The sequence below is a fragment of the Dromiciops gliroides genome, chromosome 1, assembly GCF_019393635.1.
Source record: "Dromiciops gliroides isolate mDroGli1 chromosome 1, mDroGli1.pri, whole genome shotgun sequence".
NCBI classification, from domain to species: domain Eukaryota; kingdom Metazoa; phylum Chordata; class Mammalia; order Microbiotheria; family Microbiotheriidae; genus Dromiciops; species Dromiciops gliroides.
Window position 1 is genome coordinate 71897590 of NC_057861.1, and position 69302 is coordinate 71966891.

Below are 69302 nucleotides of genomic sequence, written 5' to 3' on the forward strand. Positions count from 1 at the left end.
AGATATGGAGAACCCTGAGACATTGAGAGAGATAGAAATTCAGAGCTGTTGTTGAAACAGGTGTAAGATAGGGACAGAGACGCGGTTCAGGATAGGGAGAGGCTTCACTCTAGCTCACCGCTGAATAGGGAGCCCCAGCCTGGGACCTGAGGGATTCTAAAAGTCCAATGACTGGAGGATTTCTGAATTACAGGGATCAAGGTCTGGGGTGGAGGGGTTGGTTTCTGCGTTCTGGGGTCAACGGGTCGGTTCCTGAGGGGGGAAAAGGCCCGAGCCTTAGGAAATTCAGGATTCTGAGGGTCAAGGGCCAACGTTCTGGGAGACTGGCATTGGGGTGAGTGTAGGGTCGGGGGCGGACTCACCCTTTGTCTGTGGATCCCGGGATAATCCTGCGCTGCCCGTGCCTCGCCCCCGCCCGGCCCAGCTCCCCGCCCCCCCTCCGGAAATCTCTGAGTTTCTGGAAAAGCCACCGCCCCCCCCCAACCCCGCCCCCTGCGGTGGGGGAGCAACACTGGAGTTAGGCCCAGGGCAGAGGTGAAGGCCGGACAGAGGTCCCCTCCTCTTTACAGCCCCTTCCAACCTCCGGAAAGCCTCCATCCCCGACGGGTTTCTCCCTTCCTGATCCCCACCTCCCCTCACGTCTGCCGGGCCTTGATCGTGCTATCCCTGTTCAGGGAAGGGGGCGCGGCCCAGAGCAGCAGCAGGAGGCGCTGGACACCGCCCGGCTTGGGGAGGCTGCCCTGGCCCTAGCCCCGCTCACTCCCTTCCACCTCCTACCCCGCCCGTGGCCACGCCCCCGCGCCCCCACTCTCGGCCGGGGGAGAAGGCGAGGCACGTGGGTTTCAGCTGCATGTTAGGGTGGCAGGTCAGAGCAAATGGGCCCCAGTTCCTTACTGCTCCCACTCCCAATCAGGAAGCCCTCGGAATGTTGAGCAGGTCACAGGCCAAGCACCTTCTCCTCCCCTTATCCCCCCCTCCCAAAAGAAACATGACTCTATCTGTGACTGTGATCTTATCGTTGAGGATGCCTATGTCTGCATGTGACTAAGACGTACTTGTGTGAGAGAGACAGAAAAAGAGCAAAACTGAGGAAATGAGATGGGTTGGGACTCCCAAGCCAGAAACCATTTAGCCACCACCTAACAATCATAGAACTTCGGACTTGGAAGGATCTTGGAGATCATGCCATTCAAATCCCTTCATCGTTTAGAAGCCTAGAGTGGGGAAGAGATGTGTCCCACATCATAATCTGTAAGCAAATGAGCCAGGGGGATGACATTTGTTCGAATTAGTGCACCTCAAAGCCCCTGAAGACCCTTACAGCAACCTGGTGAATTCTCCAGGGACTTCATAGCAAGTTTTGGTTTGGGGGCAGAGGGTAAGGGTGGGGGCCAGAGGAGACCGACTCCAGGCCCAGGATACTAAGAGGTTTCTACATGGCTGAAGGACTGGCCGCTGATGGGGAGTGGTGACAACTTGGAGGAACAGTCACCACCGGATAGAGGGAGCCCCTGGACAACAAGAGGCGTTGAAGCTAATGAAGGGGGGTGGGGAGTATTTTAGACAGAAGGCTGTACACACCATCCAAAGTACTTATCCCAAAACAAAGCTCCACAGCCCAGGCCTGGTTACAGCTCTTTTGTTCACATGCTCCAACCATATTCACGCACCCCATAGGCACATGGTTAGTCACATACAAGGAGGATAGTCACATGTATACTCTTGTAAACATAGAGGAAACAGATGCTGGGGTATTTCTGATACAAACAGATCTTTATTAAAGGCTGTGAAACTTGGAGTGGAAGAGAGGTCTCTCTCTGTTGCTCTCTTTCGCTAGGGCTAGGGGGTGTTAGGGGCAGTGTGCCCTGGGACTGGCACAGCCAGTTTAGGAAGCAAAAAGGTGGTTTTGTTTTTGTTTTGTTGGGTGGGATGAGGAAGCAGGACACAAAAGCTGATCTCCCAAGTGTGTAGGTCACAGGGAAACCCCTACCTCCTCTCCCTTCTCCACCACAAGACTCTGGTCTTAAGTCCAAAAGGTGAACCCCCCCCCCAAATCTAGGACCAAGGAAGTGAGGGATAGGGCACTTGGGGGACACAACACTGGGACCTCAAAGACTCTGCTTAACTACTCTCTTTCCCCCACCTTAGTCTCAGAGCACAGACTTAAAAGAAAAACCCTCCTTTCCAGCCCTGATGGCTGGAGAGGAACTCAGAGTTTAGAGTCATTAAAATAATTATTAGAATTGGGGGATGAAGGAGGAGATAAGGAGAAGAACCCAGCTTGGCTGGGAGGATAGGGGAGCCTATCAGGGTTGGGTGGGAGCTGCCCCATTAAAGGACCTTGCAATGGGAAAATGAGAGATGTAGCTTCAGTAGAAGGACCCTGACAATCCAACGACACCCAACCAGGTCAGATTTGCTGCCTCTTTTCACCATCCTACTATCTGAAGAGGGGTAATCTCAGAATAATCAGAAGGAGCTCCCATTGGCTGAGACTGGCTTCCCTTCCTCCCCCAACCCCAAGAATCTTCAAATACCTAGGCTCCATCATTAGGAATCATTACCATTATTGGCATTCTGAGACATCTAGGACCCAACCCCGGCAAGAACCAAGATTCCCTGTAATTCTTAGACACTGAGCACTCTCATTGGCTGGTGTCAGACGTCCCTCCACATTTCCCCTCCTCCACTCCCAAGTCTCAGAACCATGGGCTTTTTTATTGGCTGGAATCACACCAACCCCAAGCATCCTTAGAATTTTGAGACAGAAAGGTCCTCGATGTGCAGTAAGAGGCCAGAGGTTAATTCTATTAGCTTCTGCCTAAAAAGGAGAAGCTTCTGTCCCTCCTCCAAACCTTGGGGCAATGGAGGGTCTCCACCCTCAGCCTTCCCAATCCTAAATTCCCTTAGATCTGGCAATGAAGACCCTCCTGGGGCCCAGCCAGCTAGAGAGGGGAGTGAGACACGAAGCCCCACCCAAGCCTGGACTTTCTTTAAATTCTCCACCCCTCCCCATATCCATGTGGGACTGGCTGTTGGGGACACGCACAGGCAGGTGTGTGTGCACATGCACACACACACACACACACACACACACAGGCACACAGGCACACAGGAGACACACACACATGGCCTGAGAACATCTGACTCCAGGGGGCGTCTGGGGCCAGAGGCTCTCAGGATCTAGGAACCTGAGTTCACAGCAGGTGGTCCCGGCTGGCAAACAGGTAAGGGCTGAAGCTGTCCCGATGGAAAGGGGAGGGGTAGAGTCCGCTGAGGGTGTACAGGTCCCGCAGCAGAGGAGTGGGCAGCAGCAACTTCCGGCCCCTGCCACCCCCACCTCCACCCCCACCAGCCACAGATGGTCCAGGGGATGGTGGGGGGCCCTGGCTGGGGCCAGGGGTCATGGCAGGCAATGTTGGCTCAGACCTCACTCGAGCGCGGGGAACACGAGGGGAAGAACACATCGGGGGGGCCCGGGAAGACACACAGCTGGGAATCAGGTGGCCCCGACGGGTACAGCTCTGCAGCTCTGGGGAGACAGGTAAAGGGCAAGGCTGGGGTGGGAATCTCCAAAGCACAGAAGGCTTGGGGAATAGGGAATAGGGTGCCAGCGTCCACAGACAGCTCTAGAGATGAGAGGGAGGGGCAGGCAGCATTTTTTCAGGCTGTTTTCCACCAATAATCCTGAACCTATTAGGCTTTTGAGCTGGAAAGCACCTTGGGTACCATCCAGAGCTTGGGTTTGAACCCAGATCCTGTAATTCCCAATTCAGTGCCCTTTCCACTAGATCATTTGACCCAGTGGAGGCTGGAGAAGGCAGGCACAGGGAAGGAAGGGAGGCTTCTTGGAGAGGACTGGTCCCAAGGAGGAGTTCAGGGACCAGAGTGAAGGGTGGGTGTGGAGGGTGGGTTCTGGGGGGAGGGGAAAGGGAGTTCACTCACTGGGTGGGGTGAGGCGGGCAGGCTGCAGCGGGGGTGCAGTGGTCTTGGGCTCCTGAGACAGACAGGCAGAGGGAGCGGGCTAGTGGCCCGGCTGGCCCCAGCCCTGGCCCCTGGCCCTGTCCCGGCGGCTCCTGTTTCTGTTCCTGAGCTGACTGAGGGCCCCCCCCCAGTTAGGGTGGACACCAGGAGGGCAATAATGGAGGGGGTAGAATGGGAAAGGGGGGGCACATGGAAGAGAAAGAGTTTCCAGCATTAACCATACTTCCCCCCCCTTTACCATCCTTCTCTAGGATGGGATCCCCAATCAGGGGTCACAGGTCATGACCTCCAAATGGGAGCAGAAGTGGGGGTGGGGCCAGTAAAAGGACTTAGAAATCATTCAGTCTAACCCCTTCATTTTACTGATAGGGAAACTGAGGCTTGATGAGATGAAGTGATTTGCCCAAGGTCAAACAGTTAATAAATAGCAAAGTCAGGATTTGAATCTGGGACCCCTGGCTCTCTTTCCACTATAATGAAATAGTGCTGGCCCTCCAACTATTTGGAGAACCCTCTTCCTGGCACAGAGCGGTACCATTCACAGGAGGCTGTTTGGTTAGTCTTATATAAATATCGAGAACAACCCTCTACTAGACATACCATATCCTGAGTTCCGCACCACCACCACCACCACCACCACCACCACCATGTTTGGGAATGACTGGGTGGGGTGGGCCCATATCTAGCCCCCCCCCCAAGCTTCCCCAATGCTATCTGGGGACCCTTATTCTAAAGACCCAGGATCCTCAGTGTCTATCTCTAGCTTGCCCCTCATCAGGCACTGAGTCCTTAGGGAAGAAGTCCAAGGTTCTAGCTCACCAGCTGGGTAGAGGAACTGAGAACTGGGGAGTTGGGGGGGGAGGTCAGCTGCCCCTTACCTGGGCTGAATTTAACTTTTCAAGGGGGTTCTCAATAGCAGGTACTGGGCTCAGACCTTCCCATCTGAATGTTCTCTGACTCAGAGGCATTCGACTCTGGAACTTGTTCACAACACAGGTGACCTGAAGCAGGAACAGAGGGAGGCACTAATCTTTCACCCACCAAAAACCAAAAGCTGGCACAAACCTAGACCTCAAACCAGGAAGTAGGGGGAAATGCTATCCCCCAGTCTAGGGCACACCCCCTACCTGGGCTTGATCTCTCTTTCTTTCTATATAATCTACCCCTCCTCCCACTTGCATTCTCTGGGTGATATCAAGGCCCAGCCCCACAAAGAGACTAACCAGGAAGGTGGCGATAGCTGCCCCAGTTAGGAATCCAGCCAGCACATCTGACCAGTGGTTGCGATACTCAGCCACACGGACCACACCCACCAGGAAGGCTGGGCAGAGCAGGGCAAGGCAGAGTGAAGGCTTCACCAGCCTGGAGCCCTTAACCCTGAACACCAGTGTGACATACATCTGGAGGGAGGAAAGGGAAAGGGTCACAGGGATACCCCACAGAACCCCCTGGTTTTACAGATTGGAAAACTGAGGCCTTGAAAGGGGAAATAGGGAGGGGAGTCATTCAGAGGCAGAGGGGAGGAACAGCCTCCTGACTTCAAGTTTGACCTGGAGTCTGGTACTTTGTCTCAGCCCTCTCCGGGTGTTGCTCAGACTCACCGCCGTATAGGTGACCGCAAATGCACACAGGGCTGCATCCTTGCAGGGAAAGGCACGTCGGGCAGCTGCAACCAAGGCAGGGTTGCCAGCTGCACAGGCCCCTTGGTCTGTGACATACCGGTCCAGTCCAGGCTTGTCTGTGGCTGGTGGGGGGCAGCCCAGAGCTGTATAATTGGGGTGGCAGACGGACAGGAAATGTGGGGTAGGATTCCCTGTCACTACCTGCCCAGCATTGGCAAAGATGGATGTGGTGAAGAGGCCAAAGGAATACACACCTAGAAGGGAAAGTTAGAAAAACGGACAGAACTCATCCAGAGGTTGAGTTTGGGCTCTCCCTCATCCTAGAACCCTTTCCTCATCCTTTTCCTCAGACCCCCTTCAAGACTAACACCCCCCCACACACACACACACGTCCCACCACCTGGCTAAGTCCCAGTTCACACCCGCACCCAGGAAGCGGACCAGCCGTCTTAGGGCTGGGCTGAAGCGGCAGCAGTCCCCACACACAATGGTCTTCTCCCTCAAGGCTGGCACAGTTGAGGTGGGAGCTGGGAAGAAGGCCCGGGCAAGCTCTCCAAGGAGGATCTGGGAGGAGAGACCAAGGTTGGAGGAGGAGCCCTACCCTAACCCTTCTCCTCCCTTCTTCACAATCCCCACCTTCCAAGACCCTAGGGTTTACCGTGATGGCAGGCCCCGCAGTGACCAGGGGGTAGATGAGAGCTGGTGGCACACGGCTGGCAGCCTCAGGCCCTGGGTAGGGCTTGGCGTAAGTACTGTCATAGCAGAAGAAGCCCTGCCTGTGTACTGGGAATGTGTCTGTGTATTCCAAGCGGTAGGCGAGAAGCACTACAGCACCCAGGAGTACTGACTGCCAGCCCAGGCCCGGGCAGGCAGGAGCAAAGGACAGAGGAGGACGATGGCATACAGAAAAGCCACCAGGGAAGACACAGAGATGGAACTCCAGGTAAAGGTAATTGGGGAGGGGACACAGAGGTAGAAAGGATAGGGAAAGAAATGGAAGAAAGAAAAGGGAAAGGAGGAAGGGGTTACAAGGAGAACAAAGATCAGGAGAGAGACAAGTCACAAACCAAGAAGAGAGAACATAGTAAGTAAAGCGGAGGGCATCTCTTCCCCTTGCAGAAGCCCCTCCCCCAGCCCCCTAGACTGATCTGCATGGTCCTCACCTCCACAAAGATGAAGCAGGGTATTATGGAGAAACTCCTCTTCAGGTCTGGCCGCCCACTCGCCATGGTGGGATCGGGATGAGGGGTACAACTGGCGGGGGCCTGGGAGAGAGGCCCAGTCACACAGGCCCTCAGATGTACCCTCCAGTCAACTGCTCAGACTGCAATCCCCTAGCACAGCAGACTCAGTCTTCTCCCTCACCCCAAAAGTTTTTAAGGTTTTACTGGGTCTGTTGCGTCTGATCAAGGCAGCCATTGGCCTCTCTGCCTCAGTCTCTCATCTCTCCCTCCCTTACTCACTAGAAAGGCATCCCTTGGAAGAACACCCCTCACCCTTTAAAGACCATCCCAAAGTTCTTCCAGTATTCTAGCCTTCATCCTGTAACTGCCTCAGAGAACGATCACCCAAAGACTTAAAGGCTAGGTGCTAGAGGAGGTACAAAGATTAGCTAAGCCCATTTCCCCTCAAATAACCCCAAAAGACTGGGAAACTCTAGGCCATTTAGTTTCTGTTTTCTCTTTCCAGCCCCCTCCATCCAAGGATTCACTTAGACTAGAGCATGCCAGGGTCTCATCATATGTAGGCACCCCAACGACATCCCCCTGCTCCCAACACCCAGTGGGACTGGACCCCCAGGCTGCTCCAGCCCTGCTGTATTGGCGTTTCCTGCTGGAGTGTGTGTGTGTGTGTGTGTGTGTGTGTGTGTGTGTGTGTGTGTGTGTGTGTGTGTGTGTGTGTGTGTGTGTGTGTGTTGGGAGGGGAAGCCTATTCGAGTGGGCGAACACAGACTCGTAGACTCGCACAGGCGTGCAAACACACACAGTGCCTCCCCCTCCCCCATCACCTCTCCCCATCGCCACCCTGCGGTCCCAAGTACCCTTCCCCCATAACCCCCAGACAACGGTTCTCGAACCCCCTCCCCTTCCCTTAAGTGGGGACCCCCTATCACGGTCCAATCCCCATCACCGCCACCTGGGTCACGGCCGCTCCATGGCCCGGATCCACGTCCCACGACGGGGGAGGCCAGTCCAGGCCCAGCCGGTGGCCTTTGTTCCAGACGTCCAGGTGTCGCGGGCCGACGAGAGGCCAGGCGGAGGCAGCCAGAATCAGAGGACAGCCTAGCTCCGGCTCTCTGGGCGCCGCTGCCTATGGCAGCCGAAGCCGCTGGAGCGGAGCTGGAAAGAGCAGCAGTGAGCAAGGGAAAGGATGGATGGAGAGATGGAGGGAGGGGTGGGAGCGAGCCAGCCGTGCGCCGGCTCATTAGCACCGGGCCAGCCCCGGGGCGGAGCATCTGTGAAAACGCTCCCCAGCTCACCCCCTCCCAACCGCTCCCCCCCACGCCCGGGGGTTCACACCTGGCCCTCAGTACTCCTCTAGAGGAGGGGAGATGGCCCCAGAATGTAACCTACTTGTGGGCAGGGATTATTTCCTTGTGGTCTCTGTATCCTCAGCACCTAGCACCGTCCTGAGCTCACATTAGAAAGCTTAATAAATGCTGAATGGATGGATGGATGGATAGAACCTTTGGTTAAGGCCAGCTGTGTTGGGGAAGGGGAAAGGGGGCGAGGTGGTGTTTACTTAGACATCTGTGCTTGGATGGAGGGGGGGGAAGGGCAGGGCTCAGTAAATTGGCATCTGTTAGGAGCATGGCAGTCTGAGTACTTTGAGCTTGGGACTAAGACTCCCCTTGGCTCTGTCCTAATTCAACCAAGGTCACAGACTCAAGCTCCCTTTAGCCTCGCCTTGGCTATGCACTCACTCCAACCTAAGACTGGCCTCTGGGTCCAGTCCCACCGAGTTATCCTTTCTACAACAAGGAAGAAGGGACAGGGGCAGCATGAACAGAGACAGTGTTGGGGAAGGGGTCACTCCTATTTTATTTTCTCTCTTAGGGGATTTTGGGGGGCTGAGGCTCCCCTCAGGGAGGCCTCCCTCCCCTTGATCAAGCAGGTCCCAGCAGCTCAGCCTGTGGAGAGATTGGTGAGGTAAAAGGTCAGAGCCTCATCAGGGCTACCCAGAGATGTAGGGGGCAAAGGTGGTGGTGGGGGAGAGGCTGGGTCGGGAAAGGTCAAGGGCCGAGGTCAGAGGTCCTGAAGAAGCCACATCTAGGGCTGGGGGCCAGGGGGATGTGCCAGGGGGTGGAGGTTGTCAAGGTCCATACTGAAGGAGTCTTGCACAGGTCGGAGCTATTGGCTAAGGGCTGTGAGGTGGGTTGACATCTGAATCAGAATCTGTTGCCCAGGCTGGCGGTGGTGGCGGACTCGCACATCGTTGTGCCCTCCGGTCTGTGCCAGGGAATGCCAGAAGGGGTATTTGGAATGTAGTCTTGTTGGGAGGCATTTTTCTCCTCCCCAGAGCCTTCCCTCCCCTTGGGCACTCACTCTTGAGGATTCCACGGTGCTTCACTCCAGTCAGGGATAAACTTTCAATGGCATTCTGAAGAGTGTTCACGGCTGACCTAGTGAGGGGAAGGGCTGGAATATACACCCAGAATCTGGAGGAGGGGGGATGGTAAGGAGTGAGGCCCAGGTCATGATGGAGTTGGGACAATGGGTTCTCCATCATGTGCTCTCCCAACATATCTTAAGACTCACAGGATTGTTTTAGGGTTGGAAAAGGTTTGGGGTATCATCTAGCCCAATTAATCCCCCCATTTTACAAATGAGGAAACAGGCTCAGAGAGGGGGAGTAATTTGCCTCGTTTGGGGGCTGGCATCAGGTAGAGGTTTGAAGGGGAACTGGGAACCAAGGAGGGGGCTCATGAAGGGCTGGGCTCAAGGACTAGGTCTGGGTAATCTGGATTTCTTCCTCACCATATGTCATTCAGTTCCTCCTCCAGCTCCTCCTGCCCCCACCAGTCCTTGAACTTCGTAATCTCCTCAGGTATCATTCCCCCTTGCTGTTTCATCTTTGTTAGGACCTGGGGGTAGGGGAAGAGGTAAGGTCCCCTCCTTACCTCTTCTCTCTTTCATCAACCTCAGGCAGCCCAGCTCAGCCCTCAGCCTTGGCCCAAGCTGATCCAGAGATGGGGGTGAAGGGAAATGTGGATTCAGGTTTTAGCTGATCTGCTTCCCTGGTAATGTGCCCTCAGCTACCTTCCTCATCCTCTCCCACAGTCAACTTGCCCTCACCTTTCGACATTTCACCTGATTCTTCTGCATTTTCTTGATATTCACCAGGTTTTTGGTAATTTCTTCTTCCTGTGCCTCTGAATGATGGGATGGGGACAAGAGGATGAAGTGGCCTCCAGGAAAGGTTAGTGGGATCCCCTTCCCTCCACTGAGGTCTTGGAGAAGAGAAAATCTGACCCAATATTGACCAACATTCATTCCCCAGGGATGGAGGAGGCTGGGGACCCCTGCCCTCAGCCCAAAGCTGGAGCCCTTGGAGGAAGGGAAGATGGGGATAAAGAGACAGAGGAATTGGACAAGGGGGTGATAAGTGGGGGTGGGGGGACATACTGAGTTTCTGGTGGATGTAGGTCACCTCTTCTTGCAGCATTTCCAGCTCCTCCCATAGGAACTTCTTGCTGTGGGGGGTAGGGGGTGGAGGGGCGTGGGAGGGAATGATAACACAGCCACAGAGTCCCTAACTTAACCTATCACAGCTCCCCCACCTCCTTCCTCCTTCCTTAGTTCTCCTGTTCACCCTAAGGTTTCTCCATTGCTCTCAGAAATTTTGCACCCCCAAACCAGGATCCCCACCTTTCCCGAATCTCCTGGCCCAGCTGTAGTAGGGAGCGGGTGGTACGGCCCCGCTGGGCCTCCTCACTCCCCCGAAGATTTTCCTTCACCTCCTGCAGGCCCCGAGCCAGTGCCCGCCACAGCTCCTGCCGCCCTAGTTCTGCCCCTCGTCTAATGAGGTCATCCTGGGCTGGGCAGCAAGACAGGCTCATCACTTCTGCCAGGAGATGGATGGAGAATGTGACCTCTGATCTCAGCCTGACCCTCACCTCATCACCAAAGCCTCCTCTCCATCTCTCCTCCTGCCAACCCCTCTGGGAAGGAAGAGGTGGTGGGGGAGGGGGCTCACCCTGGGAAATCTCTTTAAATCCCAAACTGAGGTTCAGGGGGGTGGGTATGAGGCCCTGGAAATCCCTCCCTATCCCTAACCTTGAGCTCACCTCCTACACATCCTAGTGATTTGCCTCCCTAAACTCAACCTCACCCTCTAGCTCCTGGATTTTAACCCTCTGATGGCTGCTTTCCTTCTCCAGAAGGGTCACAGAGTGGTTCAGGAACTCAAAGGCCTGGTAACAGGAAGGGTCTTGGATCAGAGGTTGTGGGTAAGGTCACCATCAGAAAGGACAAAAGGGAAGGACATGGGCCTGCTCACCTTGGTCTGGGCTTGAAGCTGACTTTTCAGGGAATCCAAATCTATCCTTAAGAGCTTTTGTGAATCCGGAATCATGATGGGGGAGACCTTGCCTAGGGGGTCAGACATCACAGTCTCTGCTTTCCACATCACCCCACCAGGCAAGGAAGGCCCTGGAAGGGGTGAGAACAGTCTGAGTTTCCCCATTCCACAGAAAATAGAGGCCCTTGCTCCCCCCACCTCTTTGAGCTGTTGATCTCTTCCTCCCCACTCCAGGGGTCACAGGGCACCTTACCTTGGGCCTTAGAATTGTCTGTCTCCAAGCTCTTCTGAGGGCCAACATGGTAGATCATGGTGGGGAAAGAGTAAGGGGCATATTAGACCCTGTTCCAACTCTCCCTCCAACCACCTCCAGGATCCAACTCTACCCCAATTTGGGTTTCTCCCCTCCCCCAAGTCCTTCAGGGTCTCCTCATTGATTCAAGTCACAGGAGGGAAACTGAGGCATAGGGATGGAGAAGCAGTTAGGCCGGACTTGAAGAAGCCCCTGAGCCATTTGTTGGTATACACAGGTGGGCACCCCATTGGGCTTTTCCACATACAAGAACACATGTGTACCTGGTCACTGACCTCCATCAAGGGTCTTGGGCTGGGGCTCAGGCTCCGGCTCCGACTCCTGTTCCTGTTTCCGTTCCGGCTCCTGGTCATGTTCCCCTTTGAACTCCCATTCAGCTTCTGGCTTGAGGAAAGGGTCTCCTCGGAGATCAGCCACTTCTGCAGGGTGGTGGGGTGAGGATGGAAGCGATACAATCATACCATCACAGGACCCACAATCCTCAAACCCAATGAAAGGGCCATGACTTTGCTGGTGTGGGGATGTGTCCCTTCCAATACAGGTCAAAGGGCTTTCCCTTCCATAACAGTAGATAAGTCCCAGGAAACCGTCTGAGGTTCATAGAGGTTAAATGACTTGTTCAGGTTCAAGTAGCTAATAAGAGTCAGAGGCAGATTTGAACCCAAGTCTTGGTGACTTCACACCCAGATTCTCAGCTACTGAACCACACTGCCTCTACAATAATAAAAATTATAGCTTCTACTTCTGTATAAAGTTAAGGTTTACAAAATGCTTTCTCACAACCCGCTACAAGGTTGGTCCAGGTTCCCCAAAGCCCAGAAGTCAGATAAGAAACTGAGGTCCAGACAAGTGAGCTGAGTCACTAAGGATCTATCACCCAGATAGAGTGTTAGAGCAGGGATGTGAACCTAGGTGTCTCCTGATTTGATGTCTGGTGCTTTCCCCTACTACACGATTGATATAGGGAGGTGGGGACCCTTAAAGAACAAAGGAAGAGGTGACCTTAAAACTGAGATGTCCATCCTTCAGGGAGTCCTTTTCATCATTTTTCAGCTTCTGAGAATCTGAGTTGATGTTATGACCCACACCTGCCATTCAGAGCTAGGAGTCACATCACCAACACTCCATTGATCAGACCCTTCCTCACCCTTAAGCCAAATGGAACTCCACAAAAGCACCCTACATCATTCTTCAGGAACATTTGGAAGAACAGGGGCTCCTTCTTTCAAGATTACTCCAAGATGCCAATATCTCACTTATGCCGGATCCCCTAGGTATCCCAACCTTGAACCCCCAGCTCCCCATTCCCCAGTGGCACAATCCCAAAGTCTTGCCCAGTACCTTAGCATGATGGTCCCTAAGTCTTCTGCTTTAGTCCCTCAAACCCAACTCTTCCCCACTTGCCTTCAGTCTGTCCCCAAGCCCTCCAAACTGCTGTATCACTCCATACATACCCAGAGCCCAAGGCTTCTGTGAGGCAAAGCTGACACTCAGCTTATCTGACTTGGAATGAATCTGCAGTGCACATTCCCTTGGGGAGGATGAGCATGGAGAGTGACTAGACACTCCAGAGCTGTCAGGGTCCCGAGGAATTCCAGCCAGGACACAGTCACTTGGATGGGTGGGGAGAATAATCATTGGTGGGTGAGGAAGGTGTATAGGTTAAGCCAGCCACCCATACCTGCCCTGCCCACTCTTCCCATCCCCCCTCCCCTAGCTTTACAGAGCTGTTCACATCTGGAAGCACCCTTGGAATCCACATAGCCAGAATAGGAATTCTGTCCCATCCCGCTCCCCCCAGACCCAGCCATTCAAATTGGAACGTGATCCTAGGGATGCCAAAGCCAGATGTTTGCACCTGGGAGAGAACATCTGGAAAGGAGTCAGGTCCATAGAGTCCTCATTGCTTGGCCCCTGCTGGGGGGAGTTGGGGGTAAGGCAAAACTGCCCTGGGTCCCTCCTGCTGCGGCCTAGAACACAGCAGGCACTTGATAAATGTTCACTGAATTGAAATACCTACCAACTGCTCATACTCTAAGCCCATCAGGGACCACGAAAAAAGTCCCCAGCTGGAGCGATGAATTTTGATCCAATGGAGACACCATACAAAGTTAAGGTAGGAGCAGTTTCAGGATAGAGTCAAGAGTCACAGAGGAGGGGCGGAGCCTTTGTGTGTAGCTCTACCCCCACGGCGGCGATTATTGGTTGTATTCCTCGTCTATACTCCCTGAGAAGAAAGGTGATTGGATCAGCCCTGAGTCGTAGTCGGGGTAATAGGAGAGGCAGTGGGGCAGGAGACAAGGTGGGCGGGTCTTGTATAGGGATTATCCTTATTGATTAGTTAAAAAACAAAGGGGTTGGAGTAAAGGCTGCAGAGCTCGCGATGGGATTGGTTTGAAGCACAGTGAAGAGGCGGGGCAAGAATGCTTGGGCTGAAGCACTAAAGTGGTAGGGAGGGGAGGGCTGCTGCTAAGGTTCGGGGTCCGCTGGACAGGAGTGGAGCATAGGTACAGCCTCTCCCGGGACCGAGAGCCCCTCTTGGGGAAGGTGGGGAGGATGGAATTCTGGATCTGGCCTCGGGCAGCCCGAGATTCCCAGGTCCCTGCACGCACAGGATTGGGGAAGGGGCTCCCAGAATCCCAGCAGCGGCCCCGACCCCGGAGGTCTCCCCCTGCGTCCGGCGCTCGGATCGGCCCCGCTCCCACGCTCCCCCTTCTCTAGGTGCTGGAAACCGGACCCTCCTGGGTCCTTCCGCCCTGGGAAGCCTGAGCCCTGCGGACACCCCAGCTCCTTCTTTGGAGGTGGGGGGCGGGCAGGGCTCTGAGCCTGCTTCTTTTCTCCCTCTCTCCCCCAGGTGCAGAGCCGGGGCAGCAGGCATGGCTTCAGAAGTGGAGCCGGGTGCCCTGGCCAAAGTGGTCCAGGTGTTGATCCTGTCCGGTGCCTGGGGCATGCAGGTGTGGGTTACCTTCATCTCAGGTACGTTCCCCTCCCCCAGGGACCCTGGACTCTGCTCCTGGCCGAGAGGCGGGGAGGGAGTGGGGGGCGGGGAAATGGAGAGGAAAGGGGCGGAAACTCCGGAGTTCGTGGCATCCGAAGGTTTACTGTTTGGAAGGGACTTTGGGGATTTGTTAACAGATTTGGAGTTAGGGAGAGTTCAAGGTTTCCACGGAAAAAAAAGAACTTTCCAACCATTGTAAGGGAGCCTCAAACTTGATCTCAACCTAATATTCCTTGCATTGTAAGTAAAGAAATCAGGTTAAAAAATTCAATTTTTAAAAAAGCTTTTTTTTTTAAAGGCTGTTTCATGGAGGTATTTAAGTAGGACTAGCATGTATGATCATCTGTCAGGGATGCTCAAAAGGGAATTTACCCCTAGGTTAATCTACTGCACTCCCCTACTCCTTCCTAGGGCCCCTTCTAACTTGAATATTCCATTAGTCAATCAACTAGAATTTATTAAATGTTTACTGTGTGCCAGGTACTATGCTAAGCAAATAGACCGCCTTCTTTTAATTTTAATTAGTTCCTTTGATTTATTCATCTGTCATTCCGGAATATCACCCAGCCCTAATGAGTATTCCCTTGTAACAAAGAAAAAGGAGTTAAGCAAAACCAACAGACATCATTTTCATCTGACATTGTATACAACATTCTATATCCATAGTCCCCCACCAAAATGAGGCCCAGAGAAGTTAAGAAGTAGCCTGTGGGATTTGTACTGGTTACCCTCCCAACTCTTCTCTATTCTACCCAAAGGATTTTAGCATCTCTCCATCCCTGCCTTTCCAGCCTGAGAAGTTATGTCATGTGTAGAGGCCTGAATTCCAGGAATTGAGGCTGATCTGTTCCATAGTCTAATCCTTTCAATTGATGGAGAAACACATGGTCTGAGAAAGGAGAAATTACTTGTCCCAGGTCACACAAGAACCAAGTTGCAGTCAGAATGTGTTCTTTATACTCTCTAAGCAGCCCCCTCTATACTCTTCTCTCACCTATAACCCTAGGATTTGTGTTGTTCCGGGGGCTGCCTCGACACACCTTCGGACTGGTCCAGAGCAAACTCTTCCCCTTCTACTTCCACGTCTCCCTGGCCTGTGCCGCCATCAGCTTGGGCATCTTCGTGTTCCATCACCCATTGGCGAAGCTCAGCTTTACCCTGGCAGAAGCTGGTCAGGTACCAGGAGGCCGTGGGTGGGGACCAGAGACTAGGAAACATGGGCTTGGAGAGAACCCAAGACACCCTGCAGTCCTGTCAAAACAACAACTGGCCCCTACACCAGTTCCCACTTGATGTGGCTATTATTTCCAGGGCCCATAGACTTTGTCCCAGTGACTGAGCCTCATTTTTGGCTTCTGCTTTTCACCCAGAAACCTGCCTGGTTGGGAACTTAAAGTCTTTGCAGGAGGGCTTAGGCCTCTCCCCGGGGGAGTGGGGCCAACCCACGGGCTCTTCATTCCCAAGCCTGATTGGAGTGAGGGGGATAAATATGTCTTTGCTTCCTCTTAACCCTTCTCAAATGCCCAGGAAATGGGGCATGCTAGAGTGGGCAGCCTACTAATGATAGTGCTGCAAACGCCTTTTTGTTGAAATGACTGTATTCACCTTGCTGAGCATGGGACACATATTCTCTAACTTTGTCCCTGGGTAATATAATACCCAGGAGTCTTCTGGACTGCATAATTAAAATTATGTAAATAATGGTGGTTGGCAGGAACGAAGAATTTCACCCTCTCTGTCCTGTCCTGCCTCCTCCCAGCTGATGGATTGTGTTGAAATCCTTGGGAGGCAATTGCTGGTCCCCAAGGCTACCCTCAGCTCTGACCTTGGGCCTTGGGCAGTGTCCCAGGACCAGCCCCCAGCTAACCACAGCTTCCCTTCCAGCTGAGCCTCCTGGCTTTAAGCCTGGCTCTGTCGGCCCTAAATGCTCGGTGGCTAGAGCCCAGGACTACAGCTGCTATGTGGGCCCTGCAAGCAATGGAGAAGGAGCGGGGTCTAGGCGGGGAGCCCCCAGGACCTCCCCAGGGCCAGGGCCAAGACCCCTACCGTCGGCTTCGGGAGCAGGATCCCAAGTACCGGGCCCTTCGGCAGACTTTCTTCCACTATCACGGAATCTCCTCCCTCTGCAACTTGGGGAATCTGCTTAGCAATGGCATCTGTCTTGCCTTTCTGGCACTGCACCTCCAAAGCCTGTAGGAAGCACTGCCCCTCTTCTCACAGCTCAGAGGAGGGCTTCTATCTCCTTCCCCTGGGCCCAGATCTTACCCATGCAAGCCTGGTTCACTTGGACTCTGTTCATCCGACCCTGTGGGTCAAGCAGCCAAGAGATGGAGGGGAGCCTGCCTCCTTTCCTATCCTCTGCCCCTCCAGGGCTGTGGGGTCTAATTGCTGTCTTGCTGCTATTTGCCCTTTCTGATTCAGGGCACTTTTTATAGCTCCTCACCCTTCCCAAGGCCATTTCAGGTATTGGATGTGGCTTTACCTGGGCCAGAGCTGGGAGACTTTCTGCCACTGTGATTCTCTATCATGTATTTCCTATTAAAAAAGGGTTTCTCACAACTGTCTCTGGTGTGACTTAGATTAGAATTAGGGAAGATGGGGGGGGGCTGCTAGATGGTGCAGTGGATAAAGGAGGATTCAAGAGGAACTGGGTTTAAATCCAGCCTCAGACACTTGACACTAGCTTTGTGACCCTGGGCAAGTCACTTAACCCTCATTGCCCCACAAAAAAAAAAAAAAAGAAAAGAAAGAATTAGCGAAGATGATTCTACATATATCCCTACCTCCCCTCCCCCCATCTCAAGTATAACAGCTTCTCACCATTATCTAAGCTATTGAAGGGTCTGTTGTAGTGGTTGAGATAGAGTATGACCAAGCACTAGCCTCACAGAAAGATAGTCCCAGTCAGTGGTGACCTGGTCCCTTGACCATAAGATTTTAGAGTTTAAAGGGATCTTGAAATAGAGAGTTATAGCTGGAAGGGACATCAGAGGTCACATAAGTCCAACCCCCTTATTTTATAGTTGAAGAAACTGAAGCACAAAGAATTTAAGTGACCTGTTCAAAGTCACATGTAGTAAGCCTTGGAGGTTAAATTTGAACCCAGGACTTCTGACTCCAGTGTGTCAAATCCTGCTTGTCCTTCAAGTACCCAAGTATTCAAATATATTTAATCCAAATACATGCATTTAACAGCTGGAGAGACTGAGACCTAATTCAATTTGACAAGCATTGATTAAGTGTCTACTGTGTACCAAGCACTAAAGCACTGACTGGGGCTACAACAAAAAGAACTGTTCTCTGTCTTCAGGGAGTTTACATCCTAATGGGGGATGTGGTAGAGCAGCAACATGTGCACAGAGAAGTAAATAAGAAAAGAGATGACAATATAGTTTTGGAAAGGATGGTAAAGCTCTTAATTGGGTGAATTAGAAGAACCTCATGGAGGACTTGACCCCTCAATTGAGCACTGAAGGGAACTTGGGATTCCAAGAGGAGGAAGAGAATTCCAAGGCTAAGAAGACCGCCTGTGCAAAAGCTTGAAGGTGGAAAACTAGAGGATCATGGGGTTAGCATCTATCACCCTCATTTTTAGATAAGGAAACTGAAGCCCAGAGAGGCTGTGATTTGCACATTTGTAACCTTTTACACAGCTCCGGGTGACACAAGCAATATTTGAACCCAGGTCAACAAGAATTGATTAAGCCCCTATTCTGTGCCAGACATAGGGAAAGAAGCTGGGGATACAAGACAAAGGCAAAGTAGTGCCTGGCCTCATGGAGCTTATACTCTAAGAAGGAAAAGTATGTCTATGTGTATACAACACATACCAGGTAACCTTGGAGTGGGAGGTGAGATATTAGCAGCTGGAGGACAGAAGGTGGCTCTCGAATTGAGTCTGTGAAGGAAGCCAAGGACTCCAGGAGGTTAGGAGGAAGAGTTCATTTCAGACATGGAATAATGGGAGGGTAATTGGTAATGGGAGATGAAGCATTTGGTCAGCAATAAGGCCAGTTTGTGTAGCAGAATAAGGCTGGAAAGGTAGGGTGGGTACAGGTTGTTAAGAGCTGTACAAGACAGAAGAATTTCTGTTTGATCCTAAAAGTGATATGGAGCCACTAAAGTCTATTGAGTAGAGGGAGTGGTGATGAAGTCAGACCTGCATCTCAGGAAAATTGATGGCAAGCTGTGTAGAGGATGGATTTGAGTAGTAATAGACAAGACAGGGAGGCTGACCAGAAGGCTATTTGTAGTAGTCCAGGTGAGAGGTGGTGAAGGTCTGATTGGTGGAGGTATGAGTGGAGAGAAGGGGAGATAATCAAGGGATGGTGGGAGTAGAAACAGGATTTGGCAACTGATTGGATATATCTGGTGAGAAGCTAAGGAGAACACAGGCCAACCTGTGTTTCTCTCAACAGGGATAAGTAAGTCTGGGGGAGAAGGGAAAGCAGGAAAGGCTGGGAACATAACAATGAGATCCATTTTGGGTTGAGTCTGAGATGCCAAGAGGATATCCCAGTTTGAAATAGATTGTTGGTGGGGCAGCTAGATGGCGAAGTGGTTAAAGCACCGGCCCTGGATTCAGGAGTACCTGAGTTCAAATCTGGCCTCAGACACTTGACACTTACTAGCTGTGTGACTCTGGGCAAGTCACTTAACCCCCATTGCCTAAAAAAAAAAAAAAAAAAAAGATTGTTGGTGATGACCAAAGCTCTGGAAAGAGACTAAATACCTAAAGGGTATATTAAACACTTACTGTATGCCAGGCATATACAATAATACATACTTCGAATACAGTTACAAGCAAGTGAGACAGTTTCTGCTCTCAAGGAATTTACATTCTAACAGGGAAGCCAAACCAAAAGGATAGCTAGAAGGGGAGGGGGTGGAGTCATGTGCATAGGGTATGGTGAGGAGCTGGCTAGAAAGTGATGTGGAGGCCTGGTCCTGGGCAAAGTAAGGCAAAAGCCCACCTACAGGGTCTGGAATCCCATGGTCATTCTAGGGAGGGAAGATTTAAATGGTGCCCTGGATATAGGCAAGATAACCCAATCCAGATAGAACTTGGACTCATCAGCACAGATATGATCATTAAAGGCAGAGGGGCTGAAAGGACCCCAAGTAAGAAAGTTTAGAGAGGGTGGAGCCTTGGGGCACACCCAGAATGACAGGGATGAGGTCAGATATATAGGAACAGAACCAAGAGAGGGAAATGTCATGAAGAGAGAGGAGGCAGTATCCAGGTAGAGAAGGTGTCCAGTGAGATAGTACATCTCCTATACCTGGGGGTTAGGGTGGGGCATAGGGTGAAGATTAAAGATGCCACAGATGTAATGTAACAGAGATGGAACTGTTTTCCAGGTTCATGGTAAGGGGTAAAGGTGAGGCTGAACAAAAATAAGATTTGAGGCCATAAATGAAATTGGACAGGGTGATGTCAAAGGAAGCTTTTCAGTTAGAAGGCCTGAGTTCTAGTTCTGGTTTCTGATGGTGACTATGATCCTCGGCAAGGCACAACTTTTCAGGGCCTCATTTTGCTCACCTGTAAAAAGAACAACAATACTACTTATATTTCCTATTTCTCAGTTGCTCTGAAGACAATTCCTTGGAAATCTCATAGCGTTTTATAGCTGCGCCCTAATTATAATCAATGTAATCCTGATTCAAGGCCCGAGAGGCAGGGGAGGCACATCCAGTCACCCCCATCTTGGAAGACCTTGTTGGGGACGGAAAACCAAGATTGCTTGGCCACCAGGGGGCCTGTCCGGGAGGTCTCAGTTGCTGTGGCCCAGGGCCCTCCCTCGTCCCTCCCGCCCGCTCTTTCCCGTCTGGGTTGGGTTGGGTCGGGGCTAGGTGGGGCGGGGCGGGGCTGGGAGTAGAGCCGGTATCCGGGAGGAGGCGGTGGTTGCGGAGCTGGGGCTGGCTAGATAGTTGCCGGGAGTAGGCGGAGGGACTGCACGGTGTGACAGCGGCGCACCTAGCCCCGACCGGGTCCCAGATAGGTGAGGACCCCGTACCTCTTTGCCCCAGCGGTGCCGAGAAACTTTCCGGGCTAGACTGGAAGGCCAGTTGAGGCTGGGACCATCCCGGAGAACCAGACTGATTCTATTGCTAGAACCTGAGGGCGGAGAGGGGGGAAGGAGTCCAGAGTTACGCCCTTTAAAAGGTTAATGGGGCAGGGTCTTTCTTTGACTTCCGACGTGCAAAGGGCGGAGAATTGAAACCACCCGAGGCAGATCGGTCAAGACCTCAGCTTTGGGGAGGGTCTCTGGACCGAGGCTCCCTCTTTTCCAGCTCTGTCTGTGTGGGGGTACCACACTGGGATGGTGAGTGGGGTAAATTGGGGAGGGAACCTTTGCACCGCCCCCCCCCCAGACTTTTGTTAGGGGAACCTCCCCAGGACTGCAATACAGACAGATGGGGGGGGCGTTGGGTGACAAGAACAAAACTTGGAGGGGACAGACTTGTTTTGGGGTGTACCTGAGACTGTCATAGGGCTGGGGGCGGGGGGAGGCTCTGCTCCGGGAGGGAGAAGGTGAAGGGGGATGAGGCCACCCTGAGCCCAAGCTTGGGGCTTGGACCTACTGACCCCAGCCAAACTCTTAGAGGTTTCCTACTTCCTTCCATCCCTTCCTTTCTCTCCACAAACTGGTTCTTCCGGATGAGAGCAGGTCCTGGCCCTGGGAGGGTTTGGGCCTTGAGTATTAGTGGTGGGGCCAGTGAGTGGGATGAAGAGAATGTTAGACAGACTCCACTATTACAGGGTTCCGTGGGAGGGAGAGTGTTCCCGTTGGACACCCTCTCCCCCTCCCCCACTAATCACTCAAGCATTTATTAAGCACCTACTGTGTTCCAAGACCTGAGCCAGACACTGGAGATGCAAAGACAAAGAGGAAACCACCCCTGCCTTCTAGGAGTTCAACCTGGGGAGGCAATAAACACACAGCTGCAGACATACAAGAACTGTATAGCACCCTGTCATGGCTCAAGAAAAGATCCCCTTTTCCCTCTTTTAAGAGCAGAATTTTCAGGAGCCTTGCCTCCCAACCTGGGGAGAAATGTAATATCACTTTTCTGGGAAACTCAGCAGTCTCCTTCTTGCCTCCCCGCCAATCCCCAACCCAAGTCTAGTGCAGGTAGGCAGAGGGGTAAGGGAAGGGTCTTATACTGGAGTACAATGATAATCTTACTAGCAGCTGACATTTATAACATGCCTCCTTTGGCTGATGGGTAGTGGGCGGCTAGACTTAGCAGTGCCTCTTTGGGGAGAGAGCCTCACTGGCTCAGAGAATTCTCAGAGGAAATGATGGGGTTCTAAGGGAAGTCTTTATATGTTCCAAAAAGTCAGAGATGGAGAGGAACAAGGAGCCAGCCTGTTTGACAACCCCCAAAATTGGAGTTTGGAAACATGGCTGAATGTGATGCCAGGGAGGAAATAGATAAGGGGGTTCTTTAACAGAAAAAACCAGAATTCCCTCAAGTAGGGCAAGATAGGCTGGAGAGTGGCTGGCCATGGTTTGTGGTAGGGAAGGGGTTAAAGCCCTGGAGAATTCTACCTGGCTGCTGATGGGGCAGCGGAAGGACTGTTTGAATCAGCGTGGCAGTAGGAGGTGCCAAAGTCAATAGGAAGTTGGGCTTCTGACTGGGGGAGCCAGGCTGGGGGGTGGGGAGATGGTGAAGGCCAGGTGGCTGGTTTCCCTTCTTTTTTCTATATCCCTCCCAGGTAGCAACATCCAGGTCTCTGGGGGCAAAGTCCATGCTGGCCACGCCCCCTTCGAGGCCCTGTAAGTTCTCTGACCCTCACTGTCCAGATGGGTCACACCAGAGGGTGTGACTCCCCGATATTCTGACCACTGGGAATAACCACCCCATGTGAAAGTTCCCCCAGGGGTTGGAGTAAAGACCTGTGCTGGGAACAGGGGAATGTTAGGGTGTTCCTCACCTAAAAAGAAGCCCTCCCCTCATCCCAGATGGCCTCAGCCGGAGACCCCCACATTGCTCAGAAAGATGCTGCTGACCAGAATTTCGACTACATGTTCAAGCTGCTCATCATTGGGAACAGCAGCGTGGGGAAGACCTCTTTCTTGTTCCGATATGCCGATGATTCTTTCACCTCAGCTTTTGTCAGCACTGTGGGCATTGACTTCAAAGTTAAGACTGTCTACCGAAATGAGAAACGGGTCAAGCTGCAGATTTGGGTGAGTGCCAGGGTGGTGAATGGAAGGCAGGGAAATGGGGTCTACCCTATGTGGGGGCAGGAGGGTGGGGAGAGGAAGGGGGAGTGACCTGTATCCTAGAAGAGGAGAGAGTAGCAAAGATAGGAGGGCCCTGGGCATTGGGCCTGGCCTGGTGACCTCTAAGAGGGCATATCACCTTTCACCACCTCTCATCACCTCTCATCACCTCTCACCACCTCTCATCACCTCTCACCACCGCTCCACCCCATCCCAGGAAGTTGCTAATGGAAATGGAAGGCTGAAGTAGAATTAGCCAGGTGACTGATGGGCTGAGTCAGAGTATGCCTTTGGGGTGTGGTGGGTAGGCCTTGTGGTCTCATCCACAATTCTAGACCCTGCCCTCATGGAGCCCCTAATCTGAGTGGGGAGCCCCACATTTGACAGACAGCCATGGAGGCCCTATCTCTCGAGACAGCTAATCTGGTTTGCCAGCAATGCCCAGAAGCAGAGCTAAATCCTTTTCAGGGCCTGGAAATGAGTCAACAAAGAGCAATCCCACGTCCTCACTGGCTCTCCTACTTCCTGGGCAGTCCTGGGCTCCTGGGTCTCCGTCACCCAGGCCTGGTTGCCATGGTGACAGCAGCAGCTGTGCCAGATGGCCATTGTCAGAGATGTGTGAATCCTAGGGATGTGGGTAATGTCCAGGTGACTCACAAATTAACAAAGATTTAGGAACCACTGTTAGATGTCAGCAGCACAGGGATTGAGCTTAGATGAGCATTCTCTCTTTGCTTGGAATGAGACCCTGCTTAACTCAGCCCCCAGGACCCCTTGCTCCTCTTTTCTGTCCCTTCTCTTCTCCACCTCCTTTTTTGAGGGGAGGCCTCTGGTCAGTCCTACCCTTTCTTCCTAAGCAGCCATGGCCTGAAAAGGCTGAAAAGACTCTGGGACACAGTCCTAAGTCAGGGTTGAGGGATGGGAGGGATGGTTCCTTCGTTCCCATGCCAGGCTGAAACAGACACTGTGTGGCCATGCTCACACATGGCCTTCCCCTCCTCTCCCTCAAGAAGACCCGAGGAGCCGTCAGCCCATCCTCTAGCTCTTATAGTCTCATCTCCCATCTGTAGGGTACCCTGCAGCCTAGCACTGGGGCTGGCAGAGGTTGCCACAGTAACACAGAGCTTCCTGAGCTTACTCTGCTCAAATAGCAGTGCTGTGGGTGTTTTGTGGGTGCTGGGAGGAGGCCTGGCTCCCTAGGCCCAGAGAGAGAGAGAGAGAGAGAGAGAGAGAGAGAGAGAGAGAATGAATGTGTGTGTGTGTGTGTGTGTGTGTGTGTGTGTGTGTGTGTGTTGGGGGAGGGGGACTAAGTACCCAGGAATCATCATTGCTTCCCTACAATAAATATGAACTCCAAGCAGTGGAAAGATCCATCCTTCCTGCCCCTCATTCCCAGAATGTTCCTGGGCACCCTCTGCATCTGGCCTTGCTGATGTCCTCAAACTGTGTGTCTTGAGTTTCACCTGGATCTAAGGGGGCACTTCTCTGCCCTCAGGTTAGGATCCAACCTGCTGCGAGAGGCTATGTCTCTACCCTCACACAGAGAGAGAGCTCTAGGAACCCTATTTCCCCTCTAAGTTCAGGGATCTGGGAAAAAGAAGACCAGGAGGAGCAGGATGGAGGTCTTCAGGCATGCAAAGGGCTATGGCATGTTTCACCCCAGAGGTCAGTTGAACCAGGAGCTTTGCAGGTAGAAGCTGCAAAGAGACAAATTTAAGCTCCATTCCACAAGAAGGGTCCTAACGATTAGAGCTGGACCAAAGGGGAGTGGGCCGCCCCGGGAGAGTCACAGCACTGTAGAGCTCTAGCTAGGATGGGAGGTTCTCCTACCCTGGAGGCAAGGTCTTCAAGGCTAAGCATGGCTGACCACTTGTCAGACATGTGGTCATGGGGATTCCTTTCCAGCTGTGCATTGGGCTAGCTAGAAATCCCCTCATTCTGCGATTCCTTGGGCTTGCTGAGGGATGTAAGGACGTCTTCCCCCCTCAACCTGAGACTCCCTCAGATCACATCATGCCCTGCCCCCCCTTTACTGGGAACATAGGCTTCATCTGCCTCCAGACCAGGGGCTCCAGGATCCAGATCACTCCTCCCCCTAAGATCAGGGGCTCATGAAGTCATGGATGGATCACAGGATTTGGGATTTTTTTTTTTTTTTTTGCTGGGCAGTGGGGGTTAAGTGACTTGCCCAGAATCACACAACTAGTAAGTGTCAAGTGTCTGAGGCTGGATTTGAACTCAGGTACTCCTGAATCCAGGGCCGGTGCTTTATCCACTGTGCCACCTAGCTGCCCCCAGATTTGAGATTTAGAAGGGATCTCAGCATCCGTCACATACCCCAAAGAAATCCCATAACATACCTGTCAAACCATCCCTTCAGGCTCTTCTTGGAGATCTCCAAAGGATGGGAACCCACCACTTCCCAGGGTTGGAGGTGGGTGTCATTCCAGTTTGGACAGTTAGGAAATTCTTTCTGACATCAAGCCTCAATGAACAAGCTGAATTGTTCATCCATATGAGAGCCCTTCAGTTATTTGAACACAGCCATCAAAATCCCCCTCTGCAGGCTAAGTGTCAGCAGTTCATTTAACCAGTCCTCACTTGGCATGGATTTAAGGCTTTGTGAGGGCAAGGGGTAAGGCTCTTATATTAGATGAGGTTCTCAATTGCAGAGGAGTTGTCTCCTGTTTGGTCATCTCCAAAACCCCTAACATGAAGGAAATTCAGGATGCCAGCAGTACGGCTGGATGTAGTAGGCTTAGGGGTTTCGGTTGTGGTGGCTATGAGTACCCAGGAGCAAGAGTTACCTCATTTTGCAGGACACTGCAGGGCAGGAACGCTACCGGACCATCACCACTGCCTATTACCGGGGTGCCATGGGCTTCCTGCTAATGTATGATGTCTCAAACCAGGAATCCTTCAATGCTGTCCAGGACTGGTGAGTCACCCCTGCCCTTTCAGTCCTTTTTCTCAATGTCACATGCCAGACCACAGACCCACAAGCCCTATCCCTTGCTGGGGTGTCTGCTAATAGATGGGAATGTGTCTACTTCTGGGGGGAACTCAAGATAACTTCACATAGAATGGCTTCTTTATGTTTGGGGTATTTTTTTTGTTTTGAAATATTTTACTGATAATTTAAAAACACACACACACAACAACAATACAACATTGTTGCCACTTCCTAATGACTACCCAACTCCAAAGAATCTTCCCTTATAGAAAAGTTAAAACAAATCAATGCATTGTCCAAGCCTGTGCATTCCTCATTCCACACTAATAACCCACCATCTCTCTGCCAAGAGAGAAAGGAGCTGCATCTTTGAAAATTAAAAAAAGGGTTTAGATGTAATTTTTTTTCAATTAACAATCTATTTTTTCTTCCTCCTACCCATTCCTCACACACACACACACACACACACACACACACACACACCGGAAAAAAGAAAAACAAAGTATGCATAAGCAAGCAATATGAATTCCCTCATTAGCCTTATCCAAAAATATATGTGTGTATGTATGTGTGTGTGTATACACACATACATATTTATGTACACTGTGTGTATACACACATATATATACACATATTTGTATGTATATCAGTCTGTACCCCGAGTATATCAGTTACCTCTGTGTGGAGGTAGGTGGCATGCTTCATCACCTCCTCAGAATCAAGCTTTGATCAAAGTTATTAAGTCTTTCAGAGTTCTTTGTTTTTACGCTGTTCTTATTGTTTTAGCTTTTACAAAGAGATGTATACTTCAGAGGTATAATGAGAACATACAAATATTTTCCCCAAAACATAGAAGGCTTAACCCCTCCTCACCCCACCCACAAGTCTCTGGGGAGGGGAGAAAGATTAGGTCCACAGCTTTAGCTCAGATCCTACCCTGGACATTAGTTTCACCCAGTTGCACATCCAAAGCCCTGCCTGTGCTTGCCTGCTATGATCCTGTCATTTTCCCTGTGGGACTGGTAGCAACATCTGGCCCAGAATCTCAGGCTCCAAGGTCTCCATGGCTCGAGCTTTCATGTCTAAGACTCTACTCCTTGCACCCAGAACTGAAGAGGACGAGTGAAATAAGACCAAAACCCCCAGGCAGTTTCTCAGGACCTCTGGGAAGAGGAATGTGATCTTTCCTTATCCAGCTTAAGGCATGGTGCCCCTGCTGTGAATGAATGCACAGCACCCTGGGATGCCTCTAGAAAGTGAACTACAGTGTTAAATTTTTTCAATCCTTTCTTCAAGCCACTTGAAAGCCCACAATCACAGATGTCTCCCTAACCCACTGTTTTTTGTTTGTTTGTTTGTTTTAGTGAGGCAATTGGGGTTAAGTGACTTGCCCAGGGTCACACAGCTAGTAAGTGTTAAGTGTCTGAGGCCGGATTTGAACTCAGGTCCTCCTGACTCCAGGGCCGGTGCTCTATCCACTGTGCCACCTAGCTGCCCCCCTAACCCACTGTTGACTAGGCTGAGCCACGCTGACTGAGGATGGTCATTCAGGTCCCTGCATCTGACCAAGCTGGCTTGTTCTGGGGGCAGGCATGGTCACTGAGTAGAAATATCTTTTGCTTTCCTCTCCTCTCCAGGGCCACACAGATTAAGACGTACTCCTGGGATAATGCCCAGGTCATCCTTATTGGGAACAAGTGTGACTTGGAGGATGAACGGGTAGTGTCCACAGAAGATGGCAAGCACCTTGCTGATGACCTAGGTTAGTGATGGTTGGAGGGGAAAAATGACTCAACCCTGTACCCCAACTTTGGAAATTGACTTGGCACTGAACTGATCTCTGGGCCAAGGCTGGGCTAGAGAAACAAGCAGGTACAACTGGATCTTTTTGGTTTCTCCTACAACATAAATCTGTATAGTAATTTCTCTGGAAAAGGACTATATCTACCCCCTCCTAAAACTTGTAGGGCTTCTGGAAGTTGAGGCTAAAATGGAGGCAAGATATCTCTATGCTTTACTCAGCCCATGAACTTTTTTTTTTTTTAAACTGGCATTCCAAATTTCATTCTGTTCCAGTAAATATAACCATTGAGATACAGATTGGCACGGTAGGTAGAGGGCTTGCTCTGGGTTCCTGCCTCTGACACATACATGGGTGAGGCCCTTCACCTCTCAACATATGCCTTGGGCAACTCCCTAACCATAAGGTTTGATTATAAATCTTATTTTCATCACTTTCTTTTGTCTTTGCATCTGTTGCATTTCTGAAACCTTCTTTTCCTCCTCCCATCCCTTACCCAATGAGTCATCCATTTGTGACATAGTTTTAAAACATATATATATATATACACACACATATGTGTGCATATATTTATATACATACATATGTGTATATATTTATACACACGTAATATGTGTGTATATGTGTATATATGTTTATGTATGTGTATATAGATAGGGATAGGGATAGGGATAGAGATTGAGATAGATGGATATGGTTATAGATATAGATGATATAAAAATAAAGATATAGATATAAGGATATAGATATTGATATAGATGAAATAGATAAAGATATAGAATCAGTTCAGTAAAACCCATATCTAGGTCTACAAATTGCACAAGAATTTGTGACAGGCATCAGCAGAGGGGATTCTCTGTCCTGTTCAAATGACAGAACTAGAAAGTGTATCCTTCCCCCATACCCCATATTAACAGTAATTTGTTATTACTTGCTTTATTCACCAATATGGTGAATAAGGTCTGTTTCTCTGGGTGGGGGTAGGTAGCTATTAGGTAATCCACTTCTGGGTAATTAAATGTTCATTCAATCAATCCCTGAATTACAAGGGAGCTTTGGTCACCTAATCTGACCCACACCTAAGTGGTCATTTTTTCTACAGTATTTCTGACAAATTATATATGAAGCAACAGTGGATAGAGTTCAGGACCTGGAATCAGGAAGACCTGAGTTCAAATCCAACCTCAGACACTTATTAGCTCTGTGATTCTGGACAAGTCACTTAACCCTGTTTGTCTCAGTTTCCTCATCTGTAAAATGAGCTGAAAAAGGAAATGGCAAAACCACTTCAGTATCTTTGCCAAGAAAACCCCAAATGGGGTCATGGAGAGTCAGACACAACTGAAATGAATCAACAACAACAACATGTAGAAGGCATTGGGGATACAAAGACAAAATAGGAAATAATTATCCCTTCCACATAGAGACTTTCCCCATCGAGGTTTCAGTATATCTTGGGTAAGCTTAAGAAATTAAATGGGAATTTGGGGGAAGTTTTGCAGAAGCCACAGATGATACTTGAAGGCCAGCAGACAACACGGAAAAAGTTTAGAAACTCAGAAATGCATAAAATATACATATGTAGTATTGTATAATGTCAACATATTTTCTCTTTTAATACCATAATAATTCAGACCTCTTCTCTGCTATGAAGAGAAGGCCAAACATATTTTACGCAGATTTTCCAGATCAAGGCGGGGCTGTGCCCCCAACCCCTTCAGAGTTCCGGCCTTCCATAGCCGACCAGTCTCCCCTTCTCTTCTCTAGACTCAACAGTTCTGGTTCCTTCGGCTAACTGCTGCCTGGCACAGTCTCTGACTCCTATTTCACCCAGGCCCCTCTCTCCTGGTCATGCCTCAGCTTGTCAATATACTTCCTAAAGCATGGCAGCCAGAACCAAACACATGACTCCAATGTGGTCTGACCCGGGCACAGGCCAGAGACTATCATCCCCCTGAAGCACCGATCAGAACTAACCTTTATAAAGCACTTTACACATGTCATCTCGTTTGATCCTGACAACAACCCTGAGAGGCAGATGCTAATTATCACCCCCATTCTACAGATGAGGACACTGAGGCAAACAGAGGTCCGAGGACACACAGATAGCATAGGTCTGAAGTCAAGCCCGAGTTCAGGCCTTCCTGACACCTCATACAGCACACCTGTAGTGATTGGTTATCAGGGCTGTAACTAGGGTGGAATGACTGGGGCTTTGTGTAGGGCTCCAGGGCACCCAACATTTCAGAGGTATTGACAGCACTTGCACTCCTCCCATAATGTAGAAAGGACAAAGCTTGGCCCCCTAGTTAGCAAGAAGGGTTAGTTAAAAGAGGAAGTTGCCACATGACTGCTTCTCCCCCACTCACTCTAGGGAAGGCCTTCTCCAGTCCAGTCTGCCCTGCTTCCGACCCTGCCCCCACTGGAGGCTTAGAGGGTAACCCCGATAGCAGTAGCCTGGAGGTAAACTGAGGCATCTCTCTCCCCAGGGAACAGCATCCTGGTTCTCCCTTGTCCCTCCTTCCCATTTCAGTAGGACCAGCCCAGTAAGTGGTTTACTGGTTGTGACCAGGAAAGTTATATCCAGAGTTTCCTCCTAGAGAGGAAGGTGTGTAAGCAGGGGGTGATTCCCCTCACAGGGCCATCTTGCCCCCATCCCTTCTCTTGTTTATTGCAGGTTTTGAGTTCTTTGAAGCCAGCGCCAAGGACAACATCAATGTGAAGCAGGTGTTTGAACGCCTGGTGGACATCATCTGTGAGAAGATGAACGAGAGCTTGGAAGCCGGATCAGGACCCATTGGGAACAGCAAGGGTGCAGCCCTCAGTGACACACCCCCTGCCCAGGCCAGCAGCTGCAGCTGCTAACACTGGGGCTACCTAGACTCCCAGTCCCCCTCCCGCCGCTCTCTTCCTGCCAGGCTTGACCACTGCCATGGACATTCTGCTACCAGGAGCAGTGGGGGACACTCTGAGTCCCCTCCTTGTGACTGCTCACAAGTACAATTCACCCACTCCCCCCATGGGGGACCACAGCCTAGCATGGGACCTCTGCTCCTCTCTCCCTTGCATGCGGGTATACTCCCTATCAGCCTGCTTGCCAACTCACTTAGAAAAAAGGGGAGCCCTGACCCCCAACACATCTGGTATTTCTACTTGAAGGGATCCAACTGTAGCAACATGAGGAGAAAGTGGTGGTGTTGGCTGGGAGGTTGGTATTGACCAAAGGCTTAGGGAGATCAGACATGCATGACACGGAATTTCTTTTTGCAGCTGGCAGGATTTAACATGCTACAGCCAGGCAACTGAACGAATAAATAGTGGGGAGGAAGGGAGGACAGGGTTGAGAGGGGAGAGGAGATCCCAGTTATCCACCATCAATCAAGCGAGGCATTTTCTAAATCTGCTACCAAAAAGTCCATTGAGTGGTCGGTGGGTGGGCCTTCTCTCGGATTTTCAAGAGAACTGTTATGATGGGTAAACCCCAATGGCCAGAAGCCTTTGATGGCCTTTGATGACCCTTGGACCGGTATCCTTCAGGGAGGAGCATGTGCTCCTCTAGGCTTTTGCCTGCTCTCATCCCCAAAATCCTCCCAGCTGCTGGGGAAGGTATGGAGCAACAAAGTCATTCTTTGTGGTTCTACTGGAACACTGAAAACTAGCAGCAGGAGAAGGTTAGTCTGGTGGTTTCTTCTCACTCCAGGGACATGGAAAGTGCCTTTCAATTGAACTTGCTTTCATTTGTCCCCGCAAGGGTCCCGCTTTCATTCCAAGTATTCCCACTGTAGCCATCCCATCCCCATTATGCCCCAGACTAAGGATTTCATTATAGAAGCATCGATAGCTGCCCCTGGTAGAGAATCAAAAAATTAATCTACAAGTCTTGAGTTTAATAAAATAACATGGACTCCTTGAAAGACTGTGAGGTTAAGGGGCGTGATGGAGACCTTGGATCAGCTTTGGAGGCCCCAGAGAGCTGGTTTGGTTCCAACACGGTTGGGCGTTGTAAACCTTAACTTCCTGCCAGGAAAGGAAATTGAGTAAAGGCCTGGCAGTTCCCCTTGCTCCCTGTGTCAATCCTCTTTATGAAGAATATGCAGGGGCTCTTCTGAAGACCATTGAGAAGGTTATCCAGGACCATGCATTCACATCCATCTGAGGATTGGTTAAAAACCAGACATAGCGCCTTTGTGGGCCTAATGGAAAGCTGACAAGAGGTGCCTCCTTCTAATTCAATTCATTTTAACAAGCATTTTATTGAGTGCCTACTTTGTGCAAGGGACTGTGCTAGGGGGTAGGGAGACAAAAATATCCCTTAAAACATTGTTTCTGGGGAAGCTAGGTGGCACAGTGGATAAAGCACCGGCCCTGGATTCAGGAGGACCTGAGTTCAAATCCAGCCTCAGACACTTGACACTTACTAGCTGTGTGACCCTGGGCAAGTCACTTAACCCCAATTGCCTCACCAAAAACAAAACAAAATATTGTTTCTCCTCAAGGAGCTTCTAAACAAATAAATATAATCTCAGGTGGGGGAGGGCACTATTCAGACTTTCAAAGGTAAGATGTGTTTTGGGAGATGGGGGTGGGAAAAAGGTCTTAGTTGTTATTTCCCCCAGTGAAAATGTCAGTCCAGCCCAAGAGTGTGCTGGTTTAACAACCAGCTCTCCAGGAAAAATATATATATATATATACACACACAAACACACACACGACACCCTTTTATATTTAATCTGAAAATTAGTCCTAGATTACCAACAAAACAATAAACCAAACCCTGATTAGGATCATTGGCCAATTTCTAAGGTATAATGCTCATACTGAGAATTTAACAATTAGCTCTTGCAAGCCAGGTCTGGCTGACTCCAGCACGCACCTTGTCCAGTCTCTCATTTCACAGATATGACCTAGATGTGTCCTAGACCTATTGAGACAACTGCCTTCTGCCTGATCTAGATGCTAGAAACAGGTGTCCGGCTAGCTGTCCGTACATCTTTCAGGAGCTTCCTGCTGTAACCCAGCTGATGACCAAGCCAATAGAAAAAAAAAAACAGATTTAAAGTCAAAGGACCTGAATTCAAATTCCAGTACTGCCACTAAATCATTTGTGAGACCTTGGGCAAGTCACTCAACCTCAATAGGACTCAGTTTTTTTCACATATAAAATGAGAGAGTTGGATAAGATGGCTTCTAAGGACATTCCAGCCCAAAATCTTTGATCCATGGGAAAAAAGTAGGGCTTTTTGTGGAGGGTGTTAGAATCACAGTTTCCTGTTGGAAACACCCTGAGTTCTTCCTTGCGGGAAGAGAGTTGGCTTTCACTGCCATCTCAGCTGGAAACAGCATCCTGTCTTCATTCCAAGGCGGGGCAGGGTGGGGGGGAAGGGGAAGAGGCCAGGGATCATCTATGATGAGCCCAGACTTCCATCACTACTCTTTCTACCTCTACCTGGACTAATAGGCAAAGCCAATACTTCCTTTTGCAGAGGACCTCAATTTTACTTTCTCAGGGCACAGTTTTTGCCCAAAATTAAAGAAATGAGCAATGGCTGGAGCTAAAAGGTGAGAATCTTTGTATTGTTCATCCTTTGTTGCAAAGAGAAGCAATGCATCAAAGTCCAGCAGCAGGACAAAAGTCAGGATGACTGGTGATGGCCAGGGATGCGGCTGATGATCTTGGCGTCTTCGATTGTCTGACTGAGCTTAAGGGCTGCACAGTGCCTGATTCAGCTGCCTTTGTGGCCATTGAAACAAATTGTTCTCATCCACCCATTCTTCTGGGGAATGCCTTATCTCACCACAAGTTGGAGGCCTTCAGTCGGTGAATGTGTCTAGGGAAAAGGAGAGAGGAGAACCTTGCAGATGGCCTTGTGCTGGGCGATTCTTCTTGGACACCCACTGCTGGCTTTATGGATGCTTCATTTGGGGGAATGGAGGTGTTACCTACTGTTCAGATCAGCTACTATGGAGTGTGGTTAAAATTATAATGTAGCTTATGGGCTAAATTGGGTTTTTTAACCTAGGATTCTCGACCCCCACCAGGGGTCAGTAAATTTGGGTGGGAAAAATATTACATCTTTGTTTTGTCCATTAATCTCTAACTGAAATTTAACAACTATTTAATGAATAATAATTTGACAATTATTTAAAAACATTATTCTGAGAAGGGGTTTATAGGCTTCATCAAACTATTTAAGGGATCCAGTATCCACAAAAAAGGTTAAGAATCCAAAGAATCAGGGGCAGCTAGGTGGCATAGTGAATAAAGCACCAGTCCTGGAGTCAGGAGGACTTGAGTTCAAATCTGACCTCAGACATTTGACACTTACTAGCTGTGTGACCCTGGGCAAGTCACTTAACCTTTGTCTGCCCAAATGTCCACATCTCTCAAATAGAGATAATAGTACCTACTTTCTGGGGTTTTAAAAGAATAAAATGAGATACATGTAAAGTGCTTTGCAAACCATAAAGAGCCATATCAATTACTCCCTCCAAATCACTTTGTATATAGCTACCTTGCTAGATGTTGCCTTCCTGGGCTGGACTATAAGATCCTCGAGGGCAGAAATTTTTTTGGGGGGGGTTATCTTTATATCTACCAAACCTAGCACAGCGCCTAGCACATTGTTGTTGTGCCGTTTTTTTGTCAAACTCATTTGGGGTTTTCTTGGCAAAGATACTGGTTTTCCATTTCCTTCTCTAGCTCATTTTACAGATGAGGAAACTGAGCCAAAAAGTGTTAAATGACTTGCCCAGGGTTACCCAGCTAGTAAGTGTCTGAGGCTAGATTTGAACCCAGGTCTTCCTGACACTGTGCCACCTAACTGCCCCTAGCACGTAGTAGGTGCATAATAAATGCACAAGGATTGGTTGATGTACTTGGGGTAGGCGCCCTTAATGAAGTGCCAGGGCCTGTCTTCAGTTTAATTTGATTCTGCAAACTTTAAATAAGCACCTCTTCTGTGTAATGGTCCTATGCTGGAAAGTGGCACTGTTCCTGCCCTCAGAGAGCTTCCAATTTCCATGTCTACAAATAATGATGCTACAAGGTAGGATGGGCCGGGCAAAGAATTGCTCCAGTACATTTTGAGGAGGGGGGGGATTTGGGGGTGTGGGGAGGCCAACGTGAAGAGTGAACAATCCTTGAGCTGGCCCCTGAAAGTAGAGGGTTTCAGTAGGCAGATATGAGTAGAGGGTGAGGGGTGTTCTTGTCCCCCAGGCATATGAGAGATGAGCCTGCAAGTAGGTGTGGGGGATAGAAGACCAGATCAGGCTAGTGGTGTATTTTAGCCAGAATATAGAACATGTTTAGGTGAGCACCCCGAGATATGCCAGGAAAAGAGAAGGGGGTGTCTGATAGTGCTTTGTTTTAAATACCAGGCTAAGCAAGGACTTTATGTTTTATCCTAGAAGCAACAGACATAGTCTTTAGTCACTGCACCACTGATTCCTGTGGTTAAGGTCAGGTCAGAGACAATGAAAACGTTTTCTGGAATTATTAACAGCTTCCTCTTGTGCCTGTAATGGGAGCTAGCCAACCAAAGAGGCCCGTTTTCCCTATGAGAAGAGTCCATCTGTGCTGAAGGGAAAGGGAGGCTGGGGTGGCCAGGGGAGTTAAAAGGCTGAATGGGAGAAATGTTTACCCCAAGGGAATTTGTAGCTTCCTTTATGTAGAAAAGCAGCATTATCAGGACTTGCCCCATTGCCTCAGCTCTGCCTGCTGGTTATAATAGGCTGTCTTTAACGTGTCCGGTAGGTGTTTCTTGAGAACTGGCCTGACAATCAAATCTCTCAAGTCTGTAAATTATAGAAACCTTTTTCCTGCCCCTCTACCCATTAAAAAAAAAGTTCTTTTTTTTATTTGGGCAGGGAGGCAAAATGTTATTACAAAATTTTAAAAATATTTTCAGTGTCTGCCCTAGAGATTCTCAAATACATCAGGCAGGAAGTGTCCTCATCAAGTTTACATTCAAAGAAATCCACAAGAAAAATATCTGTTTCCCCACAATCTAAGGAAAGAGAAGCCTCTGAGCAGATTCCTTTTCTCCTTATACTGTTTACTGACTGATGTGTTTGCAAATTCCAATTGGGATGGACAAGGATGCTAGTGTTGGAGTAAAGAAGATCTGAGTTCAAATTCTGACTCATTCCTATAGTAGCTGTGTGACATCTGGGTAAGTCACTTAGTCAGTCTGAGTCTACTCATCTGTAAAATAAGAAAGTTGGAGAGCATCTCTGAGATCCCTTCCATTTCAAAAAAATCTCAAAAATGAAAATAAAATCTCCAAAAGGATAAAAAAAGGAACATAGGGATCACAGTTTTAGAACTAGAAGGGACCTTGGAAGTGCCTAGATAAAGACAACCCCTTCATTTTACAGATGAGGAAACTGAGGCCCTGGAAGGTTAACTGGCATGCTCAAAGTCACACGGGTAGTAAGTGTGGTTTTTGTTGTTCAGTCATTATAGTCTTCTGACTCTTTGTGACCCCATTTGGAGTTTTCTTGGTAAAGATATTGGAGTGACTTGTCATTTTCTTCTCTAGTTCATTTTACAGATGAGGAAATGGAGGCAAACAGGGTTAAGTGACTTGTCCAGGGTCACACAGCTAGTAAGTGTTGAACTCAGGAAGATGGAGTCTTCCTGACTCCAGGCTCAGCACTCTGTGCACTAAGGCACCACCTACCTGCCCCTCCAGCTTCAATAGCATAAAAGGTGAGATTTGAACCCAGGTCTTCTACTTGCACAACCCGTGAATGCTCTTTTCAGTGTACCACACTGCCTGCAAAACAGGGCTAAAACCTCCCGTGGTGCCCATCTTACAGAAGTTAAAAGGATAACCTACAGAGGGGCAGCTAGGTGATGCAGTGGATAAAGCACTGGCCCTGGATTCAGGAGTTCCTGAGTTCAAATCCGGCCTCAGACACTTGACACTTACTATCTGTGTGACCCTGGGCAAGTCACTTAACCCCATTGCCCCGTTAAAAAAAAACCAAAAGCAAAAACAAAACAAAAGAATAACCCACCGAAAATGCTGCAAATGGTAAAGTACTTTATAAATGTCAGTCTTTATGGTTATTACTCTAGACTGTCAGCATCAGCTCTCTTCTGGGCATTTAAGGTGATTTGAGGACTGCTTTGAAAACCAGTTCCCAAGGGGCAGCTAGGTGGTGCAGTGGATAAAGCACCAGCCCTGGATTCAGGAGGACCTGAGCTCAAATCCAGCCTCAGACACTTGACACTTTCTAGCTGTGTGACCCTGGGCAAATCATTTAACCCTCATTGCCCCAAGAAAGAAAAGAAAGAAAGAAAGAAAGAAAGAAAGAAAGAAAGAAAGAAAGAAAGAAAGAAAGAAAGAAAGAAAGAAAGAAAGAAAGAAAGGAAGGAAGGAAGGAAGGAAGGAAGGAAGGAAGGAAGGAAGGAAGGAAGGAAGGAAGGAAGGAAGGAAGGAAGGAAGGAAGGAAGGAAGGAAAAGAAAGAAAACCAATTCCCATCTGTCATTCCCTTGTGCACTGGACCAGAGAAGATGGATTCCAAGGTCACTAGTTGTGGCCACCAACGGGGGTCATTGTGTCAAATCACAAGCAAAGAAAGAACCACACAGCATTTCTAATGGTGATGTGACTGATCCACACCATGAAGGTGGAATTCCTCACCAAACCCGAGTCCAGAGTAGTTCAATTAGATATATCTTCATGGTCCCAATTGCTAAAGAACACTGATAAACTAAGCGTAAGGACAGTCCACCATACTCTCTTCCCTTCTGGACCTAATCCTCTGAAGAGAGAAATTACACACTACATCAGGATAGGCTTCATTAACCTTGACAAGCCCTCCTATTCCTCTCCCCATGGTTCTAGCTAAATCCTCTGGGTTACAAGACGAGCCACAAGTACAACTAACTATCTAATTGTGGGCATAGAACACATTTGTGACTTGGTCAAATCTCAACAGGGCACAGGCAAAGAGTATGGGGGAGTTATTCCACTTTACAGTGTTATTAAAGGTAAGATTCGGCTTTCCAGAAACTTTGACAGTCGTTCTGTTCCAGCGACTACCTCTCATTGCTGCTGTCAAGACATAGTTCTGAATCTGAACTGTTTATGAGAGTAAGATGTTAGAATATGACCCTGAAAAAAATATGAGGTATCTTCTGGCTGAGCTGTAAGGCTGGAACATACATTTGGATGATGTGTGTCTAGGGTGATTCGTTACTGGGAAGTAGAGACCAGATGCCAGAGCTTTGGTATATCCATTCTGGAGTCATGGGAGGGGAGAGTAAGAAGGACCAGATGGTGACTCTACATGATGTGTTAGATGATCAATGGCAATATGACAATTACAAAGACGAGAGTCACTTATGGTAGGATATCTATTCTTTGGAGAAGCTGTGTAACATATCACAAACGGTTGGTCATGAAGGACAGCGCAGTTAATACCATCCACTATGGATCAAAGGTCATGCTTCTTGGGGCCTGTAATGGGCTATCCTAGGGGTTGGGAGGAAAGTACCTTTTCTTTCCCCAATGTCAAGCATCCAATCAGTCAGTAAATATTTATTAAGTGCCTACTGTGTGTCAGGCACTGTATTAACTGGTAAGTATTAGCAGAGAACTCTAGTTTATTAGAGCTATGGCCAGTTAAATAATTCAAAGGATCAATCTGCATCTATGGATATGGTGATTTTTGTTTATCTATAAGGCTAGGAAAACAGAAATAAGATAAAAATTTTATTTCTAAGTTAAAGTATAATTTTTTTTTTTGCATCAATTCATGCACTTGGTCTTCCTAGTGTTAAACATCTGGAGGGAGAGGGGAGCCAGGCTGGTCCAATAAGTTCATTGTGGCCTCTCTCTAACTACTGGACTAATTTGGAACCTGCTTTCTTCAAGCTCCCCATCGTGCAGAGAACTAGAAACCACACAACATCCAGTTTGGCCATTTGTACCTGGCAATCTTGCCCTCCAGTGGGAAGATGAAGAAAAACCAGGGTGGGGAGGTGTGGGGGGGATTCATGACAACTGGGAAGAGTTTTGGGAACAGTTTTTATTACCTGTATCTGAAGAACTTTCCTTTTAAAAATACAGTTAGTGGGGACAAGCTTGGCGTTCGCTTTGACGGCCACAATGAACATGAAAAAGCAAGACGATGATGCCAGTAATGCCAAGGGTGACATCTATTCAGTCTCGGGCCTGGGGGAGTGGCCCTGGATGCCTCCATCAGCCCAGTTGAGCATACATCAGTAGGAGGGGGACACTGTACCGGCAGCAGCAATGCAGACAGGGTCCTGTGTGTGTGTGTGTGTGTGTGCACGTGCACACATGCACGAACAACATACCAGATGCATTAAAACTGCATCCTGACACAAAACAGCCCCTGGGAAAAGGGCATGAGGGAAGCAGGTGTTCCTCCTTCTTGCTGTAGTAGGGGCCTTGGCCTTTTCACAAAAGGCTGTTTGATCACTCAGGTTGACAGTCTTCACCATCATTCCTGAATTCAGACACAACCTCCCTTCCTTGTATGAACCTTCGATCTTCAGTTCTTTCTAGCTAGGGAACTGCCAGGTCTTGTTTTTGACAGGGTTTTTGTCGGGGCAGGGGGAGATGGGAGGGGGGGAGGTTTTGTTTTCGTTTTTTGGACAAGTCAAAAAACCTAGCACCCAAATCTCTAACCTGGAAGCTGCCTTAGAGGTCATCTCGTTCAATCCGTTCATGAGGCCTGGAGAGGTTGGGACTTGCCCAGGGTCGAACAGGGACTAAGAAGGATGGAAGTGGGGGCAGCTAGATGGCGCAGTGGTTAAAGCACCGGCCCTGGATTCAGGAGGACCTGAGTTCAAATCCGGCCTCAGACACTTGACACTGGCTGTGTGACCCTGGGCAAGTCACTTAACCCCCATTGCCTCACTAGGGGAAAAAAAAAAAAAAAAAGGATGGAAGCACAGGTCCAACATTCTTTCCCCCACACCAAAAGCACCGAACAAGACCAGATAGAATGAATGACCTGGGCTGGAAGGAAAACCCATAGGTTTATCAAGAGCAGAATCTGGCATGTTTCATACATTAACTGAGTTTCCACCAATCCCCCCACCCCCACCTCATTTCCTTAAGTTAAATGACAGGAGCGAGGACCACACCACTGACTCACCGAGTGAGCTCTGGGGAAATGATGGTGCTCACTGCATCAATTTCTCATTTGTCCACTGCAGAGCTATAACTGGGAATTCTCACACCAGTCGAGGGCCATACGCATGCTGGGGCGAGTGGCATGAAGCGTACCCTCCATCAGGATATGGCTTGTTAGACACATCCTGCTGGAGAGGTGGCAAAATGCAAGATGTGGGTGAGGAGAAGGGAAGAGGTGATCACCCTTCCTCCTCAGTCTGGCAACTTCCCATTTTAGCCAAGTATTCTTGCTAACTTGGTGCTGAGCTCTCCTGGGTTTATGTCATTGAAGGGCTTCGAGGCTAAATTTGGTGCCCCAAGGCACCAGGGCATGCCCTCCTCTCTTCATCTCGCTGGTTGAGTTGGGGAAAGAAGCCAGCAATGAATGGCATTCTGACTCAGAGGAAAAAGCACTGCACTGGGAGTTGGGGGTGGGGGACCCTGAGTTCATGTCTTGCTTGTGGCCCCCTGGGTTTAAGTCGCTTAATTTCTCTGAGCCTGAGACCTCATCTATAAAATGGGAATAGTAGCACCTGCAGTAGTTAGTAGTGAGGCTCAAATGAGCTAATGGCTATGAAATAGTAGATTAATATCAATCGATTATTATGATTATAATTTCAGGCTTCTGAAAAAAACCCAAACACCTCCCCATTAATGCCAAGGGGCAGGGCCCCTTCTGATGAAACTTACTTTTGATGTAGTAGCTACCAGCATCCCTGTAGCAAGGGCAACAGCTCTTAGCTTCCTTAGGTTAAGAAAGCTTGAAACAAAAATCCCTAGAAAATGACTGATAGGCAGTTAGGATGAGAGTTAAACGAATCTGCTTAAATATTATTAGGATCCTGCTTTCTTCCTAGAGACCAGCTGCAGGGCACAGATTATCTGGGTAGTCAGTCTTGAGTTTACATTTCATCAAAATGTCTCAGATGGGCTGGTGCCGAATTGCCCCCAGCTGGAGCCCAAAGCAGTCTGAGAAAATCTCCAGCTATCACTTTCACTCCCATTTTCAACAAAAAAGGTTATCTCCAGCCTTTCACTCCCTGGAAGTTGCTTTCCCCTGGGAAACACTCCAAATTTTTGAAATCACAGCTTTCCTCCTACAGTATTGTCTTGGCTAGCCCCAGGGAACAGACCAGAAAGCTTTGAGAACCTTGGATTTCTTGAGAGCACAGCTAGCGGAACAATACCAAACAGGTATTTGGGGGGGGGGGGTGGAAGAATGAGAGGAACGATAGGATTATAGATTTAGAGAGGGTTAGGGGAATTAATTCAACACTTATTTTATAGATGAGGAAGTGGGGTTTAATGACTTGCCCAAGGTCACACTACTACTATGCATTAGAAGTTGGACTGGAACTCCTTTCCTTCAACTTCCGAGCTGACACACATGCCAAGATATTAATTGTTGGCCTCAATCCTCTTCCACTCCTATTCATGAGCTTGAGCACAGTTGGAGAAAGTCTCACAATTGAGTTGAATGAGCACATTACAAATTAATATATTAATTGCACATGTATAACCTATATCTGATTGCTTACCGCCTCAGCAAGGGGCAGTAGAAAGAGGCAAGGAGGGATAGGATTTGGAACTCAAAACTTTAAATAAAAATGTTTATCATCATCATCATTATAAAACAACAAATTAATGTTATCCAACATCAGCTGGGCCCTTGCTTCACCCAGGCAGTCCTTTGATTCCTCTCTAATTGATTCCCTAGAGGAAGCTAGGTGGCACAGTGGATGGAACACTGGCCCTAAAGTTGGGAGGAACTGAGTTCAAATCTCACCTCAGACACTTACTAGCTGTGTGACCCTGGGCAAGTCACTTAACCCCAATTGCCTTAAACATCAGGAGCCATCTTCAGTCATCCTGATCTATATCTTTCCACCGGGCCCAAATGGCTCTGGAGAAGAGAGTAAGGGTGACTTTGCAGAACCCTGTCTCACTTAAATCCAAGTCACTGCAAGTCAAGACATCACCCCAATGTCATGGTCCTCTTCAAGAATGAAGGACGAATAACAACAATTGATTCCCTATCTCATTCTTCCCAGAAGATATTTGAGACCTTCACTTCCTCCCCAAGCCTCCCACACCTTCTCCTTCATATTCCCTCTGAGATGAGGACCCCATTTCTTACTTTACCGAGGAAATTGAGACCATTCTACGTGAACTTTCCTCTCTCCCTTTTTCTTCATGTCAGAACTTCTCGACACAATCTTCTACTCTCTCTGTCTTTCCCTGGGTCTTTTGTCAAAGAAGTGACAAAGGTCAATCCTTGCTACACATATATTAGATTTAATACCTTCCCATCTTCTCCTCTTGAATTTTCAATTGCTCTTTATCTTCTGTTTCCTTCCCTATTATCTTCAAAGATATCCAAGAGTCACCCATCCTAAAATTAAAACCAAAACAAACAAACCAATAAAAAAAAAAACCCAAACCCTTCACTAGACCCTACCACCCCCTCTAGCTATTATCCTCTTTCTCAGCCAAGATCCTTGAAAAGGTTGGCTACACTTCCTTCCTCTACTTCCTCTTCTCGAATTCACTCCCTCAAATCTTTGCAGTCTAGATTATGACCTCATCACTCAATGGAAATCACTCTTGGGGCAGCTAAGTGGTGCAGTGGATAGAGCACTGGCCCTGGATTCAGGGAGACCTGAGTTCAAATCCAGCCTCAGACACTTTGCACTTACTAGCTGTATGACCCTGGACAAGTCACTTAACCCCAATTGCTTCACGAAAAAAGAAAAGAAAAGAAAGAAATCACTCTCTCCAAAGTTCCCAGTGATCTCTTAAATGACACGCTGCACAACTTTCTCCTCCTGGATGCCTTTTCTTCTTTGAGTTTTCATGACACCAGGGTGACCTGGTTCTCTTCCTACAAGTATAACTGCTCATTCTCAGTCTTCTTTACTGGTTCATCATCAATATCCTGCCCACCTTATGGATGCTAGGATCTAGAGGAGGTCCGCTCTCCCAGACACCTCAGGAAAGTTCTAAAATGAGCCAGAAAGAACAATGAAAATGCAAACCTAAGAGAATCAGTTATCAACTCCTCCATCCAGTCTAAGACTACTACATAAAAATACAGCTAATATCCTGCAGGAGGCAGGACCATACAATTCCTTCAGAAGCTGGAGCACACACTGCCAACCTGGAAACTTAGGCTGAAGATATAAATAAACAGAAAAAATCCCAGCAAATACAATGAGCAAAAACTTTGAACTGAGAGAACCCCAAGGGATAAACTCAGAACAAGAGCAAATCCACAAGCACAAGTAGATCCTCAGAGAAAAGAACTGTCAAAACCAGAAAATAAATGACCAAGGAGGCACAGAGGTTATGCAACAACTATTAACTCTGAAAACACCAGAGAGCTCACAAAGATTTATACTAACTGTTAAACTCTGAAAAATAGGGGGCAGCTAGGTGACGCAGTGGATAAAGTGCCGGCCCTGAATTCAGGAGGACCTGAGTTCAAATCCAGCCTCAGACACTTGACACTTACTAGCTGTGTGACCCTGGGCAAGTCACTTAACCCTCATTGCCCTGCAAACAAACAAACAAAACAAAACAAAAACCCTGAAAAATAAAATAAAACCAAAGAGTTGACAGTGATTATAAGTAAAAAGCTTTCTTCTTTATCCTGTTGGAGGAGTGAAACTAGACACCAGGGTCTGCTCTGGTACAGAGGAGACCTATTTCATTGAGACTAAGCCTTGAAATGAGAGAGGGAGGGAAAGAGAGAGAGAGAGAGATCGATCAGTGGCTAGACAAAGAGAGCTGTAGTTGTGGCAATGAAGGGGTAACAGCAACAATGAAGCAAGTTTGAGTCACAGAAGGGTTTCATGACCAGAATGTGATCAGGACAAGCAGGTACTTGTACAAGCTCAGAGAACACCTGAGGCTTGTGTGAAACAATTCTGTGATTTTGCTGCAGCAGAGTTCATCCAGAGGATGAGTGCAAAGGATTGTTGTTAGGCCAAGCTCAAGGCACAACTTGCTTGCTCGACCTTAGTTCTGGAAAACTAATAATAAGTAAATCCTAATAGTAAGAAAGAAGAGGAGTGAAAAGAGAGGAGTGGTCTTGGCATGGGGATCCTGACATTTCTTCCTTTTGGCCAAAGAGAGGGGGGTATCTAAAAGAACCCCTCCCATTCTGACCAAGAGAGGAGAGGCCACTGAACCAGAATGAGATGCTGAGTTGAGGCACAGCTGTGGGCTTAGGTTGGTGAGTTTGGGGATTAAGGTGGCAAATCCAACGATTTGTTAGCCTCTCCCCTTTATCAATGATGGAGGATAGATGAAAAATGGCATTTTTATCCCAGGGGACCTATTGGGGAAATGCGTACTAAATATCACTACAAAATTCATAATAGGACAAAGAGCATAAGCAGATAGAACAACAGGTCTTGTCTAGCCATTATCTGTTACAAGCAGAAAAAAGAAGGCGGAACCCAAGAATGTAGAGGGAGAAAATACCAACAATTAAGTCAAGGACTTGGTAGTTGGGCACATAACAAAAGGGAAGAGAAAAATATAGGACAGAATCCTCACACACATACACACATGCATACACACATGGATGCTATATTTCTTCTTTTTTAAATAAACATTTTTATTGAACATTTGAGCTCCAAATTCTATCCCTCACTCCCTCACTCCCTCACTCGCCTCCCCTTTCCCTGAAGTGGTAAGCAATAAGCTATAGGTTATACACGTGCAATTATGTAAAACATTTTGGATACTATATTTCAAGAAATCACAAATGAAAACTTGCCCAGGTCTTTTAGAACCAGAGGATAAAGTGAAAATAGAGAGAATACACTAATCACCTCCTGAAAGCAACCCAAAATGAAAACTCCTAGGAATGTCAGGAGCAGCTAGGTGGTACGATGGTTAGAACGCTGTGCCTGGAGTCAGGAAAACCTGAGTTTGAATCCAGCCTCAGACACATACTAGCTGTGGGACCCTGGGCAAGTCACTTAACCTTGCCTCAGTTCCTCATTTATAAAATGAATTGGAGGAAAAACCATTCCAGTGTCATTGCCAAGAAAACCCCAAATGGGATCAGGAAGAGTTGGATGTGACTGAAGGGACTGAACAACAACCAAAAGGAACATCATAGCCAGAAAACATAGAAGAAAAAATCCATATTAAACCCCACAACTCCGGGTGTTCCCCCAAGCTTCTTTCCTGAGCCCTCTTCTCTTCTCTTAAGAACCTCATCAGCTCATATGAATGCATATGACTATGTCCTTTACAGTGTCACTTTGCCTCTGTGTCTAGTGGACACTTCTCAGATGTCCCAGAGACATCTCAAATATCTCATATCTAAACCAGAACTTATCTTCTTTACCCCCAAATCCTTACCTCTTACAAACTTCCTTGTTTCTATCAGAGATGCCACCACTCTTCCAGTTTCCCAGTTCCAAAAACTCAACATTACCCTGGGCCCCTCACTCTCGCTCTCACTCCACATATCAATTCAGTTACCAGATCTTTCTATTTCTGCCTTTACAGCATCTTTCCCCTTTTCTCCACTCATACAACCACCACCTCAGTTCAACTCTTATGACCTCTTGCTTAAATTAGTACAACAGTTTCTCTACCTCAGCAGATCTCCCTACCTCAAGTCTCTTGCTCACTTCAGTCTATTCTACATAATGACTTCCAGAGTAAATTTCCTTAGGTACAGATATAATAACAACAACTAACATTTTTTTTGGTGGGGCAATGAGGGTTAAGTGACTTGCCCAGGGTCATACAGTTAGTAAGTATCAAGTGTCTGAGGCTAGATTTGAACTCAGGTCCTCCTGAAACCAGGGTCGGTGTTTTATCCACTGTGCCACATAGTAACAACTAACATTTATATAGCACTTACTATATGCTGAGCACTTTGAAATTATCTCATTTGATCCTCACAATAACCCTGAGAGGTAGGTACTATTATTATCCCCATTTTACAGATGAGGAAACTGAGGCAAACAGAAGTTAAATGACTTGCCTAAGGTCACACAGATAATTAGTGTCTAAGGCTAGATTTGAACTCAGGTCTTCTTGACTCCATGTCCCTATCTCTATCAAGTGTACCACCTTGCTGCCTATAACCATGTGATTCCTCTCCTCATTTAACTCCAGTGGCCTATAAGGTGAAATATAAATTCCTCTTTTTACCTTTTCAATAAATCCCTTCATAACTTAGGTCCAACCCGTCTCTCCAGACTTTTTGGATGTTCCTCCCCCTCCTACACTTTGTGATCCTGACAACTTGACCTTTTCTCTGTTTCTCATATACAGGCTATTCCATATCCCATCCCCATACCTTTGCATTGGCCGTACCTCATGCCTGGAATGCACTCCCTTCTCATCTCCAACTCATAGATTCCATCTCTTCCGTTAAGACTCAGCCTAAGCATGAAGCCTTTGCTGATCTTCCTAAAATGCTTGTGCCTGCTCCCCAAATTCCGATTATTTAAGGTATTTCCACTTCCAAGGAAGGGGTACCAGGACATTCATTCTGAAGCAGCCCATTGCACTCAGCTCTGATTGTTAGCAAATTTTCTGCAACTTCAAAACTTAATTGACCCTGGGGCAGCTAGGTGGCTCAGTGGGTAAAGCACCAGCCCTGGATGACCTGAGTTCAAATCTCGCCTGAGACACTTGACACTTATTATCTGTGTGACCCTGGGCGAGTCACTTAAACCTTATTGCCTTGCAAAAAAAGAAAAAGAAAAAAACTTAATTGACCCTTTCATAACATCCACCCATTGCTCCGGGTTCTAACCTCTGAGACCAGACAGAATGAATCCAATCCTTCTTCCACATGACAAGCTTCCCATTCTTGAAACCAGTTATCATGTCCCTTGAATCTCAATTTCCTTTTTTTCCAAGCTTAACATGCTCAGTTCTTTCATATATATGATAGACTCAAGACTTATCACCATCTTAGTTGCCCTCCTCTGGAGGGCCGGAGAAGGAAACAGCAAACCATTCCAGTATATTTGCCAAGAAAACTCCAAATGGGGTTACAAAGAGTGGGACACAACTGAGCAATAACAACTATTCACGTAATCCATGATCGTGTTAGGTTGTTGTGTTTTTTCTGTGACTGACATGTCACACTGTGGGTATGATGGCATTATTGCCATATTTCTAATGTCCCTGGGCCAGACAAAAAAAAAAAAAGCTGAAAGCCCTGGGCCTTTTTTTTTCCTTTCATAGCTTTTTTTTTAAAGCAATCCCACCTTGCTCCTTGCCTCCCAAGGAGTACTTCATGGCTGTGATTCATACAATACCACATGTTAAGGGTTAAAATTCTAGCTAAACTGTCTAAAATATCTAATGAGTGGTCGCCAATCAATTACAAGCTTTAGCAAGAGTTAGACTTTTAAGCATTTATTAAGGAGAATAAGAATTTGGTAAAGAGAGAGAGAAAGGCCTAGATTCCTATCTATTAAAGGGAGAGCACATTTCTAGCTCCCTTCTCCGCCAGCGTCCAGAGGAAAGAGCCCGAGACTGAGCGCCAGTCTCTTCCTTCCTCCTCCCACTAGTCCGCGTCACTTCCTCCCGCCAAAGAAAAGACTCCTGGTCTTGCCCTCAAAGACCTTCGCTTCATGGGCAGAACTCTTCTACAGTAAGTATCCAGCAGGTGGCGTTATTCCAATCGTTACACACACCTTAAAAGAATTGTAAACATCTCGATTTTTCACTCAAAAGGTTTTGTGTGTCCAGTACTTATTTTTGTAACATGAAGAGTCGATCCTGAGCTTAATACCTAGTTAGCAAAAATAATTTATTATTATTATTATTATTATTATTATTATTATTATTATTATTGTGTGAGGCAATTGGGGTTAAGTGACTTGCCCAGGGTCACACAGCTAGTAATTGTTAAATATCTGAGGTCAGATTTGAACTCAGGTCCTCCTGAATCCAGGGCTCTATCTACTGCGCCACCTAGCTGCCCCTGCAAAAATAATTAAAATAGCACATTAGTAGATGGCACCAAACCTCTTCAGATGAGCTCTTCCACCCTTTGTCTTCCCCCATTTGGTCTCTTCAGCAACATCCGGGAGTTTCTTTCCCCACTCCCAAATTCCATTGACATGAGATGTTGTCTCAAGTCTTAAGTGGACACTTCCTGCTATTTGCTCCAGTCATGGTTTTACACTTTGATCACAAGTGGAAATATGGCTAATTATGGGTCCAAGCCCTTCATTTTCCTTCTGGGGAAACTGAGGCCTAGAGAAGGGAGTGGACTTGCAAAGAACAAGAGAAGAAAACATGATTGAAACCTAGGTTCTGTGACTCCGAATCCAAGACTTGTTCCACTATCCTGATTTAACTTCATTCAATCCAATATTTATTAAATACCTACTGTAACATTTAAAGAACAATTAATTCCAATATTATACAAATCATTTGGAAAAATAGGTGAAGAAGGAGTTCTACTAAATTCGTTTTATGACACAAATATGGTGGTGATACCAAAACCAGGCAAAGCAAAAACAGAGAAAGAAAATTATAGACCAATTTCCCTAATGAATATTGATGCTAAAATCTTAAATAAGATATTAGCAAGGAGATTGCAGCAAGTGATCACCAGGATAATACACTATGACCAAAATGGATACATGATTTAGACATAAGAGGTGATACCATAGGTAAATTAGGAGAGAAAGGAATAGTCTACCTATCAGATCTTTGGAAAGGAAAACAGTTTATGACCAAACAAGAGATAAAGTATATTATAAAATGCAAAATGGATGATTTTGATTACATTAAATTAAAATTTTTTTGTACAAACAGAAGCAATGCATCCAAAATTAGAAGGGAGGCAGAAAGCTGGGAAACAATTTTTGTGGCCAGTACTTCTGATAAAGGCCTCATCTCTAAAATATATAGGGAACTAAATCAAATTTATAAGAATCCAAGTCATTCCCCAATTGAGAAGTGGTCAAGGGATATGAACAGGCAGTTTTCTGATGAAGAAACCAAAGCTATCTATTCCCATATGAAAAAATGTTCTAAATCTCTAATGATTAGAGAGATACAAATTAAAACAACTCTGAGGTACCACCTGACACCTACCAGATTGGCTATAATGACAAAAAAGGAAAATAATAAATGTTGGAGAAGCTGTGGGAAAATTGGAACACTAATGCATTGTTGGTGGAGCTGTGAACTGATCCAACCATTCTGGAGAGCAATTTGGAATTATGCCCAAAGGGCTATAAAGCTGTCCATACCCTTTGACCCAGCAATACCACTTTTGGGTCTTTTTCCCAAAGAAATCATGGAAAGGGGAAAGGGACCCACATGTACAAAAATATTTATAGCTGCTCTTTATGTGGTGGCAAGGAATTGGAAGTTGAGGGGATGCCCATCAATTGGGGAATGGCTGGACAAATTGTGGTATATGAATACAATGGAATTCTATTGTGCTGTAAGAAACGATGAGCAGGAGGAGTTCAGAGAAACCTGGAGGGTCTTGCGTGAGCTGATGATGAGTGAGATGAGCAGAACCAGAAGAACATTGTACACAGTATCATCAACATTGAGTGTTGATCTACTGTGATGGACTATATTCTTCTCACCAATGCAATGGTACAGAAGGGTTCCAGGGAACTCATGATGGAGAAGGATCTCCAAATCCAGGAAAAAAAAAAAGAATTGTGGAGTATAGATGCTGAATGAACCATACTATTTCTTTTGGTTTTGGTGCTGTTGTTTTTTCTATTTTGAGGTTTTTCACCATTACTCTGATTTTTCTCTTATAACATGACTAATGCAGAAATAGGATTAATGTTATTATGTATCAGATTACCTGCTGTCTCAGGGAGGGGGGAGGGAGGGGAGGGAGGGAGAAAAATTTGAAATTGGAAAGCCTGTATAAACAAAAGTTGAGAACTATCTTTACATGTAACGGGAAAAAAATAAAATACTTTATTAATTTTTTTAAAAATACCTACTGTATACAGTAAATACAATGCACTGTGATAGGCAATGGAAATACAAAGATAAAAATGTCCCTGCCCTTAAGGAGCTTGAATCCTACTGGACCTTAGATCCCACCCTGATGCTCCATCTTGTGACTCAGTTCTGGAGTTAGCTCAGCTCCCTTTCTATGTAATTATGGGTCTAGTCCAATTTCTGTCCTGTGAGAAAACATTATTCAAGTACAGAAATTGAGAGAAAACGTTGTTGCATTGTTGGAACCTAGCCCTGCATGGCAGGAAAACTGGAGTACCTCTATGTGCTGCTTAGAGACCCTTATCCAAGGACCCAGGTTATGCTGACCAGAAACCCAGTCAGATCCAAAGACTGATGCAAGGAGTTTTCTCGAAATGTACATCTCAAGCAACACATGCATCTTATCTGAAAACTGGCCCCATCCTGATCAATCCGTTACTGTTTCCATGTTCCCTTGATTTACAGACACTTGAGGGGAGGAATGGAACATCTCTTTTTCTGATTTCAGGGAATTGTACCTCAATTCTCCTCCTCCCAACTTGGAAAGTCCCTAATCTTTCCTCCAATTAGAAATCAGATTACTTAATATATCCTGGCTGATTTCATTTAATTAATTGGCCTTATTTAATTAGTTGTTTTCAGTGTACAAAAAAAAAGTCTCCTCCTATATTTGGGGTCCAGTCCTAAACTGAGAAAGGGGCCTGGTCTCAATTGGTTAGATAGTTGTCAAGCATTGCTTAATGAATTGATATGCTTAGAAACTCCAACCTTTGTTTCCTAAGTCATTTCATCTTTCACCCAACACACATGAGAGTGGTCTGGGGTCAAGTGGTCTCCATGACTTAATGGAGGATAGGGGCTCTCCAGCCTGATATCTGTTCTCTCTCTTACTGACCGCTAACCCTAGAGAGAGCTTTTATTCTTTCTTCAGCCATATCATCCTCATGTATTAAAAAATATTGGTCGGGGGCAGCTAGGTGGCGCAGTGGATAGAGCACTGGCCCTGGAGTCAGGAGTACCTGAGTTCAAATCTGGCCTCAGACACTTAACACTTACTAGCTGTGTGACCCTGGGCAAGTCACTTAACCCCAGTTGCCTCACTAAAAAAAAAAAAAAATTTGGTTGAATTGAATTGGGAAGCATGGGAAACTAACCTAAGATAACTCCGACTTGAGTTCCCAAAGTTGATTTGTGGCTGATCAATCAATCCCTTACCTGGAGAAGTCTAAACCCCAGAGTCAGAGCTAGAACCCTGAGGGAATGTAGTCCAAGAGCCTTGCTTTACAGATGAGAAGGCTGAGGTCCAGAAAGAGAGAGGAAGTGAATCACTCATAGGTTACCTGTGAAGTAAGCAGAACAAAGCCCAGTTCCTCTGTCTCTAGAGGCAGAATTCATATCACTGTCCCTTTCAAAGGAAGTTCTCTCTATACCAGCAGGCTCAATTGCCTTGCCTTGTCTTTGAGGGGAAAAAATCACTTCCAACTTGGACTCCAAGATAACAGGGTGCCTTCTGTGAGGAAAGGTCATGCTGTTCATACGTGTCTGATTGGGCCATGGACAGTGCATTGGGTTGGGAGGCACCAGACGGAGACTAACCTCCCCCCTTTCCTCAGCCCCCTAGACTCACATTTAGAGTCCTGGCAGAAGAGACCTACCTGACTTTCAATCCTCTCTCTTTTACTAGCTCTGACACCATGGACAAGTCACTTAACCACTCTTGGTTTTAACTTTGTGATTTGCAAAATGGGGATTATAACAGCTTTATGTAAGGTACTTTATAAACCTTATAAAGCCTTTTGCGTATAAATGTCAGGCAGCTAGGTGACACCATAGTGCACAGAGCATTGGGCCTGGAGCCATGAAGACTCATCTTCCTGAGTTCAAATCCGGCCTCAGACACTTACTAGCTGTGTGACCCTGATCAAGTCACTTAACCTGTTTGCCTCAGTTTCCTCATCTGTAAAATGAGCCAGAGAAGGAAACGGCAAAGCATTTTAGTGTCTTTCAAGAAAACCCCCAATGGGGTCACAAAGAGTGGAACTCGACCAAATGACAACTATCATTATTATAAAGTTAGGAACACCAGGGGTCAAATTCAACTTCTGATAAAAGCCTGGGCAGGTTTCTCCCCTTTCCAGTGCCTCAGGTAATTATTTAGAACTTGGCTCTTAAGTCATACACAGGGGTATGATCTCTCCTGGTGGGGAAAGGTTTTCATTTGGTAGTTTCCCTCCAGCTCTTGAAATCATAAATTCTGCCCATATTTACAGTGGCTTGGCAGGCATCTGGGAAACATGTCAAGAGTGTGTGCTTATGATAGGCAGGCCAAAACACAGCTCACCACAATGCCTTCCACGAGGAGGGTGATTAGAATGTAAAGGAAGTATTGCAAAACAGAAAGACAGATGTCTGGACTTACTGCAGAGCCATTCAAACCCCAAGCCTGGCAGTGCCTGATTGCTCCCTTACTAAACATCAGGTCCTTAAACCAATCAGATATGGTTCCCTGACCTTTAGAGGTTTCTGTATGAAGCTGTGTCATTATAGTGACCAAGTCTGACCCCAAAGAAGAGAAAAGAAAACCTCCCTACTTCCTTCTTTGCAGAGTGGAGGGCTATGGTTGTAAAATACTGCATACACTGTCAGATTTGGGTTTTAAGCAGAAACAGTTTTATTTCTCCTTCTTTCTTTCTTTCTCTCTCTCTTTCTTTCTTTCTTTCTTTCTTTCTTTTTCTTTCTTTCTTTCTTTCTTTCTTTCTTTCTTTCTTTCTTTCTTTCTTTCTTTCTTTCTTTCTTTCTTTCTTTCTTTCTTTCTTTCTTTCTCCCTTCCTTCCTTCCTTCCTTTTTCTTTTTTGGGAATTCTTTAGTTCAAGGGCATAACTCTTTAGAGAGTGGAGAGGAAAGAGATACATTGGGAAATGAAGATGATATTAAAATCAAACAATATGGGGAAGCTAGGTGGCGCAGTGGATAAAACACCGGCCCTGGAGTCAGGAGTACTTGAGTTCAAATCCAGCCTCAGACACTTAACACTTACTAGCTGTGTGACCCTGGGCAAGTCACTTAACCCCAATTGCCTCCCTAAAAAAAAAAAATCAAAAGATAGCCATAGGGCAGCTAGGTGGCGCAGTGGATAGAGCACCAGTCCTGGAGTCAGGAGTACCTGAGTTCAAATCCAGCCTCAGACACTTAACACTTACTAGCTGTGTGACCCTGGGCAAGTCACTTAACCCCAATTGCCTCACTTAAAAAAAAAAAAGATAGCCATAAAAAAAAATTTCTAAAGGAGTTTCCATTTGAAAGATGATGGAAGAGTGAAGTAGTTTCTCATTCCTTTTTTAAAAAAAATATTGGGCAGCTAGGTGGCACAGTGAATAGAGCATTCACTGGCCCTGGAGTCAGAAGGACCTGAGTTCAAATCTGGCCTCAGACACTTGACACTTACTAGCTGTATGACCTTGAGCAAGTCACTTAACCCTCATTGCCCAACCAAAAAAGCAAAAAACAAAACAAGCAAACAAAATATGTTATTTTTTCCCAATTATATGTAAAGATGATTTCTAACATTCATTTAAAAATAATATTATATATTTCCCCTCAATTACATGTTAAGACAATTTTTAACATTTGGGTGTGGTTTTTTTTTTAATTTTGAGCTCCCAATTCTATCTATCCATCCCCCCTACCTAAGACAGTAAGCAATCTGATATAGGTTATAGATGTATAATCATTAACATTTTTTGTGTGGGGGACAATGACGGTTAAATGACTTGCCCAGGGTCACACAGCTAGTAAATGTCAAGTGTCTAAGGCCGGATTTGAACTCAGGTCCTCCTGAATCCAGGACCAGTGCTTTATTCATTGTACCACCCAGCTGCCCCAACATTTTTTTTGTAATTTTGAGTTCCAAATTCTTTCCTTCCATCCTTTCGTTCGTCCCTCTCTTTCCCCTTCCTGAGATAGTAAGCAATTTGATGGAGGTTATACACGTGCAATCATGCAAAACATATTTATTTTCATATTAGTCATGTGAAAGAAGACATAGACCAAAAGGGGGAAAAAAGTGAAAAATGGTATGCTTCAATCTGCATTCAGACTCCATCAGTTCTTTCTCTGGAGGTGGATGGCATTTTCCATTTTGAGTCCTTTGGAATCATCTTGGCTCATTGTACTGCTGAGAAGAGCCATTCCCTTTTGTTTTGTGTTTTGTTTTTTTGTGAGGCAATTGGGGTTAAGTGACTTGCCCAGGGTCACACAGCTAGTAAGTGTTAAGTGTCTGAGGCCAGATTTGAACTCAGGTACTCCTGACGCCAGGGCCGGTGCTCTATCCACTGCGCCACCTAGCTGCCCCAAGCCATTCCTTTTTGATTATTTGGCCTCTGCTCCGTCAAAAGGCCAGGCAGATAATCAGCTATGGACTGCCTAGTACTTCTCTTCTCGGAGGAGGAGGCCACGGGGAGTTGACTATGCCTTGAAGATGAGGAGATGGCTTTGCAGATGGGAAGTGGGAGGATGTTCCAGAGAGCCTAAGAAAGAATGCAGAAAAGGGGGACAAGGACTGTGGTGGGAGTAGGAGATGAAAACAAGGTGGGACCACAAAGGGACTGGGATAAGGAGGGAAGTGAGGGCAACACAGGGGTGACAGTTTCAGGATCTCCTTGGCAGAACCTTGGGTCTGAAAAATAAAATGTGTTGAGGGGAGGGGTCCGTGACCTCTGAGCTTCCTCCCGGCACTCAGAACTCTAAGAAAAAAAGAGAAGGAGTGGGAGTGGGAACGAGCGGAGGGTGTTACAAGAAGCTTTGGGAATGGAAAGGAAGAGGGGCTGGCAGCAGAGAGAGAGAGAGAGAAGGTGGGAACTGTCTGTCCCGAGCTGAGATGTGGAGAAAGGGATTCTGCGGGCGAATTCAAGAAGGCTCAGAGCTTCCTGCTGCAGTGGGGGAAGCCATGGAAGTGGCTGATGACAGATCCATCTAAGGAGGGATGGATCCAAGTCTTTGAGGTTCTCGAGTTGCTGCTAGAGAGAGAGGGGCTTTGGGAAGTTGAGAGTGGTCACTGGGAAGAATTTATACAGTCACAGAATCACAGATTGGGAGCTGGCAGGAACCTTAGGGATAATCGTGTCCAAGCCCCTCACTTTAGAAATGGGGAAACTGAGGCCCACCAAGGCTAAATGACTTGCCCAAGGTCACACAAGTAGTGGATATGAGGATCAGGATTCAAACTCAGGATCTAAAAACCCAAACTAGCATTTTATGAGTGTTGGCCAGAGTCATAAAGGGAAACTGAATCAAGTCATCAGAAATCCATGACGGTCAATTTCCACACCACCTATTTCTATACACATGATCTTATAGTATATGTTTGGTACCCTCCCCCAATTCTACAATCCAGCCAACTGACCTTCCTCTTCTCCTTATCTCCTATGACTGGAATGAACCACCTCCTCATTTCCACCTCGTAGAACCTCTCTCTTCCTTTAAGGTAAAACTCAAGTATCATCTACATGGAATCTTCCCTGATTTCTCCCACTTCCAGTGCCCTCCCTTCCACACAATCTTGCATCCAACCACTTTGTCCATATTTGGGTTTATTCTCATTATACTTCTACTGTATATATAGATTTACTTATGCTCCTCTCCATTAGGATGCAAGCTCCTTTTGGATGTGATCATTTCATTCATCATGTTAGCATCCCCAGCACCTAGAGAAATGCCTGTGGATTGATTGACAGATGGGGTAGAATATCAGAGCCAAGAAGGACCCTAGTCAAGTCAGGCTAAGTTGACAAGCACACTTTACATGTTGCGACATATAAAAGTTTGAGAAACATCATTTCTGGGTAATTAATTATTTTTATTAATAATTTCTAGTATATATTAATAAAAGGGTTTCGTGGCACTCTTTAAAAAATTTTTTTTTCATGACACTCTTGAATGTCAAAGACCCCTCATGTAAACATTCAACCCTAAATGTCCTTGGAAGGGTGGGTGTTTCTGAGGATGGAAATTAACTCTGATTGGTTAACAAGTAATTAGAGAATGAATATTATAATGAGAGAGGTTGGCCTATTCTAATGAGGGACTGGGGATGTGACTCTAATCACTCAGACCTATCTAACAAGAACACAATGAGCTGGATTTCACCCAGATTAGATTTTCTTTGTAAGGTTTTTCTAGTTGGATGGGGTAACAACTCCACATAGATAAGATGGTCTAGGTGGGGTAAATTTTTGGGCAAGGTTAGAAATCTCCTTGAAAGACTGGACTTCGAAATAGGAAAAAGGAAAAAAAAACCCTAGATCTCCTCAATAATTGATTATTTACTATAAGAGAAATAATCATTTCTCTCAAGGTGTAATAAAAATTGGTGTATAAACTCTAAAAAAGTAAGTGTGGGGGCAGCTAGGTGGTGCAGTGGATAGAGCACCGGCCCTGGATTCAGGAGGACCTGAGTTCAAATCCAGCCTCAGACACTTAACAATTACTAGCTGTGTGACCCTAGGCAAGTCACTTAACCCTAATTCTCACACACACAAACAAAGAAATTAAATTTTTTTTAAAAAGTAAGTGTGAATTGATCCAACCATTCTAGAGAGCAATTTGGAACTGTGCCTAAAAGGCTATAAAACTATGCATACCCTTTGACCCAGCAATACCACTACTAGGTCTATATTCCAAAGAGATCATAAAAAAGGGAAAAGGACCCCCATGTACAAAAATATTTATAGCTGCTCCTTTTGAGGTGGTAAAGAATTAGAAATTGAGGGGATGCCCATCAAATGGGAAATGACTAAACAAGTTATGGTATATGAATGTAATATAATATTATTGTGCTGTAAGAAATGATAAGCAGGGGGGGCAGCTAGGTGGCACAGTGGATAGAGCACAGGCCCTGGACTCAGGAGTACCTGAGTTCAAATCTGGCCATTGCAAAGGTTTGGTTCTAGACAAAAACAGAAAATTCAACCAATGGGATCTAATCTATATGAGAGATTGATATACCTCTAGGCTAAGAGTGCTGAAGAGATAAATCATCAGTCAATAAATGATGTTGGAAGATCTAAATAGGTGAATGGGGGGGGCGGGGAAGAGAATGGTTTAGATTCAGATCTTTCACAAAATGTTACAATTAATTCATTTGTTTAGCCATTTTTTCAGTCTTGTCCAACTCTTTGTGAGCCCATTTGGTGTTTTCGAGGCAAAGGTACCGTAGTGGTTTGCCATTTCCTTCTCCAGCTCATTTTACAGATGAGGAAACTGAGGCAGCATTAAGTGATTTGCCCAGGGTCACACAGCTAGTAAGTATCTGAGCTTACATTAATTTCTACCAAATATCCAAAGAATGCAGATCTTAGTGTCTTCCCTCTGAGACTACCTGCAGTCCATAATGTCTATATCTTGTTTGTTCATAGTTGTTTGCATCTTGTCTCCCTGGAAGGGAATTCCTTTTACTTTTCATTATATACCCAGTACTTACTGAGCACAGTGCTTGGCACATAGGAGGGACTCAATAAATGCTCATTGACTTTATTGACTGACTAAAAAGAAGCAGTATATTTATTTCAACTGTGCAAGGTGAAACATGATTGTTGTTGTTTGTTTACCAAACAGAAGAAATTAGTGGAGACGAAATATGTTTAATTTTACACAGAGAGGGATTTTGTAGGACCAAAAAAACAGCATCTATAGGTTAAAAAAGAAAAGAAACAGATTAGGAGAAATCTTTTCTGTAAACATGCCTGGCAAAACAACAACAAACAACAAAAACAACAAAAACCCTGCCATGCAGAGTCAACAAGGAACTAAAGCACACTATAAGAGGAATATGTTCCTACCCCAGTGGAAAAATGGTCCAAAGCCACAAATGAGTAATTTCTGAAAGAGAGAAGAGGCATCATGGAGTGAGAGAAGCACAAGGTTTGCTGCTGGCAAACCTGGGTTTAGATGTGCTATCGACTGCCTTTATTACCTGAAAGAAGTCAATTAAACTGAACGATTTTTTCCATGCCTCAGTTTCCTCATCTGTAAAATGAAGAGGTGGGATTAAATGGCCCCTGTGGTACATCCTAGGCATAATTCCCATGAATACAACCTATTAACTACCCCCCTTGAAAAGCTGTCCACATTCTCTATCATTCAGAAAATGGAAATCAAAACAACTTTAAGAGACTACTTGATGCTTTGAGAATTGAAACAAAACAAAGCAAAACAAAACAAAATGATGAAATCTGATGTTGGTTGGACTCCAGGGAAAGGAGCACTCTATTTTATGTTATTTTTCCTTATTATTTTACACCTTTTGCAGAACTGTGCATTACTGAAAGCTTTTCAGAGAGTCGCCTGGAAAATTACAGCAAGCCATAAAACTGGTCATACAGGATCCCAGGGATACGGCTGCCAAAACTACATCTTAAATACTAAATAACTCAAATGGATTTGTGAGTATCCTCCATCAATGTAGATTACAATACCCCACCCCCACTTCCCACGCAGGCCCACTCTGCAACTCTTGTCTGTGTCCTACCCAAGTTGGCTCCAGAGGGTCCGCCCAAAGGGCTTTGACAATTTGACAAGCCTATCTTCTCTTCTGAGTGAAACCCAGGGTTCAAACCTGGTGCATATTTGTATGACTCTTCATTGGTAGAAACAACAATTACTGGGCACTGCAGGTCAGTGCGATGGGTGGAGTTGTCACAAAATCTTGGGAGGAGGCCTTTTTCTTTTGCTTCTTCAAGATAGGACATGCATGGTGCTAAGCCTTCAGGGAGAAAATGGGAGAGAAAGAGAACAGAGTATGGAAGAACAGACATGTAGGGAAAAGTCAGATACTTCCAGCATGTCTTTGATTTGCAACATATCTAGAGACTTTGGGAAATTTCCCATTGGGTGAGACTGGGGACTCTCAGTTGAGCTGAGGTATCTCACTCCTAATGGGAGAGCCCATTCATTCTGTGGGTTATCTATTTTAATTTCTAGAACATCTCTGTTTTCTGCTGCTTCTCCACTCAGATAAATGACTCTTGGTTTTGTTTTTTGTTTTTTGTGAAGCAATTGGGGTTAAGTGACTTGCCCAGGGTCACACAACTAGTAAGTGCTAAATGTCTGAGGCTGGATTTGAACTCAGGTCCTCCTGATTCCAGGGCCGGTGCTCTATCCACTGTGCCACCTAGCTGCCCCTGATAAATGACTCTTGAATCACTATTTAGGATGGTCTTTCATGTAACTAGCACTTGGTAGGACAGAATCAAGCCTTTGTATATAAGCTGCATTCCTTGCCTGTAGAAGCCAGGGAAGTGATTGGAATCTAATACTCATTTGCTCTAGACTAATGACATTTAGTGGGGCAGATAGATTTCATTCAAGTTCAAGACTGTCTAAGGAAAACAGAGCAACTGGCCTTATGGCCCTTCCTCTGATTCCCCTCAAAGTGGGAAACAAAGTCTCCCCTGAAGAGGGGTAGGCAGAGAAAACGTTGTGCCTCCTCATGAGTTGCATGCTGGCCATCCACGTTGATACACACATAACCTATATGGGAACACACATACTTTACACTAGCATGTAATTCCCTGATGACACATTTTACTCCACTTCTCGGGTCTGTCTTTGGTTCAATGCTGCAGACTGCTTACATCCAGCATGCATCTCTCCATATCCTGGAACTGGGCTGTCAGGAACACAAAGCCAAAATCCCTCTTCTCTTCTCCTTGATGCTATTTTCTTTCTTTTTTTCTGGATACTATTTTCTTAAGGGAGTGTAGCGTATTGAGGATCCAGAGCCCTTTTTCCAAGTGGTAGCGTCAAGTCCTCCAGGCAGCCCTCCTTCACCATTCACTGATATTTCATTTTGTCCAAGTCTGTTCACCCCAAGCAGGATAGTCAGGAATCACTTCAGCAGCAACCAGCTCCAGGATTTGCTCCTTCAGTGTCTGTTCCGGGCTGGAAAAAAAAGGGGTCTCACAGATGACCTGTCTTTTTCTAGGATGATCCCCGGTAGTCTCTTTTGCTACCTCCGCCTTGCCACAAAGCTAGGTCAAGCCTCCACCAGAAGCACCCACCCCAATCCAACAGGAACCAGGCATAAATAACCAAGAACCCAGAACCCCCCAATATCTGTACACCCAACACTTTAAAAAATGTGTAGGGGGCAGCTAGGTGGCACAGTGGATAAAGCACCAGCCCTGGATTCAGGAGGACCTGAGTTCAAATACGACCTCAGACACTTGGCACTTAACTAGCTGTGTGACCCTGGGCAAGTCACTCAACCCTCATTGCCTTGCAAAAAAAAAAAAATTTTTTTTAATGCGTAGCATTCCTTTTTGTACCTGACAGCCCCACCCTTGTGACCAAGGTATCTCAGAACAAAAACTCTGAAGCTGGTTTCATTTTTTTTTCTGGAGGGTAATGAGGGTTAAGTGACTTGCCCAGGGTAACACAGCTACAAAGTGTCAAGTGTCTGAGACCAAATTTGAACTCAGGTCCTCCTGAATCAAGGGCCGGTGCTTTATCCACTGAGTCACATAGCTGCCCCATGAAGCTGGTTTCAGTCAGCAAAAGTCTGTTTTCTTTCTAGATTCCTTAACAACCGGCAATACCAGCCAGCCCCAGCCTGCAGCCTACAACTGCACATGTGCACCCTAAGTGGAAATAGTATGATGGGTAGCCAAAGATTTTTGCTACAAACCGAGTCCCAGGATCACAAAACCAAGAACTGATAAAATAAAAATGTGGAAAGAGTCTGATAATTGTTTGTAAAGATGTCATTGCCAGCATTAAATAAGCAGTCTGAGCTCTTAAGAAGTGTTCAGTCTCACCGTTCAAACCCCAGGATCTGGGATTGTATCTTTCTTTTCATCTATGATGATCATTCAAGTGCTGGGAAGTGGGGCAGATAGATGTTGGGAGGAGACCTTGAATTACCAAGACTGGAGGAACATTTGCCGGAGGCAGGGACCGAATAGGGCTGGGATGGGCAGGGGAGCTGTCAGAGCATGGGCATGAGGTGGTAGGAGAGGGCAGCACCATTTGGTACTTTAACTATTTTAACTAATTATTTTTGTTGAGAGGCAGCATACTTTAGTGACTAGAGAGTTGGCATCAAAACCAGGAAGAACTGGGTCCAAGTTCCATCTCTGACGTATAGTTGTTATGTGACCTTGGGCAAGTCACTTAATACCTTAATGGTCTAAACTGACTCTCTGAGACCAATTAATTACAAAGTTACAAAGTAAGTACCAGTTACAAAGACCAATCTGCATTGGTAATGGGACTTTCTTTACCTGGGAGTTTCCTATCCCAGTGAAATCATAAGTCCCTATCTTATCCTTACTACCTAAATGCTAACCTCAGTTGATTCTATCTGCTGGAGAAGTGAAAGTGCTTCTAAATTTTGCACCCTCTAAATTTTGGCACCCTACTGCAAAAACCCAGTTATCCCATCCTGGTTATGGCTCTGCATCTTTGTATCCTCAATTTCTTGTTTATGAGAGATGCTAAATGGGTGGAGAGTTATTGGATTCAATTATTGCTAACAGCCTGGACAAGTCCATAACTATCCTAGGGGATAAGATTGTCAACAAGAAAGGTACTTCAAGAAATTAAACTAAATTAAACTAAATTTTAAAATTTAGACCCAAACTTCATTCTGCTGCCATTTAGTGATCCAGGATGAATTGGTCTGGGAAGGAAAACCCTGCATTTTCTAGTGCTCTGAGTTTTTTCTTTCTATAAGAGCATAGAATTTCAAGCTGCGAAGGGACTTTTAAGATCATTTAGTCCAGCATGCTTATTTTGCAGAAAACGACTTTCATCTTGGTATCAACAGAATCTAGCATGCTTAGCACACAGTAGGTTTTTGTGGGGTTTTTTGGTGAGGCAATTGGGGTTAAGTGACTTGCCCAAGGTCACACAGCTAGTAAGTGTCAAGCGTCTAAGGCTGGATTTGAACTCAGGTACTCCTGATTCCAGGGCCAGTGCTCTATCCACTGCACCACCCAGCTGCCCCTAACACAGTAGGTTTTTAATACCTTCTTGTTCAGTTGAAAAGGAAACAAGTCCAGAGAGTATGAAGGACTTGTCCAGTTATTCTGCTACAAAGTACTGTTTGTTTCTGTTTTATTTCTCCATCGGTACTGGCAATTCTAATGCCAACAATGATGGAGAAACATTTGTGCTCAGAATTGCAATGTCCACTGGCACATTTATCCCTAGGAAAGCAAAATAGATCAATGGATGGAATGCTGAAGTTTCAAAGACCTGGGATGGACATATCTCTGACACCAGCTCTGTGACCTTGGAAAAGTCATTTGACATTTTCATGACTCAAGCCACTCCCTAGAATTTAGCTACAAAATCATACTTGAGTTGGCATGTTGGTGGAATGCAGATCATTGGATTGGATTGGGTCTGCATAGACCAAATCGCTATTCAGAATGGTAATATAATATATTCATAAGGATAAGCCCCTGGGAGTAAAATCATGCTTTCTTCCATATTGAATAAACCTTGTGAGCTTCAACCATCTTGTCAGGTAGAGCAAAGCAAAAGGATTGATTTGGGTCCCTGTGGGAGAAATCCAAGGCATTATCTTCTCGAATTGCCGTGTTAGAAGGTTTCTCAAGATGCATGGATCTCGTGGGACACTTTGAATAGACTATCTTTCCTAATTCTTCACTTCCCCTCCCTCACTGTCATCAAAAACACTACACAGGGACTGCCAGCTCACATTTCTGCTGGTGTCACAACGCTTGGTCACATCATAATTGACTGCTAAGGAAATAGCTCAATAGGTGCTCAAATGCAGGGCCCCAAAGTGGTGTTTTCCTAACACTGGCTTTAAAGAAGAGGAGAATATATCAAATTCATCTCCACTTCTACATAGTCAATGCTGTCTCTGGGGATTTGGGCAAGGATCTCAGGATTATCCCCATAGGTCTGGAGCCACGGGTATCTCATATTCTGTTCCTCTTCCACCTATTATCTGAAACTAAGCCAACACAAACATTATGGGCAGCGTTCTAGAGGAAAAGAAGTCACCAACGGGGCAAGTTTCAGCCTGAAAGGAATGAGAGAAGGTGAAAGGACTTTGTGTCAATCAATCAAGCATTCATCAAGTGCCCACAGTTTATTTAGGGGAAGGGGAAGGGAGGGGGGAGGGGAGGGAAACCATGAAAGAAATCCTCGGACTTCTCACGGGGAGAGAGGTATGGAACAAAGCACGTGGCTCTGAGGTACCAATCTCCTCGAGTGGGAGGCTGGCAGGTACTTTTATAGGGGATTGATGGGGGTGACCATATGCCTGTGGAAAGTTCCTTTAGTGAGGGAGGACCATCCATCCCCCACTGGTGGTGGCTAGAGGAATTGGGTGAGGGGTGGCTACGGATCTCTCAAGCCATCTCTCTTTTCAGGACACAAAAGCAGCAGCCACACCCAAAGTTATCTCCCCAGGGGTAAGGGAGATCAGAATGAAGGGTGGAGGTCCCGAAGCTAACTCAGTCTGGTCTGATCTCTCTAGGCTATCTGTCCTCTGGTTTAGTTCCTCAAAGAGAAGATTCCTTGATGTGCCCCAGAGAACTTCTGGGTACTTTGGGCCCCATGACAGAAGGACCTGAGACCTGGGGCATCATTCCCCACACCTCCAGACTAGAACCTGAGTATCAATAACAAGCCACTAAAAAGAAAATAAAACAAAATTTAAAAAATTTAAAGTAACCTAAGGAGAAAGAACCTAACCATAGAAAGCTACTATGAGGATAGAGAAGATTTGGGTTCATATTTAGAGGAATATAGTAGAGCTTTTAAAAAATCACTCCTTTTTCAATGAGAAACATCAAATGGTCACAAGCCCAAAAAGACTTCTTGGAAGAACTTTAAAAAGACTTTGGGGGGGGCGGCTAGGTGGCGCAGTGGATAAAGCACCGGCCCTGGATTCAGGAGTACCTGAGTTCAAATCCGGCCTCAGACACTTGACACTTACTAGCTGTGTGACCCTGGGCAAGTCACTTAACCCCCATTGCCCCGCAAAACAAACAAACAAACAAACAAACAAAAAAAGACTTTAGGGGGGCGGCTAGGTGGTGCAGTGGATAAAGCACCAGCCCTGGATTCAGGAGTTCCTGAGTTCAAATCCGGCCTCAGACACTTGACACTTACTATCTGTGTGACCTTGGGCAAGTCACTTAACCCCCATTGCCCCGCAAAAAAAAAACAAACAAAACAAAACAAAAAAAAGACTTTAGGGGCAGCTAGGTGGCGCAGTGGATAGAGCACCAGCCCTGGATTCAGGAGGACCTGAATTCAAATCTGGCCTCAGACACTTGACACTTGCTTAGCTGTGTGACCCTGGGCAAGTCACTTAACCCTCATTGCCCTGCCCCCCCAAAAAATAAAATAAAAAATAAGATAGATCTAGGGGGGCAGCTAGGTGGCGCAGTGGATAGAGCACCGGCCCTGAAGTCAGGAGTACCTGAGTTCAAATCCGGCCTCAGACACTTAACACTTACTAGCTGTGTGACCCTGGGCAAGTCACTTAACCCCAATTGCCTCACTAAAAAAAAAAAAAAAGATAGATCTAGGAAAAATTGGGGGAGGGGTGGAGGAAGAGCAATCCAAGAAAATCAAGAAAATTATGGGGAAAAAAAAGTCAAGAAACTGGAAACTTACAGAAAAAAATAATTCCTTGAAAACTAGAATTGGGAAAGGGGAAGCTAACGATGGTATAAAACACCAAGAAAAAATACAACAAAATCAAAAGAATGAAAAGATAGAAGAGAATGTGAAACATCTCATCAGAAAAATAGTTTATCTAGAGAACAGATGGAGGAAAAACAATATAAAAATAATCAGACTACCTGAAAGTTACAATCAAAAAGAGAATCTTGATACAATATTACAAGAAATTATTAAGGAAAATTGCCCTGTAGTTCTAGAGCAAGAAGGTAAAGCAGAAACAGAAAAAATCCACTGATCACCACCTGAAAAACATACCACAAAGAAAACTTATAGGAATATCATAGCCAAGTTTCAGAGCTCCCAAGTTAAGAAAAAAATATTGCCAAGCAACAAGGAAAAATAAAAAACCACCTCCAGGCCAACTCAGCAGAATCAACAAGCAATAAGCCCTGGGGGCAGCTAGGTTGGGAGGCAGCCTCAGTTTTAGGAATTTTCACCTCACTACAGTGTGAAGGTTGTATGGCAGGCTGAGTAGAAAGTCAGGAGTGGGGGCAGCTAGGTGGAGCAGTGGATAGAGCTCTGGCCCTGGAGTCAGGAGTACCTGAGTTCAAATCCAGCCTCAGACACTTAACACTTACTAGCTGTGTGACCCTGGGCAAGTCACTTAACCCCAATTGCCTCACTAAAATAAAAAAAAAAATTAAAAAAAAAAAAAGAAAGTCAGGAGTGTGAGAAAAAGCAAGGGGGGGGGGAGAGATGATGAAGTAGGTCAGAAAACTTTAGGCTCTCCAAATTTCTTCCACCAAAAAAATGCAGAACATTACCTCAAAGTGAATATAGAGCAGCAGAATTAAACAAAAGTTGGGGTGAAGCAATTGTTCTCCTAAGACAATTTTGAGAGGACCTTTTGAGAGGTGTAGGTTTGGCCTGAGTGAAGTACAAACACAAAACAATTTAAATATCACAGAGCTATAACCAGTATTACACAAGAAATAGCAGCTACTATGTTGAAAGACCATAGGTCTTGGAACACTATATTTCGTAGAGCAAAAGAACTGGGTTAATGATGAAGGGTAGATTAAGGTGGAGTGTTAGGGGAGAGGATAAGGGAGGGCCTCTTAGAGTTGTGGATAGATTAATGAATAGGAGGGCAAGGTAGCAGGTAGAAGTATGTTAAGGGTTAAAATTCTAGCTAAACTGTCTAAAATATCTAATGAGTGGTCGCCAATAAATTATAAACTTTAGCAAGAGTTAGACTTTTAAGCATTTATTAAGGAGAATAAGAATTTGGTAAAGAGAGAGAAAAAGGCCTAGATTTCTATCTATTAAAGGGAGAGCACATTTCTCGCTCCCTTCTCCGCCAGAGTCCTCAGGAAAAAGCCCCAGAGTCAGCGCCAGTCTCTTCCTTCCTCCTCCCACTAGTCCGCGTCACTTCCTCCCAAAGAAAAGACTCCTGGTCTTGCCCTCAAAGACCTTCGCTTCATGGGCAGAACTCTTCTACAGTAAGTATCCAGCAGGTGCCGTCATTCCAATCGTTACAGTCCCCCCTGTTGTTCCTCAAGAAACAAAATGTTTCCTTGATGGAACAGTAAAAACAATATAATAACTATTGCTAACTAATAATATGTGAACAACAATATAGAAAAGGAAGAGAGGAAAGTTTTGTCCAGAGGGGCGATTTTTTTTTTTTGTCCTCATGAACCGACGCTTTGACATTAGTCTTGCAAAGGGAGGGCCTCTGCAGAGAATACATGTTACAGATGGTGTATATTATAACAGAAAGAGAAAAAAAACAACAAAAACAACAAATCAAAACTGTTCATTTAAAGTCTCTGAAAGTCTTTTCTCAGATGTCCTCTAGGTGTAGTCGTGGAATGGAAGTCTTTTCAGGGGTTGATGTGTGGATGCTGGTAATTAGCCAGGAAATTTCCTACAAAATTGAGCTTAACACAACTTTAAAATAGCTTTGTCAATAATCAAATCAAACAATGAAAGTTTTCAAAAACATGTCTAAGGGAATTCAGAATCTTAGTTGTTACACATGAAACATATAATAAAACAAAAATTGAACCATTCTTTAAAATTATAATATTACTATAGTCCCCCCCTTATGGAGGGTAATTGAGAAGACAATTGCTGCGATATTAATTATTAAAAATAATTTTTTTATCTTTGTTTCATCACTTTTTGCATCATCTGCCTAATTATCCTCATGCCATTATGAGAAATTAAAAAAATCTAATATAATTGGTAACAGGTGTCAAGGCCAAATTCAACACTGTATTTATCATGACACCTGAGATAATTATGGGGGTTACCATAAAAGAACAGAGAAATGATGGGATATGAGCATTCCCACACTTGAGCAATATGTACTGCTCATACAGTATGCCAGGCTTAAAATAGGTGGATGGAATATATGTCCAAGCCACCGAACATATTGGAAGAAACTGAGTCAGACTTAATCAGATGCATGGGATTGAGATGTCCATGGCATCAGGCATATAGGAGGGAGCATAGAAGCCAGGTGTAGAAGTGAGATGGGTGGGATCAATACTTCCAGCCATCTGTACAATATTGTGGGGAAAAATAAAATAAAATATTAAACCAAGAGAATCCAACCTCAACATTTGTCAAAAGCCGTTCCCTCGGCCATACCTTGACTTCATGCATGTCTCCCCTCATGTGACAGTTCAGTGTCTGCTCTTGCACGTATTCCTCTTGTGATTGGACTGGCATCTGATAACTCAGAATAAAGGCAATTAATGTCTTAAATGATAAGTTCCCATAATCCAAGTCTCATATGGATTTAAAAATTGAGGATAATAAATGATTGCAAAAAATGTGAATACATCTTGACTCAGAACACAATATATAGTTATGCAACAATTTCAAATAATCTTTTTTTTTACTTAGTATACAATTACTTTTGTGAAAAATCAGAACATACTTAAATACAAGTTAAAGCACAACAGAATCTCAAAGAACTTTTTTTTTGAAAAAAGAAAACTTTTACAAATGTTCCCCTCTTTTTTTTTTTTTTGGAATATGCTTATCAAAAATAATACTTCTAGAATCAATTTACACTTGCCATGGCAAACAATTTGCCAGGGAAATGCTTTAAAGAGTTTGATCAAATAATCAGTTGAGAAAAAATAACAAAAACAAACAACTCAGAATATGGGAGCACAATACTCCTAGAATTAACACTGTATTATGAAATCAAAACCATCTTGCAATTTTTTCAAAATTAGATAAATGAATAGAAGAAAATACACATGGAACAATAAAAGACAGTGAAATTCAAACTAAGGAAATCTAAATGAACTTGAACTTAAAGAGTATTATAAAATATAAACTTGATCACATGACTAAAAAGCTTTTACAAATATTCTCCTTGTTTTAAAAACTAAGTATAAGACACAATCTCAAAAGCATGAAAATCTCTATGAAAATAAACCCATACCATTAATTTCAAAATGTATATATAATAGCATAGAAATCCTATGTAACCTCTGAACTGACATTATTACTCTGAGTGAATTCAGAACACTTTTGATTCCGATATCTAAAATCCCCAATACTCATATCAATACCTTGCTGCTTACTTCTACATTTCTGTAAAATATGTACCCTTCCATGGCAAAAGAAGCAGAGTCTTGAACTATGGTGATGATTGTCATTCTTATTCAGCTTAAGTTTTTCTTCTTTAACCCCTCTATATTGTCTGTCAGTCTTTTCACCATACAAATGCTTTATAAGATTACTAATTAAAGACAAAAGCAGGTTAGCAAAATTATGAACAAAACAAGCATATCTGGAATTTAAAGGGCTTTCTAAGGTTGTCTCAGAAGCACAGCCAGGCTGGGAAAGGGCTGAGCCTGAAGCTGCAAATGTAGTTAGAGAAAGTTGAGCATGCGCATCAGTTCTCTGGACTTCCCAGGCCGGGGAAGCAATGGGCTTGGCCATGGGAGGAGTAGAGGGTGGGGTCTGGAGAGGAGGGGAGGGACCAGCACAATTTGAATCAGACTTGATTTTGAACTCAGGCCTGGATTCCTCTTCCCCCACTTTGCCTCCAGGTGCTAGGGGATTAAAAACTTCTAGAGGGTGGGTCATTGCCTCCAGGCATGCAAAATTAGAGCAACAATTAGTGTTAGAACTGGGAAAAGCTGCAGGAATCTCTTCAGGTTTCTCTGAAAAAGCATGGTTGGGAGAGGGAGTGATATTTCCTTGTGTGAGTAAGTTGCTGGCTCTTTTAACAAAAAGAAAAAGAAAAATAGAAAATCCACAAAAACAAAGCATTAACATGATCTTATCTCCCATTTGTCTGGTTAAACAGACTAAAATCAAAAATAGGGTAATTAGGGAGTTTAAAAGGTCCATTTGAAAAAATTTAAAGGAAAACACAGCCAGTACACCAGTACTTAGCAGTTAAAGGGAGAGGGAGGGGAAATTTCTTACCCAACCAGAAGATCAGAAGACTGAAGTTTAGCTTTCCTCTTCGTGGTCAGCCATCTGTTAAGGGTTAAAATTCTAGCTAAACTGTCTAAAATATCTAATGAGTGGTCGCCAATAAATTATAAACTTTAGCAAGAGTTAGACTTTTAAGCATTTATTAAGGAGAATAAGAATTTGGTAAAGAGAGAGAAAAAGGCCTAGATTTCTATCTATTAAAGGGAGAGCACATTTCTCGCTCCCTTCTCCGCCAGAGTCCTCAGGAAAAAGCCCCAGAGTCAGCGCCAGTCTCTTCCTTCCTCCTCCCACTAGTCCGCGTCACTTCCTCCCAAAGAAAAGACTCCTGGTCTTGCCCTCAAAGACCTTCGCTTCATGGGCAGAACTCTTCTACAGTAAGTATCCAGCAGGTGCCGTCATTCCAATCGTTACAGTAAATTAGAGGAGTGAGAAGGGATAGGGTAAATAGGACAAAAAGGATAATGGGGAAAATAGGATGGAGGGAAATACACAAGTAATTATGGTATAGATTGTGAATGGGATGTATTTACCCATAAAATGGAAATGGATAGCAGAATGAATTAAAAACCTGAATTCAATAATACATCACTTTAAGGAAACACA

General features: G+C 46.1%; 4 protein-coding genes and 1 pseudogene across 9 annotated transcripts; 3 read left to right on the forward strand and 2 right to left on the reverse strand.

Moving 5' to 3' along the window:
• Window positions 1-1755: 1755 nt before the first annotated feature.
• PLPPR2 (phospholipid phosphatase related 2) lies at window positions 1756-7874 on the reverse strand. Of its 3 annotated transcripts, none has more exons than XM_043969449.1 (9): window positions 7743-7874; window positions 6770-6871; window positions 6265-6453; window positions 6035-6170; window positions 5586-5860; window positions 5208-5384; window positions 4863-4985; window positions 3946-3997; window positions 1756-3532 (listed from the first exon to the last, which is right to left on the reverse strand). In XM_043969449.1, exons 2-9 carry the CDS (start codon window positions 6833-6835, stop codon window positions 3198-3200), a joined length of 1353 nt encoding a protein of 450 aa, XP_043825384.1. In that variant the 5' UTR covers window positions 6836-6871; window positions 7743-7874; the 3' UTR covers window positions 1756-3197. The 3 variants fall into 3 exon arrangements, with proteins under 3 accessions (XP_043825384.1, XP_043825386.1, XP_043825396.1); XM_043969451.1 differs by having other exon boundaries at window positions 3277-3532; window positions 3946-4097; XM_043969461.1 differs by lacking the exon at window positions 3946-3997 and having other exon boundaries at window positions 3349-3532.
• Window positions 7875-8602: 728 nt separating this feature from the next.
• On the reverse strand, window positions 8603-13712 carry CCDC159 (coiled-coil domain containing 159). Of its 3 annotated transcripts, none has more exons than XM_043969446.1 (15): window positions 13460-13712; window positions 13298-13356; window positions 12894-13051; window positions 12442-12527; window positions 11715-11858; window positions 11380-11413; window positions 11106-11257; window positions 10938-11019; window positions 10475-10670; window positions 10232-10299; window positions 9902-9978; window positions 9584-9690; window positions 9152-9228; window positions 8932-9055; window positions 8603-8736 (listed from the first exon to the last, which is right to left on the reverse strand). In XM_043969446.1, exons 1-14 carry the CDS (start codon window positions 13481-13483, stop codon window positions 8964-8966), a joined length of 1356 nt encoding a protein of 451 aa, XP_043825381.1. In that variant the 5' UTR covers window positions 13484-13712; the 3' UTR covers window positions 8603-8736; window positions 8932-8963. The 3 variants fall into 3 exon arrangements, with proteins under 3 accessions (XP_043825381.1, XP_043825380.1, XP_043825382.1); XM_043969445.1 differs by having other exon boundaries at window positions 11703-11858; XM_043969447.1 differs by lacking the exon at window positions 13298-13356 and having other exon boundaries at window positions 11703-11858.
• Window positions 13713-13816: 104 nt separating this feature from the next.
• On the forward strand, window positions 13817-16996 carry TMEM205 (transmembrane protein 205). Its single transcript, XM_043969471.1, has 4 exons — window positions 13817-13946; window positions 14294-14415; window positions 15444-15613; window positions 16322-16996. Exons 2-4 carry the CDS (start codon window positions 14316-14318, stop codon window positions 16631-16633), a joined length of 582 nt encoding a protein of 193 aa, XP_043825406.1. The 5' UTR covers window positions 13817-13946; window positions 14294-14315; the 3' UTR covers window positions 16634-16996.
• Window positions 16997-20324: 3328 nt separating this feature from the next.
• On the forward strand, window positions 20325-31795 carry RAB3D (RAB3D, member RAS oncogene family). 2 transcript variants are annotated; one of them, XM_043978466.1, is made up of 5 exons: window positions 20325-20439; window positions 22408-22635; window positions 25491-25609; window positions 27262-27386; window positions 30103-31794. In XM_043978466.1, exons 2-5 carry the CDS (start codon window positions 22408-22410, stop codon window positions 30288-30290), a joined length of 660 nt encoding a protein of 219 aa, XP_043834401.1. In that variant the 5' UTR covers window positions 20325-20439; the 3' UTR covers window positions 30291-31794. The 2 variants fall into 2 exon arrangements, with proteins under 2 accessions (XP_043834401.1, XP_043834395.1); XM_043978460.1 differs by having other exon boundaries at window positions 20352-20763; window positions 30103-31795.
• A 5261-nt stretch (window positions 31796-37056) lies between these two features.
• On the forward strand, window positions 37057-37914 carry LOC122745567 (annotated as a pseudogene).
• Window positions 37915-69302: the final 31388 nt, after the last annotated feature.

Bases quoted from the DNA above. Each gene is read 5' to 3' on its own strand.
- PLPPR2 (XM_043969449.1), bottom strand. From the start codon at position 6,835: ATGGCGAGTGGGCGGCCAGACCTGAAGAGGAGTTTCTCCATAATACCC. The intron at 5,861-6,034 runs GTGCGGGTGTGA...TTTCCCTTCTAG, and splicing joins ACGGCTGGTCCGCTTCCTGG to GTGTGTATTCCTTTGGCCTC. The intron at 3,998-4,862 runs GTAAGGGGCAGC...TGTCTGTCTCAG, and splicing joins AAAAGTTAAATTCAGCCCAG to GAGCCCAAGACCACTGCACC.
- CCDC159 (XM_043969445.1), bottom strand. From the start codon at position 13,483: ATGGGCTTAGAGTATGAGCAGTTG. The intron at 10,300-10,474 runs GTGGGGATCCTG...TACCCCCCACAG, and splicing joins GGCCAGGAGATTCGGGAAAG to CAAGAAGTTCCTATGGGAGG. The intron at 9,979-10,231 runs GTATGTCCCCCC...CCCATCATTCAG, and splicing joins CTACATCCACCAGAAACTCA to AGGCACAGGAAGAAGAAATT.
- TMEM205 (XM_043969471.1), top strand. From the start codon at position 14,316: ATGGCTTCAGAAGTGGAGCCGGGTGCCCTGGCCAAAGTGGTCCAGGTG. The intron at 14,416-15,443 runs GTACGTTCCCCT...CTATAACCCTAG, and splicing joins GTGGGTTACCTTCATCTCAG to GATTTGTGTTGTTCCGGGGG. The intron at 15,614-16,321 runs GTACCAGGAGGC...CTTCCCTTCCAG, and splicing joins CCCTGGCAGAAGCTGGTCAG to CTGAGCCTCCTGGCTTTAAG.
- RAB3D (XM_043978460.1), top strand. The intron at 22,636-25,490 runs GTGAGTGCCAGG...CTCATTTTGCAG, and splicing joins GGGTCAAGCTGCAGATTTGG to GACACTGCAGGGCAGGAACG. The intron at 27,387-30,102 runs GTTAGTGATGGT...TGTTTATTGCAG, and splicing joins GCACCTTGCTGATGACCTAG to GTTTTGAGTTCTTTGAAGCC.